We start from the raw sequence: 72,089 nt of genomic DNA, 5'->3' as shown, positions 1-72,089 counted from the left end.
TAGTTGTTTTGCAGTTGTGTTGAGTAGTTTTTTTAGCATCTTGGTCAAACATTACGAATGTGGCTTTTCCTGATTCATCTGACATTTTCAATTGAATTTTGAACCTGCATATTTTTATTTATGTCAGTCTTAAAGTTTAAATGACAAAGGTAAGTATTGCTAAATTTATTTTGTACATTGGAGTTGGGTATTCTTGTGGCTTAGGACTCTTGAATTAATTTTGCGAGACAAATATTGCATTTAATATAATTCCATCCAAATCTATAATCAATATTATTGATGGTTGCAGCGACTGTGAAGAGTTTCTCTTGTATAAGAATAAAATTTTAATTAATATTATAATTTAAATGTTATGTTTATATGAAATAATTTGAATGATTTGTCCAAAATATTAAATTTACTTGTTGATGACATTCTCATTGCATGGTAATTATTATATTTTTCAAATTTGTTCTATTATGGACCATTTTCTTCTTCGATGTATTGCAGACAAAATTTTGAGGTGGAAGTTCTTTGATATCATCATCTTCATTGGAAGGAGGTCTGTATATTATGTATATGAGATATTTTTTAAAATTAATTGAGTTAAATAAACGTTTGAAATTAAGCAAGCAAGAAGAGTTAGATGTTGATTTATTAAATTTGTGAATAGATTTAAAAATGTTGTTTGTCCAAATTAATATAAAGCTTTGTGGTTGAAGTAGAGTTGATTAAATAGTCATCTGTAATTATATATATATATATATATATATATATATATATATATATATATATATATATATATATATATATATATATATATATATATATATATATATATATATATATATATATATATAGTTTAATAAATAAAAAAGGTAAAAAATATAAATGAAAAGAGACCCTCTTTATATTTGTCACATAACATCATATTTGCCATATCACTCATAATCTTATGTGACATCTTCTAAAATGTATCTTCACTTTTTAAAGTCAAAATCACATAAAGATTGTAATTAAGGTCACGAGTTCGAATCCTAAAAAATGCAACAAAAAAAATATATTAACCAAATAACTACTTACATGTTATCATAAAACTTATAAAATAATATTTCTATTATTCTTACAATTAATTTTTAATCTATTATATATATTTAAACAAACTCCTCACATATTTGCCACATAATATCATTTTTGCCACATAAAATCATTTTTGTCACGTCACTCATAATCCTATGTGGCATATTCTAAAATGTATCTTCACTTTTCAAAAGTCAAAATCACAAAGAGATTGTACTTAAGGTCATGAGTTCGAATCTTAAAAAAGCCAAAAATATATTAACCTAATAAATACTTACATATTATCGTAAAACTTATAAAAAATATTTCTATTATTTTTACACCATTTAAGCCGTATCTAAAAAAATCATTTTAATTATTTCAATTACATAAAAAATGAAAAATACATTAAACACACCAGCGCAACGCGGGGGTTATATTCTAGTTACAATAGTTTTAGGGCCTTCCTCTTCGTTGTGTTTGAAAAATAACTATTGAAAATCAGAAGTTATATTTCTCCATAAAGTTAATTTAACAATTTCACCCGAAAAAATATAATGACAATATAATTAATTTTAAACTGTATACACGAGATTATGCACGTAAATCAATATTATATAAAAAAAGTTATTTAAGGAAATATATTACAGATTCATTTTAAGTTCCAATTAGATGATTTTTGCCAGCTTTCCTTTGACATGGACTTCTTCATCGCGTCCAATAGCGTGTAGTGTTCCAATGATATCTGGAAAAAAATCACGAATATTATCATGTTAGTTTTATTTAATTTTTAAATAATACCACCATATAGGTTTTTTGTCGCCTAATCTTCTTGATAATGATTGAATTGAAGCAAAGTCAAAGTAATGATGTTGAATGAGAATGTATGAATCTTGTATTTTTCTTACAGTAGTCGTTGTAAGAAATCATCCATTTTTTTTCCTTTTATCGGTTTGTAAATATCATTTGTCGAAGAGATTTTCGAATTTTTTACGAGATATATATTTTCTTAGTGTATAATATTTTTAAAAATGAGTGTGAACTTATGTCTTATTGGTGCTTGCATTGTGTTTTCTGTGCGAATGACATGACGATAATTTAATATTTTGTATATGTATTATTTTTTATAAAATCAAAATATTTTAAAATTTAAAAATTATTATAATTTTTTTGTTAAATATTATAATATAAAAATAGGATATATATATATATATATATATATATATATATATATATATATATATATATATATATATATATATATATAGGGTTAAATAAGTTTTCCGTCCCTCTAAATATTTGAAATTTTATTTTTAGTCCTTCCATAAATTTCCTTCAACAATTCATCCCTCCAAAATTTTCCGTCTCAATAATTAATCCCGGACGTCAAATGACACTAACGGTTGCTTATGTGGCATCCTACGTGTAATAAATTTTTGTTTGTTTATTTTCAGAGTTGGATTACATTAGCTTAGGTGGCATATTATGGTCCTTATACATTATTGATAAGAATTTCAGAAACATTTCAGAATCCCTAATAGAAAGGTGTGGTCCCTTGTCCCCTCCCTCCTTCAACGCACGATACTGTAGCGCCTCTGTGGTCCCTCCATTGACGAAGGTTACGAAGCTTGTTGCGGCCCAAGAACGACAAGGTAAGGCCCACTCCGTTTTGTTTATTCTCTTTAGTAATGACAGTGAAAACGATCCCAACTGTATTTCGTACCTGAAAAACTAGGATTTATGAGTTTTCTTAAAAACTGAACCTACTTTTGTTTTTTCTTGAAACGTGTAGGAAATGGGGTTATTTAAGGTTGTTTTCTATACGAAAGGTTCTTTTGTAAAGGATGGAGGGTTAACATATGAAGGGAGGGCGTTTATGCTGTCAGTGGTCAAGACCCGGATTATTGGTCCTACTTTGAAGCCTGTGACTTGATTAAGGACATGGATTCTTCATTTAAAATCGAAGATGTTAAGATGTGGTGGAAGGCTGAAAAGGAAAGTCTTAAAAATGATCTTAAACCCTTTGATAATGATGCTGATGCAACAAAGTTAGTTGTGTGTGCTGAGGAGAATAGTGTGATGTCGAGATATATGCTGAGGCAAGATTACCTGGTGGTGAGAAGACTTACATGGAGAGGTTAATAGAGAAAGAAAAGGCCATGTTGTTGCTGAGGAAATTGAAGAGGTTAATAGTGAATCATCTGAGGACTCTTTGAATGGTATACACTTTGAAGAAAGTGGAGAGGAAAGAATGCACGATTTTGATGAACTCATTGGTGAAGGTCCAAGTCATATGGAGAAAGGTGGTAGTGTTGGGACAGGTATAGGGAATGATGCTGCTGGTGATGGTGTTGGTGCTGGTACAACTCAAGTGAATGATGCTGCTGGTGATGGTGTTGGTGCTGAGACAAGTAATATGAATGATGGTGTTGGTGCTGGGACAAGTCAAGGTATTAAGAAGGGTTTGATTACTGATGAGATGGATATGGAACATGTAATTGATGATGGTTACATGACTGACGATATTGATAGTGGGGAAGATGATGATAGTGCTGATGAGAGGCCACCAGTGATCAGATTTAATGAAGGTGAAAAACTAAGAAAAGAGTTATCATTCAAGGTGGGAATGGAGTTTGCATCTCTAAAGCAATTTAAGAAGGTTGTACTTGAACACAATGTGTTGAATGGTAGGGAGGTGAGGTTTTCCGAAAATGATTTAACAAGGTGTAGGGTTGTTTGTAAGGACAAAAAACAATGTGACTACACAGTCCTATGCAGTAGGGTACTGAGAACAACAACATTTAGGATCAAAACTCTATATGCAAAGAACAAATGTGGTAGGAAGTTCTTCAACAAGAATGCTAATGTTGATTGGGTCTCTAGAGTTATTGGTTAAAGATTAAAGAACAACTCGGGTATGGAATTGAATGAAGTTGTGGCTGATGTAAGACATAGGTATTCTACAGAAATTACTGGGTGTAGGGCTGTTAAGGCTAGGAAGCTAGCTAGAAAGGTTGTTGAAGGAGACTCAGCCAAGCAATACAATATGCTTTGGTCTTATGGAGCTGAATTGAGGAGGGCATCAATAGGAAATACATTTAAGATGAACATTTCTAGAACACCTCCAAGGTTTGAAAGATGCTACATGTGTTTTGATGGAACTAAGAAAGCATTGAAGGTTGGATGCAGACCATTCATAAGGTTAGATGGCTATCACCTCAAAAACAAATATGATGGAATCTTGCTGATTGATGTTAGTAGGGATGCAAATGACCAATACCTTCCTCTTGCTTTTGGGGTTGTGGATACTGAAACTAGAGACTCTTGGAGTTGGTTTGTTAAGTTATTTCCTGATGATATTGGTCATGAAAACAGGTGGTGCTTTATGTCTGACCAGCAAAAGGTATTTGTAATTCCTCATTAATGTTTGTTCATGATTAGCACCTCATTACTGTTTGTTTATTTCTGATCTATTGTAATATGTGTAGGGACTTGTGAATGTATTTAAGGAAGAATATCCTGAGTTTGAACACAGGTTTTGCCTGAGGCATTTATATGCTAACTTTAAGAAGAAGTATGGAGGTGGTACACTATACAGAGATCTCATTATGGCTGCAGCAAAGGCCACCTATTTGGAATCACATGAGGAGAAAATGAATCAGATTAAGGAGGTTAGTTTAGATGCTTATGATTGGTTAAATGCTATACCCAAACATAAATGGTGTAAGCATGCATTTCCATTGTACTCTAAGTGTGATGTTCTGATGAACAACCTTAGTGAATCCTTTAATGCAACAATTTTAATGCAAAGGGATAAACCTATTATCGCCATGTTTGAATGTATTAAGAACTATCTCATGGGCAGGTTTGCCACTCTTAAGGAAAAAGTAGAAAATTACAAGGGAGAGATCATGTCAAAACCCCTTAGGAGGTTAGATAGGGAGATAGAAAAATGTGCAAATTGGTTGCCAACCTATGCTGGTAGATTAACCTTTCAGGTCACACATGTTATGTTCACATATAGTTTTGTTGTAGACTTAGCAAAAAAGACTTGTTCTTGTAAATTTTGGGACTTGGTTGGTATCCCTTGTAGACATGCAGTTGCAACCATACATAGGAAAGTTGATGATCCCATTAAGTATGTCCACAAATGTTATCATAGGAATAATTATTTGGCATGCTACAATGAATTTATCACCCCTCTTAATGGCCAAAATAAATGGCCAAGGACTACTGACCCAGACATATTACCACCTAGTTTTAAGAGAGGTCCAAGTAGACCCAAGAAACTAAGAATAAGAGATCCATATGAGGCTTCTCAAAACAAGTGGAAAAGGACAAATACAAGTCATAGGTGCAAGACTTGCTTTGAATATGGGCACAACAAAAGGACCCGTAAGAAAAATAAACAACTAGCAAGTGTTGAAGGAGAAGTGCCAAGAACTGCTGCAGCCACCCAAGGTAGTTAAACTCAAACTGCAACAATGGAGACAACATCAAAAAAAAAGGATTAGTATCTCAAATTGTCATTAGACTATATTTCTGAATGTATTTTAGAATTCATTATGACTTGATTTAATTGGGATGGTTGCAGTGTATGCCAAAAGGAACAACTAGCAAAAGAGTCTAGAATAAGAAAACTAAGAAGACTGCAAACACTGAGACCCAGCCTGGTGTTGTTGCAAACACTGAGACCCAGCCAAATGCACAACCTGAGGTAACAAGTACACAATCTTCTGCCGAGGCCATGAGAATGTATTGTGGTATAGATCCTAATGAGTTTGAAGCATTGTTAAATGATGATGGAATCCTGGATATTCAACCACTGAGTGTTGATACAAGTCCTGTGAAATTAAATAGTTCTGGTCCTAAAACTTTTGCAACTACTGTTATTGAGCTCCTCATTTTGTATTTTGCAACTTAAGTAATGTTATCCTTATCCTATAGCCAATTACAGTCATGTTACAAGTAACTTCTGGTCATCTATCAAATAAAATTATTTTAAAAATTTACCAATTACAATCATTATACAAATAACTATTGCTAACAATTTACCAATTTTGAACCCTAATGATACATACAAGTAAATTGATGCAGAACATAACAATCTCCTTTCATTAAAAATCAAGTTAACATTACAACACCACCACCATAAAAAATGACATTACAAAATTCATGACATAACACTTAATTCAGTAACTACATTTCATAACAAAATACACATTCAGGATAAAGGACACAACAAGACAAAACATCTTCAATCGTCCATGAAATTTCTCTGTTTTCAACTTCATCTTCAAGTTCTTGCTCTTATTCCTTGATTATTTATACAAGAACTTCATATATCCCAAAGATGCCATGGCTTCTGAATCAGTGTTCATCGAATCTGCAACTTCAGTTCCAGAATGGTCTGCAAAATCTTCATCCCATATGAAGAGATCACACGTATCTACACTCCTCCAATTAGGGCATCTCCAAAACAACCTACCCTTGTTTGGTCCATTCTTGCAGAGATACGACACCATACGAACATGACACCCACAAAACTTCTCAACTCGAGATTTCACCGAAGCAGTTGACATGATGATGGAGAGCAGAATAAGAATAAGAGCAAAAGGATGACAAAGACAAGCAAGTGTGATGATGGGTTTCACGATTTTAGTAGAGAGGAGATGAAGTAGGAAAAGTAGAAGAAGAACATGAAAAAATTGGTAAACTTTCTGTAGCGATTTGGGCAAGTAAGAAATTGGGATTCCTCTTTATAAATTAACCTATTTATGTCACAGTGTCATTGCTGAAAGTAAAAGAAAAACAAAAAATTATTACACGTAGGATGCCACATAAGCAACCGTTAGTGCCATTTGACGTCAGGGATCAATTATTGAGACGGAAAATTTTGGAGGGATGAATTATTGAAAGAAAATTTTGGAGGGACTAAAAATGAAATTTCAAATATTTAGAGGGACGAAAAACTTATTTAACCCATATATATATATATATATATATATATATATATATATATATATATATATATATATATATATATAAAATAATTTTACTTTAACTAGATAATTAAATAATAGGAATAAAATTTATAATTTTGAAAATTATTTTATAAGTTAAAGATATTTTAAATTTGAAATATTTAAGTTGTTCAATTTTAAAAATAATATTACAACAAAAAAATTGATTGAGGTAGACAAATAGCATTCAATAAATTTTAAATAAAAAATTTCACTTGTAACAATTATGCTTCTTTTTATTCGTAACTTCTATTAGTTAAAATTTTAAAAGCATTTTAAAGTAAATTGCTTATTAAATTTTTAATTGTGTGTAACTGCTAATTAGTTGAAAATTTAAAAGTATTTTACAATGAATAAATTGATTGGAGTAGATAAATAGTGCTTAATGAATTTTTAATAAAGGATTTAACTTGTATAAAATATTTTTGTTAGTTAAGAGACAAATCCAAAAGTTTTGTTAATTAACTAAAATTTTATTTACAGTGGAAACTATTTTCAAAAGATTTTATTTTTTGAATATGTATATTGAATATTTTAATATAATTTTTTTATTTACATGAACTATTTAATAAAATTTTATTTTTAAATTTTATTTTTTGAATATGTATATTTAATATTTTAAAATAAATTTTTATTTACATTACCTATTTATATATGAAGTATTTTACTTTTATTAGAGAAATATATAATAGAAATAAAAGTTATATTTTTGACAATAATTTTATAAGTTAATGATATTTGAATTTGAAAAGAATTAAGTTTAATAAAAGTTATAATTTTGACAATAATTTTATGAATTAACTATATTTTATATTGAAAAGAATTATGTTTTTTTTTACTTCTTTTAGGATACATTCTTTTTATACTTTTCTCAAACAATAATGAAGAAATTAATTTAAAAGGTGATTTAATACTAATTGAAATATTATTGTATATACTATTTTGGATGAGAAATGATATTTATATGTTAATGAAAAGTTATAGAAATGAATAGTTTTATGAAATATTAAAGTAAATATTAAAATGATAAATAAAGACTTTATAAAACCAAGATATTAAAATTGAAGAATTATGAAAGTTATAAAAACGAAAAGTTATAAAATTAAAGTATTAAAAATTATTATGAGTTATAAATTTGTAAAAGTTATAGAAATGAAATTTTCTTAAAATATTAAAGTAAAAGCAATATATATATATATATATATATATATATATATATATATATATATATATATATATATATATATATATATATATATATATATATACACACACACATATATATATATATATATTTATATATATATATATATATATATATATATATATATATATATATATATATATATATATATATATATATATATATATATATATATATATACACACACACATATATATATTTATATATATATATATATATATATATATATATATATATATATATATATATATATATATATATATATATACACACACTAAACTTTCGTAGGAAAATTAAGATCGAAAATTAAACAATTCAGAACCTTTAAAAATATGAAGGAAAAAAAATAAAGGAAAGATTTTATGATAGTGAAGTGATGGAGGACGTATGCGGCAAAAACAATATTAGAACTTCTAATACAGTAACAATAACGTACGTGAAGTAGCCAATAAGGAATCGTAAACGAAGCACCTTGTCTGCAAATATTATCATTGTTATTATGTCCTATCGCTAAGCTTTTTATCTTGTTTTTTCAGGACTACCTTTTATAGCATCTTCGTACAGATAACTTTTCTAATCAATAATGCATCTTATGGTGTGATGGTAATCATAAACTTTGCATAGAAAAATAAGCATATATATATATATATATATATATATATATATATATATATATATATATATATATATATATATATATATATATATATATATATATATATATATATAACGAGGAGGGATCAAATTACACTCGAATAGTTACATCATGAGTTACACTCGTTCAAAAAATTCACATCGGATAATTAATTTTTTAAAATCAACCGTTGGATTGAAACATATTATCATATAGATCATACGTATAATCTTTGAGATTAATCTACATTGATTTACTATGTCATCGAATTACATCAAAATTAAAGTGAAAATGGACTTTCGTAGAACGTTAATTTTGATGTAATTCGATGACATAGTAAATCATTATAGATTAATCTCAAACATTATACGTATGATCAATATGATAATATGTTTCAATCCAACGGTTGATTTTAAAAAATATTTAGTCGAAATGAAGTTATGAACGAGTGTAACTTGTGGTGTAACTCTTCGAATATAATTTGATCCCTTAATATAAATATATATATATATATATATATATATATATATATATATATATATATATATATATATATATATATATATATATATATATATATATATATATATATATATATATATATATATATATATATGAGAGCATATCAAGTGAGAGCATTTTTAAATAAGAGATGAGAGGAAGAAATATCAACCATTGAATTCGTCAAGAGAGAGAATCTCACTACATTAATAAGGCTATTAATTTCTCTTTCTTGATGAATCCAATGGTTGATATTTCTTCCTCTCATCTCTCATTTGAAAATACTCTCACTTGATATGCTCTCATATAAGAACAATGAATCACGACCATTAAATTTTGATTTGTTGATTTTAATGAACTAGATTGGTTTCTTTTTCTATGTTGATTTAAAATAAATATTAAGGATTATAGAAAGAGAAACCAATTCAGTCCATTAAAATCAACAAATCAAAATTTAATGGTCGTGATTCATTGTTCTCATTTCTCATAATAACCAAGTGTTCTCACTTGAGTCGTCTCATATATATATATATATATATATATATATATATATATATATATATATATATATATATATATATATATATATATATATATATAAAAGAAATGCTATAATAACCAAGTGTTTTCCAAAATAAATTCACTCAGAATTAATTTTTTTTTCCAGTAACATCAATATGAGAAATGCTATAGTTACACTAAAACTTACACCTCAATCCTACACCGTATCATATCATATAAGGGATGGATACAATTAAATATAAGCACATATTTTTTAGTGGAAATAAAATTATAAAAATTAAAAAATCGTATAAAATAGGGTGTAATGTCAAAATTTGGTGTAAACTTAGCATTCTTGAATCAATATAAAGGGCAATACAAATTTGAATAACAAGTAAAAAAATTAATATAAAGGGAAATACAAATTTGAAACATTTATACGATTTTAATTATTTCTCTTGAACTCTATAATTTGATCAAGAATCGAGTTTCGAACATGATTCATTTTAGATGAAGAAATTATATATAAATTTTGAGAAGAATCTAAGATTACCGGTATACAATAATCAACATGATCAAGGTTTATGTCTTAGGAGGGTGATATCTTTTAATGTTTATATTTGTGCAATGTATTAGGAAATTAAATTGTTTTGTACTTTCTTAATAACATGTTCAAGTTGGTGGTTTTTTTGTTAACTGATGGCGGCATTATAACAAAAGAAAAATGGAACAAGAGGATAGGGGACATAAACCAAGACCCTATCAGGAGGAGATAAACCTATAGAAAGGCATCCATATCATATTCTTAACAAAATCAGCCCTTAAACAGATAGGAATGAAAGCAAAATAAGTAGAGCTAGTAATATTCAGCCCAAGACTAGCTAAGGTGTCAGCACAACTATTTCCTTCCCGGTAAATATGGGAAACTACAAAATTCCAATTAGCAACTAAACTTATACAGTTAAACCATCTATTTCTAATGAACCAAGGCACAGTGTAGGGAGAATTAAAAGCTTTGACCACCGCCGTTGAGTCCGTTTCCAACCAAATATTGCTCCAATTCTTCTCATAGGCGAACTCAATTGCCATCATGGCACCCGAAAGTTCGGCAATGAGAGAGTTAGCAACACCCAAAAAATCAGCAAATGCACCCAAAAAATTACCGTCAGAGTTTCGCGCAATGCCTCCACAAGCAGACAAACCAGAAGGGCTAGAGGTACCATCACAGTTTATTTTGATCCAGTTCCTAGGAGGGGGTTTCCAGATCACCTCCAAAATATTAGGAGCTTTGCGGGGCCGAATAGGAACATGAAAATTCTTCAGCATGACAAAATCCTGCATATTCAAAAAGGAACCAACAGTAGGGGAGCCACCGGCTAAAGCCACAGAGTCAACAATGGAAGAGATGGAACTTTGAATAGAAGGAGGAGCATCCTGAAATTTCAGCCTATTTCGAGCCAACCAAATGGCATTAAGGATAAAGACTATGGCAGCAATGGAGACAATCTTGCATTGACCGGAGCCGAACTTCCGGCATAAAGCCCATAAGTCAGGCCAATCAAGAATAGGAGAAGAGATATTAAGCATTTTACTCAACCAAGACCAAAGAAAAGAAGCAAACTTACAGCTAAAGAAAAGATGATGCGCCGTTTCCTGCGCTTCCTTACATAAGCAGCATCGCGACGGAAAAGACACTACGCCAAAATAGGTATTTAATAGCACTTTTTTTGGTATTTAATAGCGCTTAAAAGGGCTATTAAATCCCCCGCTATTATAGATCAGACACCTATGATAGCGCTTTTAAGCGCTATTAAAGCATAATCTTTAATAGCATTTTTGGTAAAAGCGCTATAGTAGTCATATCTAAATTTTTCTTTTGAAGAAGAATTAATAGCACTTCTTCACAAAGCACGCTATTATAGGTTCAATTGTTAATAGCACTTATCAACAAAGCGCTATTACATGTTCTTTTTATATTAAAAAAAATAAATATCATATAAAATAATTATTTTAAAAAGAAGAACGATTAATCATAAAACCACTATATATGTCATTCAAATTATTCATCAAAAATGAATCTTTCAACCACATACCAACTCTAATAACTTGTATGAAAATGACAGCTACCATTAAAAGTAAAATTACATGAGTTGCTTTTGCTAAAAGTATTTTACATATATACTACTTTGATAATTTTATACAATTTTTTGAAGAATAAAATTCCAAAATGATAAATACTTAATAATGGAAATGCCAAAAGTTTCTATTTTTTGGTGTCTCACGATACTACGAGAATGCGTAGAAAACTGCAGATTTCATTGTACATCAAGGCCAACAACTCCCACCGCAAAAGCTTAAAATGAAGTGCCAAAAACTGACAGCAAATGCTCGTTCGAAGCTGCAGCAAAACTATTACAAAACCATAGATATTCCTAGAGGTTATTCTCTTACGAAACCACTGCAACATCGCTTACCAAAGCATAACACCATGAATAAGGCACTATAATATTTAATTTCATAAAGGTCATGATGATATGTAAGACTATATATTCAAGACTACTAACTAATAACACCGAGGCATGCTGATTTGTAACTAGAGAGAAGTGATTAATCGATAGTACAAAAACACATACAAGGCATAATAAAAGGTAAAGTTCCAGTTGACATCAGGGAACTTGCCCTTGCAACTACAAGCTTTTCAAAATCTCAAAACTTTTCCCAAGGCATTGTTCCCATCTTCTACCAATGGAATATCCTAAAATCAATTCATCACGGATCAAATAAAGAGTAAGATCACTAGAGTGAAACATTATTAAATCATATGCAGAAAATGCTTGAAGCTAAAACATTGTACCTCAATGACCAACCCTAAAACAATGTCACAATCGATAGATTTTTTTAAGATTTGTTTTCTAAATTTCATTAACAAACAAAGACATAACAGTTCGGTCAAGCGGCTTCATTAAGAAGGAATATTTACCATGAGCAGAAAGTGTGCATATAAATGAGCTTGTGAACACTCTCCACAACAACATCGAGAATGGACTTGATTATCGCAGACTTCAACACCATAAACACAAGTTTTGCCATCAAGTGAAGTTAACAAAAGATACCCATGATTAGTAGACACTTTATGGTAGAAACTACATTAGTGTTTTATGAAAGTTCATATAGTAGTAAAATGCAATGCACCAACGTATATAATACAACCAGGGCCATGTTAAACATGACACTCCAACCTGTGGATATATCAACTCATATGGTATAAAACTAAAATATATAGGTCCAAGTTAAAGTATATAATGTAACTAGAGCCTAGTTAGTTTAAGAATATATTCTTTTACTTCATATTATATTTTTATTTAGAAAATTTATTACCACACCATTAGTTTTAAATTATACCATTAACAATTAATAATGGGTTTTTTATCAACATAACTTTAGTTTATATCTTAGTTAATTGAGTCTAATTAGTACTCTTTGTTTCCAAATTAGAGTTGAAAACATAAAACTATATAGACTAAACAAAAGAAGTTAAATTCTGCATCCATTAGAAAACTCTAGCCAACCAACTACAACTCCAAGTCAAACACATGGAAAAAAATCATAAGATACAGAACCACAATTATGGAATTACTCTTCATTTCTTCTAGAAGTTTTGAAAAGAAAAAAACAAAAAGCGAGAAAACATGCCTTATGTAATCTCTAGCACATGTATGCTTAATTGTTTGTTATGTTCATGCCATGTATTAAACCTTCTGTGAACAAGAAAATAATTAACCTTCCACAAAAAAATTTAAAAATCTCAAAAATCACACATACTCAGTAATGTTTCAGTTATCTCCATTTCCTTAGCAAAATTTAATTGACCCTTAGATTGGTCTTAAACATCGTATCTACTCTTTGTATTACTTGATGGAAGCGTGAATCCCTCTTATCTAAAGAGGGAGCCTAACTAAAATCAAATACAGGTTGCTATAAAATACACAATCCTTAATACTTTGAAAGGGTATCCATGGAATACTTTGTTGACTACGATGAGAAAAACCCCTAAAATTGAAAAAACAGAACATCGAAGAAAGAAGAAATGTTTCATAATTCAATTTCAATTTTGAATAGCTATGAGAAGAACTCAAAAATTTACCAAACACATTCATACACTGTATTAAATATGAAATTCAATCAAAATATAGAGCTACTTACAATATATGTGAAGACGTGAATGAGGATGACGAAAAGTCCTGAAGACGGAGGGCGAACAAAGGACGAAGTCGCCGAGGTGGTTGTTTCAGAGTGTCTTATTTATTTCCTTGATTGACTGGCGGGCCTTCGACTGGAAAAAGATGAATGAAATCTGAGACAGTTTTCTTTGGCTCCACAATTTTGAATTGGACATTGATGAGGAAGAGACAGTGACACCGAGACCCTTAGATGAAAAATTGAGAAGAAGAATTTTATGAAATTATAAATTGGAATTGGATTTGGACTAAAACGATGAGACATTAAGATGGATGTTGAATAGGGTTGTAGAATTTAGGGTTTTGGTGGTGGGTGGTAGAGCTGACGAGAGACAAATATTTTTAGGTTTAGGAAAAAATAAAAGAAAAAAGAACTTGGAATTGTAAAGGGAACACGTGTGTTTTTTCATAGAAAATAGCCTTTATAGAAAATCTAATGTATAGCGCATAACCTGTAATAGCATTTAAGTCAAAAGCGCTATCATTCCCTTCCATAAATAAAGAAAAGTATTTTTTTAATATTCAATATTAGCGCTTTTTTGAAAAACGATATTATGTGGCTTTCCTTATTATAGCGCCCGACCAAAAGCGCTATTGAAGGTCTATTTGTAAAAAATTTAATAGCATTTTGTTTATAAGCGCTATTAAATTAGTGCTATTATAGGTCCAATTTGTAGTAGTGAGAAAAATTTCTTCTATGCCATTGTTCATCCGTAGAAACTTTGCAGTAAAGAAGCTTCCACACGAAAGCGGACTTGGAAGGAGGAATGGATTTAGACCAAATCCATTGCCACCAATCCTTGCAAAGCCTCATTGACCTTTTAAAATTAAAGCTAATCTTGGCGGTAATATCGCCATTCGGAGAATCAGTCCAAACTCTACCATCCGGCCGAGGAACAATCGGGATATGACAGCGTAAAGTTCTCTCTTGAAGATCCAGCGGTATGGGAAACAAGGCTTTGGAGAAGTCCCATCTACCATTGGATATGATGCTACAGACAGATTGCTCAATGATATTAGAAATATCCAAGACAGCAAAGAGAAGCGGTTTCCCGCACCAACTATCAGACCAAAGATTTATAGAAGATCCATTAACAACCATCCAAGTCGTGTTTTCCTCCACAGTAGAAACCTCATATTTCATGCTAGTCCAAAGAGAGGAGTTAATATGATGTTTAATGAAACATCCTTTTCTCAAAACCCTTTGCCTCAGTAAAACTGCCCAAGACTCCATAGAGTTATGTAAATCCCAAGCTAACTTAAGATTGTAAGATTCGCTCACCTTGATTATCGATCGGATACCAAGTCCCCCTTCCTCTAAGGGATAGCACATATCCTTCCAAGCCACCGTAATCACTTTGTTTTTTGTAGTTTCTCCATTCCATATGAAACGTTTCGTTGCACGTTCGACGTCCCGAATGATCGAAATAGGCCAGTCATATAAAACCATATTATGTATCAGCATACCTTGAATCGTTGATTTGACAAGCTCCACCCTACCGACAAACGATAATAAAGACCCTTTCCAAGAAGCGAGCTTGTTAATGACTTTGTCCGTAATAGGCCGTAAATGGATCGCCTTGGGCTTGCCCTTAAAGATTGGCACACCAAGATAGTTAAAAGGATCAGCTCCTTTCTGAAATCCAGAAATCCCAGCTAGAACATTCAACCTAGAAGTGGACATTCCTCCACCAAAAATAAGGGACTTGCTGCAATTTGCAAACTGTCCAGAGCAAAGAGCATAGGCTTCAAAAGTGGATATAAGAATCTTAATGTTTGAAATTTTTCTATTGCAGAAAATAAAGATGTTGTCGGCATAAAGGATATGAGAGGGAACCGTAATATGATTGGGGCCTTGAATTGGAACAAGCTTCTTGCTAGTAGAGAGAAGAGAGAGCTTCCGACTAAGAACTTCTTCGGCTAGACAGAATAGTAACGGCGAGAGAGGATCTCCTTGCTGGACACCACGCCCGCAAGAGAAATAACCATGAAGGGATCCGTTGACGTTGATGGACAGAAGCGCAGACTAAAGAATGATATTAATCCAAGAACAGAATTTTGCGTTGAAGCCAAAGTTCTGTAAAACCTTCAAAAGAAAATCCCATCGCAAAGTATCGAACGCTTTCGAGATATCCACTTTAAGAGCCACGTTACCACACCACTTCTTCGAATCAAGAAGATTAAAAGCCTCTGACGCCAAGCCAATACAATCATGAATGTGCCGACCGCGAATGAACCCGCATTGCTCTTTAGAAACAAGAAAAGGCATAATTGCTGCCAACCGATCAGCAATAATCTTGGAAATAACCTTGAATTTGAAGTTAGAAACAGCGATCAGGCGAAACAAATCCAAGGAGTCAGCGCCTTTGATTTTAGGAATAAGAATAATGGTATTTGCATTGAAGCCCGGAAGCATCCAGCCGGATGTGAAGAATTGAATGACCACATTAGAGACGTCAACCTTGATAATCTCCCAATACTTTTGATAAAAAACAGCTCCAAAATTGTCCGGTCCCGGAGCACCGTTTTTGTTCAAATTGAAAACAGCAGCCTTGATTTCGTCCATAGAGGGAGTTGCTGTCAGAGTAATATTGGAGTCGGCATCCACAGCTGGAGTAATCGTTTCGTGTGCCAATCCAAAGTCCTGCAAAACATCAGGGTTAGAGGAAAACAGAGATTTGAAATACTTGACAGTATGATCAGCTATTTCCTTAGGATCTGTGAGGGATAGGTCACCATCCCTGAGCACCGAAATAGGTTTGAAACTGTTCTTAATTTTGGTAACCCGATGGAAAAACGCAGTGTTTAGGTCTCCCTCTAGCTGCCAAATAATCCTGGATTTATCCTTCCAAAATTTCTCTTCCATGGCTAAAGCATTGGAAAGATTTGCTTGGGCAGCAGCCTCCTGAATCTTCAAGAAATCAGCATTGCCATTCTGTTGAATGCTATTCTGAATCTGAACAAGGCTATCCTCCGCAATCCGAACATTCTCCGTAACATTGTCGAAAGTGGTTTTGTGCCAAGTCTTGAGCTCTTTCTTAAGAATCTGCAGCTTCTTAGTAAGGATGAACATTGGACACCCATAGATATTTTGAGACCAAACTTTATTAATTAGATTACTGCAGCCATCATGAAGGGTCCAGGAACTAAGAAATTTAAACTGGTAAGCCGCCCTAGCAGAACTGACATGGAAGTCAAAAACCAAAGGGAAATGGTCAGAACAAATTTTGGGAAGAGTATAAACTGAGATGTTGCTACAGGAGTCAAGCAAAAGCGGATTTCCAATACCACGATCAAGCCTTCTCTCAACTAAATACAGAGGATTTCTTTTATTGGACCAAGTAAACTTAGCGCCGACAGTGGGAAAGTGAATAAGATGGTTCTTGGCAGTCCAATTCTGGAAATCTGTCATCGGACGCTTCGAAGGGGATAATCTGCCCCTATGCTCATACGAACCCAAGATCGCATTAAAATCTCCAAAGAAAGCCCAAGGCCAGGGGTGACAGGCTTGAAGGGCATCCAACTCCAACCAAAGCTCTCTTCTTTTATACAAGTTAGTGGAAGCGTAAACTGCCGCAATAGCCAACATACAATTATCTACCGTAAAATTGAACGCAACAAATTGGTCCGACAGCGAAATGAGAATAGGATTGTAAGTATCATTACATAAACACCAAAGCGAAGGCTGATTTGTGGTATTGAAAGCGAAGGCTGATTTGTGGTATTGAAAGCAATAGGCACTACGCCAAATTTAATCTTTAACAGCACCCCTACTAAAGCGCTTCTAGTAAAAAGCGCTCTTATAGGTTGCACTAAAAACAAAATAAAAAAACACGCTAAAAAAGCGCTCTTAAAGGGGGGGGTATGAGAGCGCTTCTGAAAAGCGCTGTGGTAGGGGGGTGTATGAGAGCGCTTTTGAAAAGCGCTTTGGTAAGGGGGGGTATGAGAGCGCTTTTGAAAAGCGCTTTGGTAAGGGGGGGGGGTATGAGAGCGCTTTTCAAAGTGCTGCTATAGGGGGGTTTAATGAGAGCGCTTTTTGCTAAAAAGCGCTGGTATAGACCAGGCTATGAGAGCGCTTTTCAGAAGCGCTTTAGTAGCCTTTATTAGTAAAAGTTAAAAACAAAAACACGCTTTCACTTTCTCACTTTCTCTCTTTCGTTTTCTTTTTATTACTGTTTCTCACTTTCTCTGCAACCGAAAAACCCTCCGTCGTCGCCAGCCACAGCCACCACCGTTCGTCCCTCCGTCGCCAGCCACCACCGTTCGTCCCTCCGTCGCCAGCCACCACGAGCAACCTCCGCCGTTCTTCTTCCTTTCAGATCCATAACACACGAGTTTATGGTGAGTTGAGGTTCGTGTTGTTGCTGAGTTCGGTTTTGATTCTGAATCTACAAACCAAAACCGGGTGAGACCTTTCTGAGTTTATTTCTTATTCTCTCTTCCTCTCTCAAATTTCTGAAGGGTTTGTTTGATTAGGAAAGTGATGAACAAATGTTTGGGTTTGATGAATGTTTGTCTGGTTATGTTTGATGATGATTTGTGAATGGTTTTGTTTCTGATGAATGGTTTGCGTGTATGAGAAAGATGAACAATTAGGGTTTTGGTTAGTGTTTGCGGCTGTGTATTGTGATTGTTGTTGGATGAATATGAACAATGTATTTACAGTTTCTGGAGAGGTTTTTCGAAGATGATGAACAGAATTTTTTTTAGGGTTTTTGGTTGTTGGCTCTACGGATCTACGGCTGATTTTTTTTAGGGTTTTTGGTTGTTGGCTCAATTGACTTGTTCTTTTATCAAAAACTATTTTTATGTGCATGTGGTTGTTAATTGATTTCTTATAAATTGGTTTCTGTTCTGGTATAGCACTATGTGCCCCTTTTATGTGGTTGTAGGTTGAGCTTCAAACAGTGGATGGACTGGTAAAGGATAGAACACAATGTGCCCCTGCCGATTATGTTCCACAGAATAAGAATCAAGTAATGTACCCCGAAGCTAAGTCTTCTGTGGCAGGATCGTTCAGGGTACAGTTATTTGATTCATATTCTGTGACACAATACAACATAGCTCAGGTGACTACTGGTTCTCCACTAAAGCATCAATACAACATAGCTCCAGATAATACAGGAAGCGTACATTGGTTGCATAAGAACTCGGAAGTTGTTTCCCATTTAGTTGTTTTGGTTTAGAAATATGTGAATTGGTTTAGTTGTTTTGGTTTATAAATATGTATATATGTATTTTGATTTACATTAATGGTATATAATATAATACTTTTTTGTATATAATCGATATCGATTATAATGGTATTTATCGATTTGAAATGATAAATTATAGGTTCATGAAAAAATACTGCCAAAAAATAGTAAATTACAGGTTCTAAAATATTGCTGCCAAAAGTGCAGGTTTAGAAATAATAAAAAGCATAAAAAAAAAAAAACGCAACATACGAAAGCGCTTTTGAAAAAAGCGCTCTTATAGGGGTGCCTACCAGAGCGCTTTTTCTTGAAAAGCGCTCTTAAAGGGGGGCCTACAAGAGCGCTTTTTCCAGAAAAGCGCTCTTATAGGGGGGGCCTACCAGAGCGCTTTTAAAAGCGCTTTCGTAGCCTATGCCAGCGCTGGCTTTGGCAGCGCTTTAAAGCGCTGTTAAAGGCCAAAAAAAGCGCTTTTAAAAGCCTTGCGCGTTGTAGTGAGGATTGTAAGTATCATTACATAAACACCAAAGCCAAGACGAGAAAACCAATTCTGAGGAAAATTACCGAAGTCCATTTTGGGTTCCGCAATCATAATAAAATCCGGCTTGTGCACTATGATGAGTCTCTTCAAAGCTAACCTGGAGGAAGCGTTAGTCACACCTCGAATGTTCCAAAAAAGGCACTTCATTGATAATTGAAATTAGGTCCTGCTTGAGACCTCGATAAGTTTTTCTTCTTCAATCTAGCTAAATGTTTTTTCTTGATAACGGAAACTGCATTTGTAAAAGCTCCATCGCCGCTATCGGGCTCATCCACAAGATCCGCCCAGGAGTTGTGAATCGGGACAGGGACTGCAACATCCTGTGTATTGGGAACCAATTCCTGAGTGGCCTCCACAAAAACAGAAGGTTGCGAGCCATCATCATCAAATGGTTGCGACACAAAATTCTCAGGGTTCTTAAGGATCATGACTGGATCATTAACTACCAAGGTTCCCTCTGGTTGTTCACCAACATCCTCCATCTTATCCTTCTTCTCTTCCTCATCACCCTGCAGTGATTCAACAACAATAGGGGCAGCCACAGGTTTAAAAACAGTCTTAGAGTTTTGCAGACCATGGGACTTAGGAGCCGAAGGGACACTTCTCAGACTCTTACAATCCTGCACAGTGTGACCCGTCCTCTTGCAGTGATTGCAAAATTCTGGAAGATTTTCATACTCGATATCTGAGAAGAACGCGAAGCCCTCCCTTTCGACCAGCACATTATGATTTAAGGGGAGAGCCAAGTCCATATCTATCAGCACCCGAACATACTGCCCAAAGGTACGATCAACTCTGGATTTGGAAGAGGCAGCATCAATGCAGATTGGAGTACATACACAGCTAGCTATTGCAAAGAGAATTCGAGGTCTCCAGTATTCTTGTGATAACCCAAAAAATCTGACCCAAACTTGAGCAGAAGTAATGTTCTGTAAAGACGGATTGAAGTCTCTAGTCCAGGCGAAGAGCTTTAGAGAACCAGGAATTAGGTTAATAGAACCTGAAGCCCTGACTCTGCGCATATCTTCTGTGCAAGAGAATGTGAATTCATAGTATCCCTTTCCTAAAGATAATTAACCCCAGTTCTTCACCTCAGTCCAAAGCATTGCAAGTTTGTCCTTAAGAGCTAAAACAGTGAGTGGTTTGGATCCCAGTTCTTTGAAGTGAGCATGTGATCGAGGCAAAGAATACAATAGTAACAGCACTTGATCTTCATCATTGATCTTCACATCAATATTTTCAAGATCAAGAATCAGCTTGTTGAACATATCCAACTGCTCAGTCAATACTTTGTCTTCAATCATCTTGAATGAATACAAAGCTTGCTTCAGGTAGAGTCGATTTACCAGCGATTTGGTCATATACAAACTTTCAAGTTTCACCCATAACCCTGATGCCGTCGTCTCCTTTGATACCTGCCGGAGAACCTTATCACCAAGGCTCAACAAAATTGCGATGTGTGCTTTCTCGATCATATTCGTCTTCTCCGATGCCGTCAATTCTGCATTCATGGCTGCCTCTCCCTTCAACGCTTCCAAATAACCCTGCTGAACCAGTAGGGCTTTCATCTTCAAGCGCCACAGACCGAAACCATTCACTCCGGTGAACTTTTCAATCTCATACTTTGTTGAAGGCATCTTCTCCACGCTCACCGCACCAATTTGTTGTGAATTCAATACCAAGAACAAAGTATAATGAAAGAGAAGAATAAAGAAGAAGAAGAAGAACAGGAACACAAGATTGGTTATAACTGCTATTCTTTTACTTTCTCTTAAAACAAGATTACAAGCTTACAAGAATAACAAATAACCTCTGTCACCCCAAATTAGGATTTGCAGCTTAGCAATGATGAGAGACTAGTATGTTATTTATAATAAAACCTAACATACTAACTAATGGGCTTTTTCCACAAGGCCCCTTACACAAGCCAACTCAATAAACAAGCTAACTTAACAAATTAGGGTTTAAACACTAAAACCTAATTTAACATGCTAACAATCCTAGCATCTTCGACACAAGCATGTGAACAACCTTCGACTTCATGCTTAACCCTGTCGAACCAAGAAGCTACCCTTCGGCTATACTAGAGTTCGATCCAATATCTCACAAAAATGATAAGATATATTTCAATTCTGTGACATATTTTGTAGTTTGTGTGTAAAAATGATACATGCAGGTGAAAATAAGATTTAAAAAAAAATGTAAATTTGGTATTTGTTGGTTAATAGATTTATAATAATATGATACAGGCCAATGAAAATGATACAGGAAAAAATGATACAGGCCAGTTAAAATGATTCAGGCAAAAAATGAGATGTAACCTCTCGGTTATAACATAAAATTGAGGTAAATGAATATCTTAATACCTCAGTCTTTAAATATAACCGAGAGGCATATGACGTGTGTAACAAAATTTAGAAAATAAAAATATGCAGTTGCTAGGGATTGAACTAATGACCTTTTAATTTATAACCTCGGTTTTAAAAACACTAAGGTGTTAAGTGATAGCTTTTCATGTCGCCCTTTGTAACTTCGCATGGGTAAATGAGGTTAAATGCATTTCGCGGCTGATGTTATATATGTTATTTGTAGTAGTTGAGGTTACAGCACTTGTTGTATGAGAGTTGCTTGTCGAATCGCCCATAACTATCATGAGACAAACACATAAAAACAAAATGATCAAAAGGCAAACTAACGTATGAACTCCTAGACAAAATGATCAAGAGACAATTTCAGTGAAAAACAAAATGATATATAAACCATTTCCGTGAAGAACAAACCTGTTGCAAAAATGAATATTTGCTGGAATAGTTTTTATGAATATCAGCTTGAAGATTTTTTTAAACAATGAAAATCGCCTAGGTTTTTTGCAAAATGAGTGATGAAATGACGCTTAAGCGTTGATAGGCAAAATGAGTGATGAAATGACGCTTAAGCGTTGATAAGTATCATTTCTTTTTCTTGTTATAACTACCTAGTAACTAACTCGATTTTATTAAATCACAATGCAAACATTATGGTCGACCATCCAGATTGCATTATACATGGGAAGACTATACAGCACTTCATTCGTCTAGTGTGAACGGATGCGTGTAGTATCACAGGTGATAGATGGAGTTATCATTTCAGCTGATGTACCTGCTACACCTGTTCCAGTCTGCCTTCTCCATCTGTTCCAGTCGAGGGGCCTTCTCCATCTGTTCCAGTTGAGATGCCTTCTCCATCTACTACTACATCACGGAGGTCTCAGGATGATGCTGAGGGTTCCTCACAGATGCCCTTGACCCGCATACGTCGACGGGGAAATTCTTCTACTTCTGTGCCTATACCTGTGACGGCCGATGCAGGATCTTCGGTGCCATTTGCTAAGCTGAACGAGGATGATTCGGTGCCAGAGCATGTCTGATACCGGGGGGTCCTATAGATGCGTCCCTGTTAACAGGGTATGCAGATCATTCAGCTAGGCATATCTGGGAGAGGGAGGTAAATTTTCTATAGTTATTACTTAATATTTTTTCTTCAGTTTATTAGCTTTGCTTATTAATAAAAGTGTTTTTTTTGAAAAATTTCAGGATAGGGATCCCTAGAGGTTCTACAACCACGACCAGAAGATTGCCGCTCTCGCGCAGCCTGATGAGTCGTGGTTCCGGGATGCACTCACAACTTTTGGGCTAAGGGACCTCTGCACGGTAGGCTTCCAGACGATCCATAACGGGATGCTGATGGCATTTGCAGAGAAGTGGCATCTAGAGACCTCGTTCTTTCATCTTCGACACGGTGAGATTACCATCACTCTGGACGACATTGCATGCCTCCTCCATCTACCTATCAAGGGTATCCTCCTTAGTCACAGTAGGTTGACGAAGGAGGAAGCGATGGAGATGCTGATTGAGGAGCTGGGGAATGATCCTACTGTTGCGCTTCAGGAGGTGAAGAGGACCCACGAGGCACACGCGAGGTATCACACCTTGCAGCAGATATATGATGTGGAGCTTCTTGCGGCACATCAGGCTGTTGGTGAAGAAGTAAAGGCGGATATACATAGAGAGTGGGTGTTCAGATGTTACTTACTATATTCGATAGGCACTCAGCTCTTTGTGGACACGAGTTCGACGTACACAGACATCGTTTACCTAACGTACTTGTCAGATATCGCACGTGTCCATGAGTACAACTGGGGAGCGGCTACACTGGCGTACACCTACCATAGACTCAGAGAGGGATGCATGTGGAAGGCAGGGAATGTGGCTGCAAGTTGTATCCTATTAGTGGTAACAATCTTATATCCTTCTACATTTGCTCAAAGTTTATTATATATTTTTTGATAGTATAATTGATCACCGTGTTTTTTTTCAAGGGTTGGATTACACATCACTTCCCTGCCATTATTGGCTGGGGAGAGGTGTTGGGTTACACTGACGACATGCCGCGTGCTAGGGCCGCCTTCACCCCCTCAGAGGGAACCAGGTATTGGATCCTTACAAGCGTTGTCTTGACTGCATGGCTTCTGAGGACGTCCACTACGACTACTACGCTGGTCACTGTGAGACGGTTCCATTTCATAAGATCGTACTATATTCTGAATGGTTGGCTTCTGGTTCGATCATCATTGTTCACTATCTTCCGGAGCGCGTCATGCGTCAGTTCGGCTACCAGCAGACGGTACCTCACCATCCTTCTGACTTCGCTCCTATCGCCATGACCCGTCGGCAGCTAGTTGAGGTCTTTACAGATAGGGAGCACCACATGGTTCCTGCCGAGGCTCGGGCGACCACATCAGAGAGAAACTGGAGTTGTGTCGACGGGCACATCACCTGGTACTACATAGTCTTTCTTTGTCCAAACCTTTCCCTTAAACTAAAAAAGAAATAAAAAAAGAGGGATACCTGTTAGAAATACACCCATACATGCTTTTCACCGCACCTGGTTCACCGCCCACACTAGCCAACTAGGATATTTTGCGGACTCATCATACTCGGAGGACCACACTTAGGATGTTCTTCCTTGGTGTCGTGAAATAATTGACATGGCGCAGGCAGCCATTGTCGATGGTTTATTTCCTGAGGGGTCTGCTGGCCTGCGTCTATTGGAGGATATCATTAGGGTGGCAGAGGAGGCATATTTGTACCGTAGAAGTCGTGCCAAGACAGGTGGGGCACTCGACGGTAGAGGCTGAGCAGCCAGCAAATGGCGCGGTGAACGCAGAGGCGGAGGCGGGGTCAGAGGCAGCGGAGAGGCGCAAGATGATGTCCGACACACACAATAGTGATGCCTGTGATTTATTTGATATATGTATTTTGATTTCATTTATGTACGAGGTTTTGATATATGTATTCGACATTATTGGCCGACAATTTATACGATGTATTTTTTTGGTGTACTATTTACTATTGCCTTTAAATTGCATTACTTTAATTTATTGTAATTAGGTTTTCCATTGTTGTTATAAAAATTGAGTTTTTGAGTGAAATGTATGTCATTTGAAAATATAGCAGAGTGTACCATAGGTTTATCTACATAAAACTCTATTTTAACACGTTCCGTAGATGCACCTACGGAAAGAAACAATTTTTAAAAAAAATGCTTTTGGATGTGCATCTACGGAAGCGGGGGGAATAATTAGAGTTTTGTCAGGTGGTTAAGAGATTCAAGAGGTGAATTGAGATTTTCTCTTAAAAAAAGCATAAAATGCAGCAACTCGGTGTCGAAGTGAGCCCCCTTATAGCTATATTCTCTCGATTTTCTTAAAAACTGTGGAAAAATATTATTTATTTTTTTATAAATAAATAAAACATGGTGCTCCCATGACCTGTACCCTTATTTTTCTATTGTTCGAGAAGTTACTTTCATCATAAAAAACGTCATTGATAATAGTGTTAGTAAACCAAACAATAATATAACAAAGTCCTTTTTTAACATTTTAAAAATGCATAGATGTTTGGTTGGTTTTTCTAAAAAAAATCAACTTAATACATAAATATTAATAAATATTGTTGTTAAAATTTTAATCTATCTTTTTTAATTGATCTTTTTTTTTTTTATTTATCATTTTCTTATAAACATTAAAATAATTTAAATATTTTTTACAATTAATTTTATTTTTTATTTTTTTCTATATTACTTTTAATGATTTATTATTTTATTTAACCTATTAATCTATCATAAAGATAAATAATTAAGAGTATTACCGACAAATATATAATTAATATTGTATTGTCGTTAAAAACAATAAGTAAATATGAACGATGTAGTTTGCAAATGAGACAAGTAATAAACAATTTGAAGTTGAATTTTCAATTTGTTTACAACAATTCAAAATGAGTAAAACAAAAAAACAAAAACAAAAAATCTCCATAAAAATTGATCGCTTGACCAACAGCTTACACTCATCTATTTCAAGTACCATATATAAGTTGAGTTACTCAATCAACCATGAAACTGAATTATCTAAATTTTTTAATTTATGCAAAATTGTCAAAATGAAAACATTCACCACTTTAAAAACTATTATTTATAATCAAAATAAAGAAAGCATAATTAACCAAACAAATACAATATTGGTGAGACATTTTTCCTCACCCTCATATTTTCATTTTTCATTCGTATAGTTAGAGTGATTAACTATTCCTCATCTTTGTAGAAACTAGCCTTGTTCTTGTTTCTGGAAGTCCAATGAACAACTCAGTCTCCACATCTGAACTTGGACTACTATCATCTACATAGGGTTTTCTTGCTTGCTGTGATGAATTCACCTTCTCAGAGAGCCTGATATTTTCAGCAACTAGGGTTTTTTCCTGAATTGTATTCAAAACATGCTTTTAGTAAGAGTCTTTTTAATCAATTGATAATTTTGCGTATTTTCATAGGATATTACACCGGATTTTTTTGAGCCGCAACATTAAGGTTATGACTGTGTCCGCAACTACATCAGGCCACAATTGCAAATGTAACGTAAGAATATGCAAATGTAACATAAAAACTGTTTACCTTTTCTTTTAGCTGAACAATTTGTTCCCTGTAAACCTGAATCTGAAAAAGAGAAAGCTCTTATGTAAAAAAAAAATATAAAGTTTTAAATTTTTTTAGTCTTTTTGATCATGCTAACCTTTTTTGCTCGAACTTTGGTTATACTCTTCTCCAACTGTTGCTCTATCCTTTGTAGCTCATCAATGGAACAACTCCCTAAACCTTCTCCTAAAAATTTTCTGCAAACGCGGCATATTTTCATATTAGACATTGAATATTGTAAAAATATTTGTCAACATGAATATAAATTCGAGATGTTTAACCGTTTCGAAGTCTCAAGAAGATCAATCCTTTTCATCATGCTTTCTGCTTCTTCCTTCAAATTCTGTAATAATATATACATTAGTTTTCAGCATCTACATTTATTTTTTAACCAAACAACAAGAAAATCAATCATGCTAAAAAATATTTAAATTAAGAAGACAACAATAAAAAGAGGAATATGTAATTAAGTTAACCTGAGTATTTTCAACTGATTCAGATGTTGTTTGAGTATTATTAATTCTGCTATGACTGCGGTATCGTTCAATTGTGTCTAAAATGCTGCAACATTGAAACAAAATCATAATTGAATTAAAACCAGTGTTACAGATTGATTCAGGGTCCAAAATATTTAGTAGGTACTTAATATTAGTTAGAAAAGGAGAGCACGCAAGGGTACATGTGTGGGAAATTGAAAATGGGAAATAAATATTTTTGTTGAATGAAAAAACAATAGAACAACCCAAATGAAGAGAAAATAGAAAAGTAAAAAACTCACTCATTGCCTTTCATTAATTTAACATACAATAGAGAAGAATTTTTTTTTGTAATACTATATAAAAAAAAACATGCCCTAAATTCATTTATTTCATTTTATTTCATTTTTGGAGAGATTACACTGTAATAAATCTATTCTCCACCATCTTCTTTTTATAGGTTTTATTCTAACACTTTCTGTAATATTATTGTTTTTAATCTTATTCGGTTTAGTCTCACCAAACATCCAACACAATATCCTCATCTCCGCTACACTTTCTTTATATTATCGTTTTCATTCTTAACCGTCAAATATTTTGCCTCGTACAACATCGCAGGTCTAACTGTTATCCGATAAATATTTTTCTTTGGATTGAGCGGTACTCTCGTGTCACATAAAATCTTTGAAGCTCTTCACCATTTCAGCCACCCAGCTTGAATCTGATTGTTTTGTACTGCGGACCCAAGATATTTAAACCATGTAACTTGTGGGATGATAAGGTCTCTAACTTTCACCTATAGATTATAATCGCTTCTCCTTTTGCAGAACTACATTCCATATACTCTATCTTACTTCTGCTTAGATGAATGACATGTGTCTCCAAGGCTCATCTCCAACCTCATTAAAATCCTCCTTTGACTCTCCAAATAAGACTATATCATCTTCAAAGAGCATACATCTCGACGCTACCTCTTAAATGTGTCACGTGAGTACATTCAAAATTAAAGTGAAAATGTAGGGGTTTAAGTTTGAACCTTGGTGCACTTCTATTGTAAATGAGAAATCATTTGTCTCTTCACGTTATGCCTGGACACTCGTCGATACCCCTTCATAAATATATTAGATATCTCGAACATAGGCAATACCTACCCCTTTTTTCTCAAGGATTTTCCACAAAATCTTTCTAGGTACTCTATCATACGCCTTCTCCAATTCAATGAAAATAAGTGCAATTCTTGTTTGTCCATCCGATACTTATCCATCACATGTCGTAGTAGATAGATCGCTTCTATGATCGATCTCCCAAACATAAAATCAAAATGATCCCATGTATCGTTTTTTGGTTTTGAAATGGTTTTTGGGTAGGGCATGGGAGAACTCTTGCATCTTCACGGATTGTCTTCAGAATCCTATCCTTTACATGCACCTATAGTGGATCGAGGGTTTATCCTTTTCACTACTACAAATAATTCATTTTATGACGAAGCTTTCACCTCATCCAAACAAAGAACAATGTATTATGCCTAGGCGTCCCGTGTTTTATTTTTTTAATAATAATAAAAATAACATATTCCCTCAGTTTTTAAGAAAACCGAGGGGAAAAACAAATCAGGACACGCTTCTAATCCCAGCTTTTGCAGTTTATGTTTTTATTTGTTTATAACTGTAAATTAAATGAACTAACCCTTCAGTTTTTTTGATATAACGAGGGATCAAATAATCAGATTTTATTTTGAAAACATTTGTCAAACAGATTTTAACGTAATCCTTACTTATATAAAGCCGCCTCAAACTCGCATGCATCATTCTTTGGGATGGATTGCAAGATAGAAAATCTTCAATATTCTTCTATCTAGAACAAAATATTTTTCCTGCCCTTGTAATCTATCTCACATAATGGTGTTGTTGTTGTTGTTGTATTTTTGCTCATTTGATAGATTGCAAGTGCAGAAAATGATTCTTGCTTCAAAGATTTGTTGTACATTTCCAACTAAAGAAATAGTAGAACATTTCTTGTGTACTCCACTTTCTTCAAACAAATAGACTGCTAAAAAATGGTGATTTTGAATGCAAAGTTCAGACATTCAAGCATCATTCTTTTAGAAGTTGGAACTTAAACAGAGAAGGGAGTGTAACCTTTGAAAAGATTTGTTGCAAACAAATTATCTTAATATTTTGAGTAAACAATGTAATATTTATAAAAAAATTATTTACCCCGGTTTTAATCCAAAATAAAGGTGATAGTTTAAAAGAGAATATAATTTACCTCAGTTATATAGTTAACTGAGGGGTATAATAATCATATTTTACTATAAAAAATTCTCGTTAAACAGATTTTACTCGGATCTTTAATAATATGAAGCCAGCCTAAAGAGAGGAAGCATTTACCACCGCTACAACATATCTCTAGGATGGATTGCAATTGCAGAAAATAAAAATTCTCATTGGCCCTAAAAACAGATCTCTAACATCTTGCATGGGATCTCTAGCATCTAAATATTGATATCATCAAAGATTTGTTACATACAATGTACTTTTAATATTTTGTGAAAATAATGTAATTAAAAAAAATAAAATGTGAATTCACCTCTGTGATTTGTCATGATCGAGGTGATAGTTAAGTGTTTTTTCTATACTATATACACCGGCCTTAACAATGCTCAAGACATTGTCATTAGTGATCCATGTGAAACCTAAGGGACATTCATTATTAAAGCATGCTGAATCTTGAAAATCTAACCAAAATGAAACGTATGAAGCGCTTGAAATCTAAGGATGTTTGGAAAAGTTCACTATGATGGATTGCAAGGGCAGAAAAGTTGCTGGATTCAAGTTTTGTTTTCTTAAATATTTATTCAAACCGAAAATGATTTGATTTTTTATATTAATTATCTTACCTTTTTTTCCACCAGGAACAATTACATGTAAGATCCAACAAAACATCTTTCCCAAGATTCAATAATTTGAAGATGTAAAGTCTAAATCATGAGAGAATTTGATTTATATCTAGATCCATGGGGAATTTGATTTTTATCTTGAACTTTAGGGAATTTGACTTTTATTTTAATTTTAATATTTTGTGTAAACAATGTAATATTGGGTAAACAATGTAATATTATTGGTAAACAATGTAACAAATTTTAAAAAAATAATAATCATACCCCTAGATTTTTTAAATATACCGAGATAAAAGATACGCTAGTTTTGAAAATAATAAAAGTTAAGCTGTTGGGGTTCAAACACATGTGCATATAACTATACCCTTCGGTTTTTTAATCACACCGAGAAGTTAATTGGAAACTTTTCATGATGCCCTTCGTTACCTCGCTACTATAGCCGAGGTAAAACACATTTTGGGTCCGAGATTAAAAGCGGTATTTGTTGTAGTGTTTTCAAAGTGTGGTGGTGGACCTTCAGCTCCTCTTTTGCTGGGATCTGATATGTTGACGGTGGATCTGATTGGTTCGAGTTCTAGCCTGCGAGTTTTGAGGTGGTTCTTTAGTAGTTGTGGTTGTGTTTTTGTTTGATTGTTTATGTTTTAGTTCTTCCTGCTTTTTCTAACTTGTATTTTTTTTTTTGCACTTCTTGTGCGTTGAGCTACTATTATTGGTGTATCTTGACTTCTTTTTTAATAAATTATATTTGTCGTTCTAAAAAAATCATTTTTCCATTACTGCATGGTATGACTCATAAATTTAATCGCACTATAATTTGCATAATTTTGTATATCCCCCTTGTTCTTAAATATTGGAATCGAAGTTTCTTTTCCATTCATCTAACATTTGCTTTGACCTCATAATTTTATTAAAAAATTGGTGAGTCACTCAATGTCGTTATCTATAAGAATTTTTCCACACATCAATATGTATGATGATTTACCCAATCTTCTTATTGTTACTCGTCCTTTTTAATGCTTCTTTTACTTATTATTTTTTAATCAGACTGTAGTAATTATAATTTCAATCATTTTCTCATATTCTTCATTTAATAAATTGTAGAAATAAGTCTTCCAACTATTTGTTATATCATTTTTCTGAACTAAGAATTTTCCATCTTCATCTTCAATACACTTCACTTGATCCAAATTTCTTGTCTCTTTTTCTCTTCCTTAAACAAACTTACATATAGATTTTTCTCCCTCCTTGATTCCTGAAGATCGATATAAACCGTCAAAATCTTGAGTTCTTTCTTCACTCACCACATTCTTGGTCTCTATCTTAGATTTTTATACTTTTCCCAAATTTCATCTTTTCTACATCTCGACTATTCTTTAAAACGTTCGTTTTTTACTCTAACTCTACTCTGAACACTTTCATTCTACCACCACAATTCTTTACCTATAGATCTAAAATCTCTTTATTCTTCCAATGTCTCTTTAGCGACTTTTTTTATCTTAAAGTCAATCTTGTTCAATATATCATTCACATTTCTTTATGGTTGTGTGAACCTTTCCTCTAAGACCATTCCTCTAAGACCTTGTGTTGGAAACACCCTAGTTTTTCACCCTTTAAATGTCACCACTTGATCTTTGGAGTTCCCATGTGATTTCCTCTCTTCGCTCTCATCTTGACTCATACTTGCTATACAATAATCTATGATGAGTAATCAAGCTCTTTGCAAGTATAACTTTATAATCTAAGAAAATCTTCATATCTGACTTTCTATTAAGAAAAAAAAAACTATTTTAGAACATGACATTTCCTTTTTATATGTAATAAAATGCTCATCTATTTTTCTACAACAAATATTAGCTATAGTAAGATTAGAAGCCGATAAAAACTCCATGATGGATTTTCCCACCATATTTATCTCCCAAAGGCCATACCTCTCATGCATGTCCTTAAAAATCTCTTATCACACTTCCTACATGTCTATTTGGATTTCCTCCTAAAAAATTATCTCTCTTTGTGGTATATCATGAAATAAACTTTTGGAATTGCCCAAAATTTTACTTTAAAGTGTATATCTTAAATGGTGTATATCATGAGGTGCAAAAATAATTAATAACATTAATTTTAATTGATATATCCTTTTTAGTCAAAATCTTCAAAAGAGTTTTTAACCCTAAAAATGTTTTGTAGTGAAATGCACAACCTTCAAATTTTACTTTAAAGTGTATATCTTAAATGGTGTATATCATGAGGTGCAAAAATAATTAATAACATTAATTTTAATTGATATATCCTTTTTAGTCAAAATCTTCAAAAGAGTTTTTAACCCTAAAAATGTTTTGTAGTGAAATGCACAACCTTCAAAGGTGATTTTCTTTTTATGCTATTTTTTCATAATATGCCTCACACTCCATCATATCATTTAAGTGGATAGGAGTAAGAGTATGAGGAGAATCACATTACTTGTTGTGTTGTGAATAAGATTGGGTATGGGAGCTTGATGTCGCACGTTCTTGGTGAATAGGCAATGCCTTTAAGGAATACATTTCTTGAGATTTTAACTCAATCATTGAAAGTGAAAATTCAGTTTACAAATGTGGATTGGCGAATATTTTGTATTTTACGGTGAAGAAAATTGATTTTGAGTATAATAATTCTATAAAATTAGTACTTGTTAAAAGTGAGTTGAAGATAAAATAATTTATGTTTGAATAATTATATACAAAATTGAATTGAACGGTAAATTTTAGTATAAAAATCACATTTAAATTCAAAACCTACAAATTCTAATTTAAATTAGAATCAATTCTAAAGATATAATGAATTGTTTTGGTCTTGAATTGGGTTTCCGATGTTCCGTTCAAAATCAAGATGTTCGGTTGGAGATGTTTAATTAATAGGCTTTCTACCGAGGACCTTCTTAATCTTAGAGGTTTTGTTTCGCCAACTCCTCGAAAGTGCGTTTTATGTGGGTTGGTTGGCGAATTTTTGGAGCACCTACTGCTCAAATGCTATGTAGCTAGATTAATTTGGAAGGATGTCGCGGAGTGGCTCAATTTTTCATATGGTCGTTGTGTAGGGATAAACGAAGTTTTATGGTTTGGTTCTCTCTTTGCAAAGATAACAAGGTGAAGAAAGGTAAGGAAGGTGTTATTTGGGCGGCTATTTGTTGGAACATATGGCTGCTTCGTAACGGGATTATTTTTAGGGGAGTTGAGTGAAATGTTTACGATACGGTTTGGAAAATTAAGGTTATGATTTGGCGGTGGCTTTTATCGGTAATATTACTCATTCTAATTGCAACTTCTACGATTTTAGCAAGGATCTGATATTCTTTCTATCGTAGTTCAATTGGTGTGTAATTTTGCTTTCTCTATAATCGGTTTTGAGAATGTTTAGTTCTTATTTCAATATATTTCTTGCTTATTAAAAAAAATAGTTTAGAAAAATCAAATATGTAAAACCATTTCAAAATCAAGTTTACACTTCTAAAATTAGTGTTGGTCAGAATGGAAACCAAACATACACTAGACAAATTAGAAGTGTAACTTTTTTTTTGTCTGTTTACACCATAAGTTGACAAGAATTTTTTCTATTTAATAAAATAAATGTTATTGGGTAATATTTAATTAATATTGGAACACCATATTATCTGTAGTAAAAGAAAAGTACAAGAATAAATCAATAAATAAAACCATTATCATATTCAATCATATACAAATTGAGAAAAAAGTAGTCAATAAATAAAATATAAAACAAGTACATGAAATACATACCTTGAACTTGCAAATTCATAAAGTTTTCCTCTTGTTGAAAAAACAATAAGAGCAACTTCAGCATCACACAAAATTGATAACTCAAAAGCTTTCTTCATCAAACCATTTCTTCTCTTTGAGAATGTTACTTGCCTACTTGTTGCATTCTCTATACGCTTCATTTCTGTCTTCCGTCTCCCCATCTTAATTTGCTGAAATCACAACAAAACAACAAAAAGTGGTATGAAAATTATTATAATAAAAGGGGGTGAAAATCTGTAAGTTTAAACCTTCAAAGGAAGAGGAGATGAAAGTGTAATTGCTTTTAAGATCTAGAAAATCTAAGGGAGATGAAAAAAATGCAAGAGATTTATTAGAATCACTTAGCAACCAACAAAACCAAAAGAACAAGTATTCTTAGGGTTGATTGAAAATGAATGATGGAAGAAGCAAAGAAAATTCAATCTTTTTTATACTGATTTCAATGAAAAGAAAGTGAGATTAACATAATTGTAAGAGTCTTAGATGAGTAAATTAAATGTTGTAACATAGCTTCCTAGAATAATGGATTTTCTGGTTAATAATATAGGTGAGCTTACCAGCAAGAAAAGCAACTTCAAAAGGAAACAGATTTGCACCAAATATTGAGAAAATGAAGGAGATAAGAGATAGGAATAAAGGGTTGAGTCTAAAAAAGGAAAAGAAAGTTAAAAATAAATAAGAGCTAAGGAATAAGAAAAATAAGAAACTATGCACCCCAAAAGTAGTAATACATATAATTTGGATTTGACTGTTTTTTTAGCTAAGAGAGAAAGCAAATACACAAACCTACCTTTCCTTATTAATCAACCTCATCTCATCTTGCTACCCCACCATAATAACATACAAATCATTTTTTATATATTAAAAAATGGAACCTCATATTAAGCTTGTTTTGGTAAAATCAGACTCTACTTGGCCAAAAAAAGAAATTTCTAGATTAAAATCTTTTTGAAAATGATACTGCCAAATTTTCTTTGAATGGAAAAGGAAAAGGAAAATATATGTTTTTTTTTATTGTGCAGGATTATTGGTTGGTGCAAGGACAGATATAGGTAGTAGTGTTATGAATGAATTCATGATCTTTGTTTCAGACTTTTTCAATTCATTTCCCAAAGCCAGGTTTTGATTTTTTTTGCTGGTAAAAGGTTACTTTTAATTTTTTTTTGGCTAAATTATAGTTTTGGTCTCCCTGTTTTAGTATTTTCACGATTTTGGTCCCCCTATTTTCTTTTTAAACAGTTTTGTTCCTCATCCCAATTTTGAACTAACTGTTCATGTACTGTTCATGTACGGTCATCTACTGTTCATGTACGGTCATGTACTGTTCATGTACTGTTCATGTACGGATCATGCACTGTTTATGAACAAAATTGGGATGGGGGACTAAAACTGTTTAAAAAGAAAATAGGGGGACCAAAATCGTGAAAATACCAAAACAGGGGGACTAAAACTGTAATTTAGCCTTTTTTTTTACCGAAAACCTAAACCTAAAACTATGACATTGTTATTTATAATTGGGTTAATACTAGTTTATCCGCTGTAATATGAGCGTGTTTTGGTTTATCCTTCACCGTTGTCAAAAACAGATTTTGATAACGGTTTTTTTGAAAAAATCGTTGCCAAAAGGTAGGGAGAAGCAAAAAAACAAAATTCGCTAATATTACAGGAGTGAAATACTATTAACCTTTATAATTTATAACTATTATTATTGGAGATATATAGGATAGGTGATTACATGTTTATTTAGTATATTTTATATTAATTTTATGTAATTTTTTATTAATACTTTATGTTTTTTTAGTTTTTAATCAGAATTTAAAGAATTTTTTCAAACAAGTAGTATCAAAATCACTCTAATAAAGATGTCTCCTACAAAGATGTGTGGCTCAAAGGAATGTCTCACAAAGTAAGAATGTCCATTGCTCAACTCTCTCCCGATTGTTGCGCCAACAGATTATATATAGATATTTTGTTTAATATAATAATCATTATAATTGAGACGATAAAATGAAGAAAATAAAAGAGGGAGAATAATTTTTAACGAAAAAATATGTTTGAAATATATAATTGATCAATAAGACACTCCTATTTAAATTTTAAAATATTAAATAAGTGGGAAAAAATTTCAATAATTTTGTTTTATATTTTCTTTTATTTTTTTCAATATTTTAAAAAATGTTAAATCTTAATCATTTAATGGGTTGGAAATATTTTACATTTGAATGACTTGGACGCTATGCAACAAATCATCATAATCAAAATTTTCAATAATTTTGTTTCATATTTCCTTTCTTTTTTCCCAATATTTTCAAAAATGTTAAATATTCATTATTATATGAATGGTGAAAATACATTTGAAGGACTTGGACTCTATGCAACAAATCAACATAGTCAAAAAAATAATTATTTTATTTTATTTTATATTTTTTTTACTTCAAATTTAATGATATAACTTAATGATTTGAGGAATAATTTACAAAACTTGTATTATATTGACTTAAATAATATAACTATATTGAGTAAGCGGATACGATTAATTTTATTTTTTAAAAATATATTAATAATGATGAAATATATGAAAAGATTGAAGAAAAAAATATAAATTATTTTTAAAAATGTAAAATTATTTTATATTGAAATTATTAGTAATTAGTTGTGAAATTAATAGATTTTTATTGTTAGTGGGTGTTGAACGCATGATCTCTAATAGAAAATAAACTTTTTAAGAAAGTGAATATAGGTTTTAGAGGTGTCGCATAAAAATATATTTGATGTGGTATCAAATTGTGATTCATGATATTATCTGAAAAACATAATTCATTGATGAGTAGCATTTGAAATCGCCTCTTGAAATTCTCATTGATAAGCAGAATTTGAAATCAAGGGGAACAAATTTATAGTTGGATAACATAAGGTTGCTTTGTGCCCCGGAAGACGAAAAATGTAATTGGGTGAGGGAAGAATATGGCTGCATTCCTATTCCATAAAAGACCAATAAAATTTTATTTGTCTAAGCATGACACACAAGAGAATAATAAGAGAATTTGTGTCTTCACATTAATGAGAGAAATTATAAAATAATATAAAAATAACATTAAGATATTATAAAAAAATTCCTTTTATAATAGAAATATAAATAGAAAAATTCAAGAGAGTGTACCAAGTGACAAATTTGCTAAAATACTCATTTTATTTTATTATATTATATTGTATAATGACATAGCGATCCGAATAACCTATACATATATTTTTCTCTAATCAAGGTTCAATTACAATCTCACTACTCCTACGAATGAATGAATAATTTAACAATTCAGAACTTTTAAATACATAAAGAATAAATAAATTAGTCAAAAACAATGGAAATGGTACAATGTTATAAACGAGTCATTTTTGTCCATTCAGTAACGTACATGAAGTAACCAATGAGGAATCGAAAACGAATCACCTTGTCTGCAAGTGTCATGATCACCATTATGTCCCATCTGAATGCTTTTTCTATAATTTGTTTCAGTTCAACCTTTTATAGTATCTTCGTACTAGAACTTTTTTCAATCAATAATGCCTCTTATGGTTGAATGGTAATCTTAAACTTAGCATAAAAAATAAAAGCAGAGAGACACAATCATATATAGGGTCGCGCTGCCTATACCTTGTAAACCGGCAAGTGCTTCCCACCTTTCTCATTATGATCTTAATTAAAGAATGGCCACACTAGGAAAATTTATTAAGTTTAATATTTATGTCTTAGAGCATAATAATCGGTGTATTTTAGTTGTTGCTAGACAGTTTTCAAAGTTACCATATCAGAAACCGATGGATATTTGAGAGAAAAAAATTTCTTTTATTAGAGCTTGTTTGTTCAAACTTTTTTAAGTCTTAAAAGTTACTTTAAAATTAAAGTTAAAAATAAGAGCTTTTAAAATAAAGTTAAAGTTGTTTGGTTATGATTATTTTTTAAACTTTAAAATTATTTTTAATTTAAAAGTTATTTTTTAATATATATATATATATATATATATATATATATATATATATATATATATATATATATATAATGCGTATTGATTAATTGTTGTATTAACATATATAATTTAGTGTATAGTATAAAAAAATTAATAATTATTATTGAAAATCATTATACAATAAAATAAGATATAATATGCAAAATGAATAAAAAGTTGGACAATACTAGCATCTACAAAAATGATAATGTAAACAAAAGAAGAAGAAAAAAAATAAATAAAATATAACTCTAGATGTTATTAACCATAGAAAAAATTGAAAAACTCACAGTCTATAGTAATAGTGCCATTTTTTTTAAAGAAAAGTGTTTTCAATGGGATTCGAACCGCGACCACATGTTTTAAGCTTTGAAAAAGTTGATTTCAACTCCTTTTTTACAAGCTCCTTTTACTCAATTTTTTGTCTTTAAAAAAAACTACTTTTTTTCATAAGAGCTTCATAAAAAATGTGTTTACCCCTCCATCTCCTTATAAGGAGAAGAAAAGTAGATAAAAAGTCGGGTCAAACAAGTCTACATTGTATTATTTGAGAGAATTTCTTTTCTCTTTCTTCCAGTTAAAATATTATACTTCAACTAGCAATAATTATATGGATATATATTTTTGGGTTTTGTATTCTAAATTTTTTATGAGTTAGATGGATATTCGAAAATTATAGGTGAGTTGTTTAAATAATTTTGAGATGTGATTTAATATAAAAGAAATTAAGTGGGTCCATTTAAAGAACTCAAATGGATATAATGAATGTGGATACTCTTAATTCTTTGAACTTTAAATTATTTCGACTTTGGGTATACAACATTCTAAGTGTATAATTAGTTTTGCTATTATCAAAGATGATTATGAATGAGTTATCCTCCTATAAAATGGATTATTATTAAAAGTGAGCTGAAAATAAATTGATTTATTTTGAGAATTTCTTTACCCACTTCCCTATGAGGGTCACCCGCAGCGAAAATCCTATTTTACCCCGCTTCGGAAATGCATTTCCGAAATATTTTTTTTTCTAAATTTTTCCAAACATCGGAAGTGCATTTCCGAAAAAATCCCAAAAATTGAGACTTTGACTAATTCGGAGATGCATCTCCGAAACAACAAAAAAAAATCTCAAAAATTAATTTTAGGATATTAATTAATTCACATATCATAAATTTGATATAATTTATGAGTAATGAATAATAATAATTATATATTTTGATATAATTTATGAGTTATGAATAATAGTTATTATATATTTCTATCCTGATTCATATTTTAAAATTTAAAATAATTTTAATTAAAAAAATTAAAATAATTTCACTTACAAAATAAGGTATAATTTTTTATTTATATATTTATAATAATTGTTTTATATTTATAAAAAAAATAAAAAAATGAGTGTTTTAATTTATATATTTATATAATAATTATAATTATTATTATATATTTATAAAAATTATTATATATTTATATATTTATATATTTATATATTTATATAATAATTATAAAAATTAAAAAATGAGTGTTTTACTTTATAATAATTATTATATATTTATATATTTATATAATAATTATTATATATTTATATATTATATATTTATATATTTCACTTACAAAATTAATAATTATGATTATATATTTATATATTTCTATTCTGATTCTTAATTAAAAATGAGTTATAATTTTTTATTTAGTTTAAAAAAATTAAAAAAATATTTTGTCTTAATTTTATTTAAATGAATAAATTTTATATTTAATTTTATATAATTCAAAATTTACTTATGAAATTAAGATGTTTTTGATTTATATAAGTTAGTAAAATAATTTTTAACTTTAAAATTGTTTAGGAAATTTTGATTCACCTTGATTTTATTGATTCACCTTCATTTTATTGATTCACTTTCACTTTATACCTATTAATTGTATTGATTCACCTTGATTTTAATTTTTTAATAATTATTGAATTCTTCCGGAAGTGTATATCCGAAACATTCCAAGACCAATTTGGTCTTGGAATATTTCGGATATGCATCTTCGAAAACACCCCCTCTCCCAAAAAGGGTGTTTTCGGAAAAAAAGGTGGTGTTTTTGGAAATGCATCTCCGAAAACACCTTTTTTTCGTGTTTTCGGAAGTGCATTTTCGAAAGCACATTTTTTTCCAATAAAAGTACGTTTTCGGAAATGTATTTTCGAAACAAGGAGTATTTTGGTAAATTCGCCAGAGGTGACTAAGAAGATTAGTAGGTGGGTAAAAAAATTCTCTTTATTTTTATATATAAAGTTTAGGTTTAAAAGTTAAAAATAATTGCTTTTAAGTATAATAAAATCGGTTAAAATTTAAGTGCGAGTGATTTAAGATTTTGAGTGAATAAATAATTTTAATATCTCTTTATTTAGTTTCGTTATCGCTCTCTCATTCTCTTATCTCCCTAACAAATTATAATGATAAAATAAATTATACTTTTAAAAAAATCAAACATACTAATATTAAGTCCAAATTTACAGAATTGTTTCTATCTCTTTGAAAAGTCTAAAATTTGTCACTTAAATTACAAAGTTAAATTTTTTTATATATAAACTAAGAGCTAATCAACAAAAAGTACAATGCAATGAGTAGTATTTGTATGAAATGGTGAGAAACATAACTTATATGTAATAATTACTATATTAAGTAGAAAAGTGTTTTGTTTGAATGGTTATTTTGAATAAAAAACAAAATAAAGTAAAATAAGATAATCTCTTCAATAGAAAAGTGTTATATATATATATATATATATATATGTATATATATATATATATATATATATATATATATATATATATATATATATATATATATATATATATATATATTGCCAAGACTCATGTTTATAGATTTTAGGGATAAATAACCTTCACCCCCCTGCCATATAGGCGAGTTTTGAGTTTGCCCCCTATTAAATTTTTTTTAAAGGATGCCCCCTTATAAAACCCAGATTACAAACTCACTAACCCCTACACTCATGTGACGCTGAGTTGGCTAGGTATTATCCCTGTTGGCATTTAATTATTTGCTGACATGGAAATGATTTGTTTATCTTGTTGGTAATTGGAAAATTAGGTTTCAGATTCATTCCCAAAATTGTGCTCTCCATTGTTCATCGTTGTTCTACTTCATCTACTTCATCTGTCCTGTTCTTCCTCAACCAGTCATCGTCCCAGCTGCAAGGAGTATGTCGTCTAGGAAATCGATTGGAAGCAGCACAAGCAATACATTTTCGGGTCCCCCCAGATGCGGTTGTGACCTAGCTATGAAGATGTGGGTTTCGTCGACAGCTAGAAACCTAAATCGCAAGTTCTGGAAGTGTCGCAATGCTGGGGTAAGTTTGAGTTTGAATTTCTAGCATTGTTGAACATGTTTCTTTCTTCTCTCCAATGTTTATAATCAGTAGGTTTTGGGTTATTTATACCTGTTTCCTTTGTCTTTATGCAGAATGAGAATAGCTGCGAATTGTTTATATGGGATGATGAATATGGAGACTCACAAAAACGGAATGGTAATATTCAATGGGACTGTAAAATCTGTGACAAAACGGAAAAGGAGTTACAAACAGTTTTGAAGAAATTATCGAAGGCCAAGTTGAAGGTTGAAGAAGAGAGGAAGACTTCTGTTAAGCTGAAGATTGCTCTTGTTTTATCTTGGGTGTTGTTTGCATTTATGTACAACTTAATGTAATGGTCAAATTTATCTTAGGTTGAAGTTTTATGTAACTGTCAAACAATTGATGTATGAGATTAGCTACAATGTTATGAATGAAATTGTTGATTTATGTTCATTCCAAATTGTTTGAATAGTTTGATGACTCTTGTTAAGCTGTTAAGCTGTTTGATTTAGTGCACCAAAAGTGTGCAATTGTCATTACATAATATTGTACCAAAAGGTAGATCCTGTCATTACAAACCAAAGCACCAAAAGTGTGCAATTCAAAACAAAGCACCAAAAGTGTGCAATTCAAAACAAAGCACCAAAAGTGTGCAATTCAAAACAAGAGTACCAAAATAAGTTACAAATAACATTCTTCTTCTTAGCCTAAAGAGCATAAATAGACTAGAGATCATTGACAGACTTCTTCTTAGCCTTCTTAGCAACCTTTCTTGCACCTTGAGCTTCATTGCAATCTTCTTCTTCACTTAAAGTTATTGGTTGATCCTCTGCACCTCGACCAATGATTGGTTTTTTAAACCAGAAAAGTTTGATCCTCTCACTTTGCCTCTTTCTCTTTGGGATGGATTCCTGCTTGACTTTCTGTTTGCCCTTGCTGATTTTGCTTGGTACACTTTTGGCAGAGCTTGTTTGGACATCTTGACTGATGTCTGGTATACTTGCAAGCATCTCATCAGTGATGTCTCCAAATACATCAGCAGTAGAGGCAGTCTGTGTTGCAAGTTCAGATTGACTTGGGACACCATCAAGGGTACCTGTTTCAGCTGCACTTACACCAGGTTCAGACTGACTTGGGGCAGTCTGTGTTGCAAGTTCAGTTTGACTTGGGACATCATCAAGGGTACCTGTTTCAGCTGCACTTATACCAGATTTTGCCTCAGTTTGACTTGGTCCATCAACAGGGGCACTTGTTTCACCTGCACTTACACCAGACCTAAGCTTCTTCTGCTACAATACAAACAATAAGCTACAATAAGCATCAGAATTATAAGCATACAAATCACAGTAAACATTAGGATGACCATTACCTTTCTCTTCAGAGCATTAGGATGTTGTTCCTTGCTCTTGCATGATTTCACATTGTGCCCAACCTTATCACATTTAGTGCATCTATATGCTACACCAGGCAATCTTCTTCTAGCCCCTTCCTCACCTGTTTCTCTAATCCTCAGTTTCCTAGGTCTGCCTGGACCTTTCTTGTAGTTGGGGGGTAAAAGATCCTCAGTCTCAACCTCAGGCCACATTTCCTGACCATTGATAGGGCTCACAGCAAAACCATAACATAGTGCATATTTATCCCTAGAGTAGCATTCATCAACAAACAGTTCTGGATTTTGTTGTCTAAAGCTTAGTGCTGCAACTGCATGCCTACATGGTATGCCCACTAACTCCCAGAAGTTACAAGTACAGGACTTTCTAGTAATATCTACAATAAACTGTTGTTTGTTATAGGAGTGTGTGACTTGAAATTTTTCATCCATGGCCCAAGTAGGTAACCAATGCCCACTCATAGCCACTTCAGTGTCCAATCTTTTCCTAGGTATTGGCATGATAGTGTGTGGCCATTTCTCAAGTTTCAATGCAGAGTTACTACACCTATTCATCAAGTATTTTCTAATCCATTCACACATGGTTAGAATGGGTTTGTCTCTAGCTACTAAGATGGTTGCATTGAAAGACTCAGCAATGTTATTCATTAGTACATCACACTTAGAGTAAAAACTAAAAGCATGCTTACACCAACTATTTGTAGGCACTCCCATTAACCATGCCCAAGCCTTTGGATCTACTCCCTTAAGTTCATTCATCTTTTGCTGCCATCCTTGTTGGTAAGTAGCCTTGGCTGCTCCCATCATGATGTCTCTAATCAATGCACCTCCTCCAAACTTCTTCTTGAAGTTTGCATAAAGATGCCTTAAACAAAGTCTATGCTCAATTCTTTCTGACATCTCCTCGAAAACAGCTACCAAACCCTGTCAACCAAAGTGTATGCTCAGTTACTTTACAAAACTACAAAATATTACAAAGTTAAAGATTTATAAAGTTCATACTAACCTTTTGCTGATCTGAAATGAACACATATCTTTTATCCACACCAACATCTTCCATTAGCAACTGAAGGAACCATTTCCAGCTTTCCTTTGTTTCTGTTTCCACAACACCAAAAGCCAGGGGAAAATACTGGTCATTGGGGTCTCTGCCAACAGCTATCAGCAATTGCCCTCCATATTTGGTCTTCAAATGACACCCATCCACCCCAACAAATGGTCTGCAACCATTTATGAATCCTCTTTTACACCCATCAAAACAAAAATAAAATGAACCAAACCTTGGCTGAATGGTTGGGATTGGTCTATCAATGTTAATCTTCACTGTGTTCCCAGCATTTACTCTTTGAAGCTCAGCAGCATACCTCCATAAGTTAGCATATTGGTTGTCTGAATCTCCCTCAATTATCTTCTTAGCAATCAACTTTGCTTTCCAGGCCCTTCCAATAGTTATACCCACTGAGTGATTTTGCCTCATATCTTGGATTATATCAGAGATCCTAACTGTGTTTGTTGTTTGCATTTTCCTCACTACATACTTGGCCACCCACCTAGAATTTGCAGATCTATTTTCTAAAACCCTAGCACATGTATGTGTGTCATTTATAGTCTTTATGGCAAAAGTTTCTTTCTGGCCCACTCTAGAGCAAGGCATGGAAAACCCACAATTAGCCTTACACACTACCCTAACCCTGTACCCCTCATTCTTCACAAATTTTATTTCCCTCCCATTTAAAACAGTCCACTCACGAATTGCCTCCCTAAAGTCATCAAGGGTATTAAATTGCATACCCCACTTGAATTTAAAGTCCTTATTAAATTGCTCTTTTCTAAACTTTTCAAACTTAGGCCCTTTTTCATCCTCAGAATTATCTGGATCTGAGCTATCTAACTCCTCACTAACATAATCCTCATCTTCCAATTTCTTCTTTTTGGGACAAGGTGACAACCCATCCATTGTTGGGCCCTCCCTAATTGGTATAGTAACATCAGGTCCATCCAAGCCAAAACCATCTACAAGAGCAGTAGTCCTTTCATCCTCACTATCATTCAATCCTTCAACAGCTTCTTCATCACTGACATCTTCATTCAATTCAGTAACCTCATTCACACATATAGGTCTCCCATTAGATGTTACCTCACTTACATCATGTTGAACAAACATAACCCCATCCACTTGCTCACCAACAGCATAAGCAGCCAAATCATATGCATCATCGTCACTCTTGATTTGAAAAAAATCTTTATCAATAGCATATATTCTAGTCCACAACATGTACGACCCATCTAAGTATCCCCACCCATTAACCAGATTACCAATTTTACTCAGATTCCACGTTTCCATTTCTTGCTTATAAACTGTTGTCGAAGAACCACCCCTGTATACGACTTCACCATCACCCATTCTTACAAACTCTCCCCCATGGTGGAATACAACGTTAAAAAGTGACAAATTCTGAAATAAAATGTGATACTATTAAATATTATTTCAGTGACTCTAATCAATATTCAGGGAGACGATATTTTGAAACTAACCTGACTGTGTACCGCATCGTCGCCGCCGTTCTCAGCCGCCGTATTCACTTTCGTCTCCTGCGAAGTCTTCGTCTTCTTCTGCGAAGTCTTCGTATTCTTCTGCGAAGTCTTCTTCTTCTTCTGCATTGCCTTCGTCTTCTTCTGCATTGCCTTCGTCTTCTTCTGCATTGTCTTCGTCGTCGTCTTCAACAAACCGGAACCCTAAGCGCCGTCGTCCCCAAATTGTGTTCTTGCAAGAAATAGTAACCCTAACATTCACGGGGGGGGATCTGAAAAGTTTATTGAAAAGTTTGAAATGTGTATGACCTGGCAACAAAGATAAACAAATCATTTCCATGTCAGCAAATAATTAAATGCCAACAGGGATAATACCTAGCCAACTCAGCGTCACATGAGTGTAGGGGTTAGTGAGTTTGTAATCTGGGTTTTATAAGGGGGCATCCTTTAAAAAAAATTTAATAGGGGGCAAACTCAAAACTCGCCTATATGGCAGGGGGGTGAAGGTTATTTATCCCTAGATTTTAAAATTCGTCCTCATTTACTGGCCGAGGTGTGACTCTCCCAATGAATTAGCATTTTTGGTTTTTCTAAGTCAAAGTAATCTCCGAAAAACCTTCTGAGTTGCCTTGGATTTGTTGGAAGAGTTGTGATTCGCTCAACAATTTTTTCTCGTTTTCCAACCCAAAATTTATATTATGAATTCGTTCGTGGATGATTCGCTCCCCAAGAGTTTTAACTTTTCATGCTCATGTCATTTCACTACAAGAAATGTGCTCCCTAGCCACATGAAATAGTGACGTGATTTTCACGTGTGTAAAATAAAACAGTTGTGACGTGAAATTCAAGTCGCAACATATTTATAATATTTAAAAATTAAAAGTAACGTTAATTAAGGGGGGAGTCCGAAATTTTATAAAAAAAATGTTGTGACGTGTAAAACACGTCGCAACTTAAAATAAGAAAAAATGGAAAAATAATTGGCGTCAGATATGCACATGGGGGGAAGTTTGAATTTTTCAAAATTCAGTTGTGACGTGTAAATCACGTCGCAACTAAAAATTGTAAAAACCCAAAAACGTTAATGCCAGAGTTGACTGACAAGGAGCACGTGGGCTGGGACCGTTGGTTTGTTGCGACGTGAATTTCATTTCGCAACGTAGCGATGTGGACATCATGTCGCTAAAGTCTTTATTACATTTTGCCAAAACGCTTCTTCCTCTCTCTCGTTCCAGAACTCTTCTTCATCCCTAAACCCCATTTTCTCTCAACCCATTCTCCCCATTTTCTCTCAAAATTTCTTCTCCCATTCTCTCAAATTTCATCCTCTTCCTTCCCAATTGCAAAATAGTTAAGGTAAGTATCATATCTTTTTTAATTTTCTGTTATTTTATTTAATATTTTCGTTTTTGTATAATTAATTTGTTTGTGTTTTAAATTTTTTTTAGGTGTAATATTTGTGATTGAAGGAGCATTTGAAGAAGATATTTGAAGATTGATAGAGGAAGATAGAGGTATTTTTGGCATTTTATTTTTTTTTAGGTTTTTTTATTGATGAATTAGATTGTAGAAAATTAGGTTTGTAGAAAATTAGATTGAAGGTTAAAATTGATGACTGTTAGTTTTGTAGAAAATTTGATTTGTAGAAAATTATAGTTGGAAATTAGATTGAAAATTAGAAATGAAATATAATGTTTGTATATTATATTTAAGTTTGTAAATTAGAAAATTATAATTGATCACATTTAATCTATGCAATCACATTTAAGTTTGTATATTATAAATAAAATGTTATTGGAAATGAAATATATTAGGTATGTATATTTAAAATAAAATACAATAGAGTAGAATTATATTTTATATTTCTTAAAAGGAATAATAAGTTTGTTAAGAACAAAATAGTGTGAAGTAGTATTTTTTAAACAACATTTTAAAAGAAGGTTATTACATAGTTATTAAAAAATAATATATTATTTTGTTTTAAAAATGTTTATTATAGTGTGAAGTATATTATTTTGTTTTAAAAAAAAATATAATAATATTTTGTTTATAGTTGATATAAGTAAATGTTTAATTATTTACTTATAGTTGATATAAGTAAATGTTTAATTATTGTTACTAAAAAGAGAATGATTGGATATATGTGCAGTATGGAATATTATTTGTATTATCGTAGTTGGATGTACGATAGAGTGGAACCAGGAAGACATGCACTTAAACTCAATTTTATAAAAGGAGTTAACGGGTTTATCACGTGGGCGTTTGCTCAAGAATGTTGTCGAAGCGAAGGAGGAGTTAGGTGTCCCTGTCTTAAATGTGAATGTAGACCTATAATTAGTGACCCAGAGGAAGTGGTCAGGCATTTGTATAGAAGGGGTTTCATGGAAAATTATTGGGTTTGGACGTTTAATGGTGAAAAATTGCCGAGTAACGTACCAGAGACTAGCAGTACGCATGCTTCAAGTAGTCGTCCGCCAATGGAATGTGAGGAAAGACCGCCTATTGAATATGAGGAAAACTTTAATCAGATCGGTGACATGGTTGAGGATGTTTTTGGTGTGAACGTGACCTATGATCAACCTGAAGATTTTGATGGGGAAGAGATGTCGAACGAGGAAGCGCAGAGCTTTTATCAGTTGTTGAATGAGATGAATACGCCGTTGTTTGAAGGTTCGTCTAACTCAAAGTTATCAATGTGTGTGAGATTATTGGTCGCCAAGTCAAATTGGAATGTTCCTGATCAGTGTTTGGAATTCTTTGTAAAAATGATGTTGGACTCAACTGCAATGAAAGACAACTTCCCTACAACATTTTATGAAGCAAAGAAGTTGGTGTCGAAGTTGGACTTAAGAGTAAGAAAGATTGATTGTTGCATTAATGGTTGTATGTTGTTTTATAACAATGAGTTTGGTACTCAAGATGGATTGTTGGAGGAATGCAAATTCTGTATGAGTCCAAGATATAAAGTTCGCAGTAGAGCCATTAACACTAATTAAGACCGTGTAGCAGTAAAGTCCATGTTTTATCTTCCGATAATTCCAAGGTTAAAAAGAATGTTCGCTTCAATGCACGGTGCAAGTCAAAGGACATGGCATCATACAAACAAAACAAGTCCAGGCACTATGCGGCATCCATCTGATGGCGAGGCATGGAAACACTTTGATCGAATACATCCTGATTTTTCCGCAGAACCTAGAAATTCCAGGCTTGGATTATGCTCAGATGGTTTTGCTCCTTATGTTCAAGCGTTGGGAAGTGCGTATTCTTATTGGTCAGTTATTGTAACCCCTTACAACCTCCCTCCCGAGATGTGCAAGACAAAACCATACATGTTTTTGACGTGCGTCATTCTAGGACCTTCGAGTCTAAAAGTCGGAATTGATGTGTATTTAAAACCTTTAATTGATGATTTGAAGAGGTTTTGGATTGGTGGAGAATGGACTTATGATATATCACGTAAACAAAACTTTACCATGCGAGCTGCCTTGATGTGGACCATCAACGACTTTCCAGCATATGGCATGTTGTCTGGTTGGGGTACACATGGCAGAATGGGTTGTCCGCATTGTATGAGATACACCAAGGCGTTTACGTTGGATAAAGGGGGAAAAGCTCGTGGTTTGACTGTCACCGTAGATTTCTACCAAAAAATCATCCGTATAGAAAGAACAAGACAAATTTCATAAAAGACAAACAGGTAACAGATATGCCTCCGCCCCGATTGTCACCAGGTGCTGTATGAGACCAAGTTTGTGGGCTACCAAAAATTACAGATACTGGAAAGGCATGTAGAATTGAAGGATATGGGGCCGATCACAATTGGACAAAAAGAAGTATATTTTGGGACCTTCCATATTGAAAAGATAATTTGTTGCGCCATAATCTAGATGTTATGCATATTGAGAAGAATTTTTTTGATAATGTATTTAACACCGTGATGGATGTTAAAGACAGGACGAAAGATAATGAGAAGGCTAGACATGACATGGAAAAATGGTGCAATCGAAAAGAGTTGAAGTTGAAGCCTCAACCAAATGGAAAATTATTGAAACCGAAGGCTTGTTTCAGTCTGACCTCCCAAGAAGGTAAAGCGGTTTTTCGGTGGTTAAAAGAATTGAGAATGCCCGACGGCTATTCTTCAAATTTAGCAAGGTGTGCTGACGCTAACACTGGGAAGTTGCATGGTATGAAAAGTCATGATTGCCATGTTTTTATGGAACAATTGCTACCAATTGCGTTTGGTTCTCTACCTAAACATGTGCTTAATCCACTGACTGAAATTAGTCAATTTTTCAGAGATATTTGTGCTTCAGCTTTAAAAGTAGATGACATCATTAAGTTGGATCGAAATATTTCAGTCATTCTATGCAAGTTGGAACAAGTATTTCCGCCTGGTTTTTTTGACTCCATGGAACATCTACCTGTGCATCTTGCCTATGAAGCTTATCTTGGAGGACCTGTTCAATATAGGTGGATGTATCCGTTTGAAAGGTTCATGGGTGATTCAAAACGATCAGTGAAAAATAAGGCTAGAGTTGAAGGATCGATATGTGCACATTACTTGCATCGAGAAACATCACATTTTTGCAGTCACTATTTCAAGCATTTGATGTTAACTCCAAGAATCATTCAAAATCCTGTCAATGTTAGTGAAAGGAGTCGATTCACTTTATCGGTCTTCGGGCTTCCAGGCCATCCATTTGGAAAAAAGGGTGTGCATTGGTTGACCCAACAAGAATTGTAATCTGCCCATGTTCATGTCTTGACCAACTGCGTTGAAGTTAAACCATTTCTTGAGTAAGTATACAGACCCCTAACTTTTAATTTTCTTTACCATCAAAAAACTCATTACTCTGAAAATTATAATATGTTTCTTTTTAGGGAATTCAACAACACCTATTTTCATGCTACTGGTGTACAATCAACATCTGGTGTCATCCATGCTCAATTTACAGCATGGTTTAAGGAGAGATTGTATAGCATTGTTGCACCGACTCCCGAAATACTCCATTTGAGAAACTTGTCTCAAGGCCCTATTCAAAGCGCAAATGAATGGCACACATACTTCGTGAATGGATATAAATTTCACACTCATACATGGACTGAAGGGAAAAAGACCATAAACATTGGTGTTTTTGTGAAAGGAGTTACAGATGGTGGTGAAGATGACTTATATGGTTTTGTCAAACATATCTACGAGTTGGTGTACACTTACTTGGACTCGGAAAATAAAGTTGTCTTGTTTTATTGTGAATGGTATGATCCAACTAGAGGCACAAAAATAGATAGGACATATGGTACTGTTGAGATTCAAATGGACCAGAGGTACAAAGAGTATGACCCTTTCATAATGTCACATATTGTTAGGCAAGTTTATTTGTTCCTTATCCTTCATTTGTGCCACGTAAACGAGGGTGGTGTGTTGTCATAAAAACAAAACCAATGGGTCATATTGAATATGACGATCTAGTGGAAGAAGATCTTGCTTTCCAAGTTGATGAAGTGGAACAAATTAATGATGTGGTTGCAAATGAAAAAACTACAAGTTTGCCTGATACAATGGCTGAGGGGCATCTAGTTGATTCGTCTATATTGGATGAAGAGCATGAAGATATTGCATCTGAGGACAATATCACATCAAATGATGAGAATGATGTGGATGACGAGCATGAAGATTTAGAATAATGAATATGTGTTGTTGAAAATGTATTTTTATAATTTCACTTAATGAACCATGTATTGAATGTGTTAATGAAAACCAGTTGTTGAGATTATATTTTTATAATTTTACTTAGTGAACCATTTGTTGAATATATTTATATTAATTGTGTAATCTCTATAAATAGGTAAAATTCCACCCCGACCTGATAAAGGTAAGGGTGTAGCTGATAGTGGTAAGAAGAAGTCCCAACGCCCACGAGTAGTAGTACGTCAGTCACCTCAGTCGGCCACGTGTCCTCCCCCACAGAGTCAGGTTAATCGTATGTCCATGGCCAGTACTCAGGCTTTTCTGCCACTACTCTCCTCTCCGTATCCATATGACAGTCCGTCTTTTATTACCCCACCACCACCTGGTTACCCATCCTTCCAGCAGACACAGATGCCCCCATCCTTCCATCAGACACATATGCCCCCATCCTTTCGGCAAACCGGAGGATTTGGTTTTCCACCTCCCACACAGATTAGTCCCTCATCTTTCCAGCAGACTGGAGGATCTAGTTTTCCACCTCCCACACAGATTAGTCCCTCATCTTTCCAGCAGACTGGAGGATCTAGTTTTCCACCTCCCACACAGACTGGTCCCACCCCACCATCTTTCCAACAGACTGGAGGATCTAGTTTTCCACCTCCCACACAGACTGGTCCCACCCCACATCCCCCACATGTGCCCCCACAGGATGATGATCAGGCGGAGGATGAGACTGCGGATGATGAGTTGGATGGGAGTGATCTTCGAGGGGATGATGATCCGAAGGAAGCTCGTAAGTTTCTTATTTATCAATTTTTATTTAAGTATACGTTTCCATTTTTAATAACTTTATAATTAATGTTAATTCAATTAATGTTATTTAGATTCACGCCGAGTCGGACTGCTGCCAAAGTTATAAGTTATATAATTCAGCAAAATTATAAAAAACTTATAAAGACTTTTAAAGATGTTAAGGGCGAGGATAGAGAACATTGGTTTACGCATTTTCAGGTATACTTAATTTATTGTTTAAGTTATTGTTATTTAAATGACTTTTTCACTACAGTTATCTAACTTTTATTTTATCTACTTTTATTGCAGGAAAAATGTGTGTGGGAACCAATGAAAGAGAGACAGATTAAAAAAAATTATTATGGCAGAACTGCAAGACGACTTTTTGACATGCTACGACGTGTTAGAAAGCGTTGGGAACTTCATGGCATCCGTCCTAGTTGGATAGGAACTTCATGCTACGACTTTCTGACTATTAATCCTCAGTATACTCCAAGACCGGGAGAGCCGCTTCATCCGGATGTGGATTTTTATCTTTGGACTAAAGTCATTGGCGGCAAGGGGCCTAACGGGTGTTTTTTTGGTGGTGGAAATTTGGCAGGCACCTTGAGACCTGATGATAGAACTCTATATCAAAGAGTTCTCGACGAGGAAGGAGGTTCACGTCCTGTAACTTTAACAGATGAACAGAGAGAAACCGTAAGACAATTGGCGGTAAATGAGGTGAGGCGTGAGGTGGCGGAACGTGAAGCGACACTGAAAGCCCAAATGGAGGCCCAAATGATGGCAATGCGGAATGATCATCAGCGGGAAATGGAGGTCATGGCGAAAAGACAATCGGATATGGAGGCACAAATGCGACAATTTATGCAATCTTTTGGTGGAAACCAAAATATGGGGGGTTCTGCGCCGACTGATCAGGAAAATCTAAATGATGATGAGTTTTCCGACCCGGACTGATTGTTGATTTAATTTAGTTTTTATTTTGTTGTTACTTTTGATTTTAAATTTGTGTAAACTATTAATTAAATTATAATTACATTATTTAGTAATATTAGATTTATAATTTTAGTTTCTTAATTTTTATATTTTAGTATATTTAGTTTATTGAATTAATTTATAAATTTTATTAATTTTAATATATCTAGTTTATTAATTTAATTATATATATATATATATATATTTGGTTTTTTGCAAAAAAAATATTAGTGACGTGATTTTCATGTCACTAAGTAGTGACATGAAAATTACGTCGCAACATTACACATTTAAATGCGCTTTTCATTTACTCCTAGGCAAATTTAGTGACGTGATTTTCATGTCACTAAGTAGTGACATGTAAATCACGTCGCAACTAAAAATGCTTTTTCTAACCTAAACGCTGCTACGCCTGCTCTGACTGAATGTGCATTAATCTCTGGTCCACATTTTGCTACGTGATTTTTACTTCACTAAATAGTGAAGTGAAAATCACGTCACTAAAAGTTGCCACCTTGCCTCCTGCGACGTAAATTATCACGTCGCAAATATTAGTTTGTGATGTGTTTTTTTGGTTTGTGGCGTGATATTCACGTCACTACTGAGACTTTTTTTGTAGTGTTTTCACATCGTTCTAGATTCGATGGTCGAAATTCCCCCAACGAATTTGACTTAACTTAGGCCTTCAAGACTTTGGTTATTTTTCCTCATTTGGCTTGCTTGTTGATCCTTACCACAATGCTTTTTAATCCATCAATTTAATTAATGTATGATAATCAAAAAAAAAAAAGATCAATGAATTATTTAAGAGTAACGTTATTCATACACCTAATTTTTTAAATCAATATTTACACCTAACACTGTTCATCGTATTTATACGGTGAATAGTGTTTTTTTAACTAAAATATTTTATAAACAGTGACATGTACATAAACGGTGAACAGTGATAAAATTGATTAATGAAATAAAAAAAATTGGTTAATGAAGTGATCAAGTTGGTTAATATTAAACGTCAACATGTTAAAAAAAGTTAGTAATAAAACAAAGTTGATTAATAAAAAAATAAAAAATTAGTTAATAAAGTGATGAAGTTGGTTAATAAACGCCCTGATATTAAAAATAATTTTTAATAGTAAAACAAAATTGGGTAATAAAGTGTAAAATGTTGATTCAAAAAGTTATGAAGTTGGTTAATAAACACCTAAATATTAAAAATAATTTTTGGTACTAAAATAAAGTTGATTAATAAAATATAAAATGTTAGTTAATGAAATTATGAAATCTATTAATGAAATGTATAAATACAGTAAATAGTGTTGGGTGTAAGTATTGGTGTAGAAATTTGAATTTTTTTCCCCACCTGCCACAGCTGGGAAATTATATTCCCCAAATGCCACACTCTGAAAACAAATTCCCAGAATGCCACAGCTGAGTCCCATGTCGCCATTCAAGATGGAGAAAAGGGTGGGCCCCATCTGCTGAATGGACCATGTCGCCAATCAGGGTGGAGACGTGGTGGGCCCTGTCTGCCACAAGCCTGCATGTCGCCATTTGAGGTAGAGACAAGGCCTTTTTAATTTTTTTTTTCGTGTTTGTTATTTTAAATATTTTAGTTATATATTTAATATATTTTTAATATATATTTATGTTATCTGAATTCAATAAATTATTTAAATGGTATAAAATCATTATTTTAATTAATTATAATTATAAATTAATTTTTTTAAACATAATTAATACTAAATATTATTTAATACGAAATAAACTTTAATACAAAATATTAAATTAAAAACAAATATTATTAATCATAATTAATACTAAATAATACAACAACATCTCTAAAGCACTCAAGAATGTCTAACTAGTTAGAAGGACCTGCTGCACTTGGCCGATGCGGACATTTTTTCCGCATATGTAATCCTTGACAGATTCCACATCGTCTTTTTACTTTCTCAACGGTGTCCATTTCAGTCCTAATGCGAGTGCTGTTTGGGCGACCTCTTTTGTTTTGTCGCATTCTTTCATTGTGTAAAAGAATATCACCTTGATAAGGAGTCCATTGATCTTCGTCATATAACATTTAATCGCAGGTACTTCAACGACGACGACGTTATAATTGAAGAAATAACACAATTAGAGACCGATGAGGATGTGCGTAATATGTTTTATGATTTTATGAGTGGTTTTAACAAAACGTCATTTGAATTGTATGTTAGATTTAGTAGATCAGCAGATGAAGTGATAACATTGTGTAAAAAACCGATTTAATATAAATTTATGATTCAACTATGTTATTTATTGTGCCATTTACTTTTCACCCACCTACATTTATTTTTTACCCACCTATATTTACTATCCCAACCACCTACATTTTCCTATAAATACACCACAAACTCTTATCATTTCTCACACACTCAACCAACTTCTTATATCTCTAAAATTCTCTACACTTAAAAAATGTCAAACTTGCTTTGGATCGGTTCAAAACATAGAGGAACGAGAGAAAATATTGCTAGTGTAAGTATTTTAGTTTATGTTTAAGTTCTTAAATATTATTCGTAAATATTTTTCATTTTAGTATTTTAGTTTATGTTTAAGCGCTTAAATATTATTCGTAAACATTTTTCATTTTAGTATTTTAGTTTATGTTTAAGTTCTTAAATATTATTCGTAAATATTTATCATTTTAGTATTTTAGTTTATGCTTAAGCGCTTAAATATTATTCGTAAATATTTATCATTTTAGTATTTTAGTTTATGTTTAAGCGCTTAAATATTATTCGTAAATATTTATCATTTTAGTATTTTAGATGTAACATTACTATTTTTTTATTACAGCTAGATGATGAACATGTACAAGGGTTTAGATGTAGAAGTCACCAAAAGTTGGAGTCATATTCTGCAATCATCCCGTATCTAATTTCGTCAGGTTTATACCACGTAACAAATATACCCTCAACCCAAATCGACAACCGTTTAATTTTGGCGTTATTAGAAAGATGGAGGCCAGAAACTCACACTTTTCATCTTCCGACTGGTGAATGCACCATCACATTGGAGGATGTTAGCATGTTACTAGGCCTTCCTATTGAAAGTACGCAATTAAACGGTCCTTATGAGCTAGATGATGATGTATGGCCTGCAATCGTAAGGGAAACACCACCACAAAATGCGTTACATGGTTCCGCTGTAAGATTGACATGGCTTAAAGACATTTATCAAGCACAAGCAAATATACCAACATAAGCTTCAACAGAAGAGCATAAAATGAGATATGCTCGAATTTATATAATGATTCTCATTGGACAACTTTTATTTCCCGACAAAAGCGGCAGCCACGTCCATCCAAAATGGTCACAATTCCTCTTTGATTTTAATCAGTGTGGCACATATAGTTGGGGTTCTGCTGTTTTGTGTTACTTGTACAGGGAGATGTGCAAAGCTTGTGAATTCAAAGTAAAAGAAATATCAGGATGTCTTTTACTTCTTCAAGCTTGGGCATTTACACGCATGCCTATTATTTCTCCTCAAACTGCATTCGCTCCATCCTTTCCTCATGCGTCGAGGTAAAATATAATTTAATTTCATTATTTAATTTTTTTAATTACTTTTTTTAATTTAATTTCACACCTATTTCGAATCCAAACTTTGATTCCCCTTAAATCCAACAAAACCCTTCAACCTCCTCATACAATCAACCACCCACCACCTCTTACTTCCCAACCGTGATCCACCATGACCCACCGCAAACACAATCCACCCCAAACTTAAACTTGGATCTTAATATCAGTGATTGTGTCGTCAATAATATTGATTTCATAAATCAAATTTGGTATCCTCCTCCACCTCCAACACAAGAAACACAAGAACAAGACGACCTTGCTCAAGCTGAAGAAGAACAAAATTTACGTCATGGTGACCGTGAGCGACGAGCACCTCAATGTGGTACTGATGGTTATTTGCATCGTCACCGCCAACACTGATTTTTCATTTGTATGAAATGTATGAATTTCGTATTTGTATTTTTAGTATTAATTATGTTTAATAATATTTGCTTATAAATTAATATTTTGTATTCATCGTTGTATTAATATTATATTATTCAGTTTAAATATATTTGTTTCTAAACTACTATTTTTTTATTTATTATACATATTAAGTTGTATTCATATTATTATTATGTTTTAAAAAAATATTTTATAATTTTGTTAATTAAAAATATTATAACTAGTATTAATTATGTTTAAAATAATTAATTTAATTTTTAATTAATTAAAAAAATGATTTTAAAGAATTTAAATAATTTATTAGATTTATATAATATAAATATATATGATAAAAATAATTTATACAAAACAAAAATATTTAAATTAACAAAAACGAAGAAAAAAAATCAAAAAAGGCCTTGTCTCCATTTTGAATGGCGACATGCTTCACTCTGCAGGTGGGGCCCATCATGTCTCCACTCTGATTGGCGACATGGTCTTTAGAGCAGATGAGGCCCACCCTTTTCTCTATCTTGAATAGCGACATGGGGTAAAGGTGTGGCATTCTGAAATTTATTTTCAGAGTGTGGCATTTGGGGAATATTTTTTCACTGTGGTAGGTGGAGAAAAAATACTACTCCCTCCGTTCCTTTTTAAGTGTCATTTTAGAAGAATTTTTTTGTTCCTATTTAAGTGTCGTTTTATAATTTAATGTTATAATTTGTCATTTATATCCTTATTTTCTCAATAACTCCACCTCAAATTTTTCAATTAGTTATTGAAAAAAGGAAGTGAATGATTGAATTTATTTGGAAAGAGAAAAATAAATAAGGGTATAATATCTTGGTTGAAGAGCTTTTTACTAAAACGACACTTAAAAAGGAACGGAGGGAGTAGAAATTTGGTATATGAATAGCGTTATTGTGGAAAGTGTAAGAGACAGTCATGTCACGTGTCATATGCAGTGGGAATGGAAAAAGTAGAGAATGCTATCTATGTCAAAGTACTAAGATTTCTTCTATGATCGAAACGTGTTCAGTCTCTGACAGCATTCAAGCAGAGTAAAATAATCAAATTAATCCAATGATAGAACGTTAATTTTAATGTTTTGTTTGGAGGGGACCATTTAGCGTGCTGAGTTGTTTCGATGCTTTTTTATTGGAATCCACAAAAACTTAGCCTTTTCAACAAATGTCAGACCAATCAGATCATATAGTTGCATTCCATAAATATATGTGTGCTCCCCATTAAACCTATTTACCTTTTATAGTGTCTTCTGGAAAAAATATTTCGTACAGTTTTTTCTCTCAAAATTTTTAACATTTTTAAGTGAGTTTGCAAGTGCTATTGGGGGCTCGCCTGTCCTTTTTTTTATTCTCATTTTTTAATTAAACATATTAATTTTGTATTCCTATTAATTACTCTCTTCTTTCCAAATGAGTGATTTATTTGGAATAAAATGATGTCTTAAAATGAATTATCTATTTCAATTTCCAATATACTTTTTTCAATTTCCCTCTAATTAATAAAAATTTCATCATTTCCAATACATAATAAGGGTACTATAGTAAAAATATTATCTTCTCTCTTACTTTTAACAACTTTTCTTAATCTGTATGAAATAGTGGCCTGAATCACTCATTGTGGAACGGAGAGAGTATATGGTATTAATAAAATAATTAATAATTAATTATTAAATTATTAAAATTATTATTTTTAAATTAATTGATAAAGTAATTATTTAACAAATATTACCAAATTAAATATGTCATATGCTTGATTACAAAATATTAATATATTAACTTAAAGTAACAATACAATTGAAATAGTTAAATTTTACTTCATAATTATGTTTATAAATAAATTTATTATTAATATTACTGTTATATTATGTTTTTTATTTTAAATTAAAATATAAACTAAAAAAAATTATGATTCATAACGTTTTAAAAATAAATGTTTTCACAAAATCTATGTTATTAGATCAAATCAAATAAATCAATACAAATAAACATTCAATCTTCTTATTTAAATATTACTTGAATTTGATAATTTATGTATGTTCAAATAAAATAAATTTTTAAGTAGATTAATAGACAATATCTTCTAAAAAGATAGACTCGGACATAAAAATAAGACTTTAAAAATGGTAGACTCACATTAAAATTAGTTTTTGAGAGACTATAAACAAATTTAAATTTTGAATTTTTTTAATAGGTTAAATTTAAATTTGACTAAACTTAACTTGATCTTGTCTATTCCCATCCATATATATATATATATATATATATATATATATATATATATATATATATATATATATATATATATATATATATATATATATATATATATATATATATATATATATAGAGGAGGGATCAAATTACACCCGAAGAGTTACACCATGAGTTACACTCGTTCAATAACTACATTTTAAATTAATATTTTTTAAATTCAACCGTTGGATTGAAACATAATATCATATAGATCATATCTAAAAAGTTTGAGCTTAATCTATAATGATTTACTATGCCATTGAATTACATCAAAATTAACGTTATATGAAAGCTCATTTTGACGTTAATCTTTGGATATCTTGATCGGATAGTAAATCATTATAGATTAAGCTCAAACTTTATAGGCATGATCTATATGATATTATGTTTCAATCCAACGGTTGAATTTAAAAAATATTAATTCGAAATGTAGTTATTGAACGAGTGTAACTCGTGGTGTAACTCTTCGGGTGTAATTTGATCCCTCCTCATATATATATATTAAATACTTTTTAATAAAATAATTATTTTATTTTTTTATTATAGTGATGTGTGTATTTTTTTTAAAACTAATTTTATTTGTTTGTAATAGTGATGTGTGTATTTTTCCATTAAAAAGAAGAGGTATGTTCATTTAGGTAACATGAAATTTAAGAGTGAAACTTATTACATTATTAATATTAATAACAGAGATATTAATAACTATTTTATGTAAAATGTAAATTATTCATTTTAAAATTATAAAATGAAATTCTTACAATTAAAATCAAGTAGCTCTTATAGGCATAAGTCAATAATATTCATTCCAGAGCAAAACTTATGGAATTGAATATTTGTTAACAAGAAAGTTTAGCTAAACAACTAATGGCCTAACATATATCAACCCATAATCAAGTAGCAAATGTTCTGCTAAAAGCTTTTTTATCAACTCAACGTTTCTGTACTACTAGAAATAATCAGTGTTGACTAAGCCGGGATCACCATGATAAAAGAGGGTGTTAGGAGTATAGAGAAGTCATGTTGGGCCTTTATGGATTGGACACTTAATGGGTCAGTGTAGTTTCAAGCCCTCTTTCTTAATGGGGATGTCATGCTAGATTCTCATTCCTATCACAAAGTTATATTAACCACTTGAATACGGTTGTGGATGTTACAGGCAATGAGGCACAAGATTCCTATCATAGAGTATGTTCATTGAAGATATACATCTTTTTTTTGGTCAACGCTAGAATTTTTGTGGACAAAAGTGTGACTGTCGACGTTGTATACATTAAATACTTCATGGATTTGGAGATGATTCACGAGTACAACTAAGGGGAATTTGTTTGGTTTACTTGTACTCCAAATCAGTTGAAGGTAGTTATGGAAGACGAGACAAATGACATGAAGCAACAGTCTATTTCAGATAATTTATTCACGCCATTACTGATATTAATTTCACAGTACTAATATTAATTTCAAAATATATGTGAAACGTTTGTCTTGGTTCAGCATATGGCTTATTGTTTTCTTGTTGTTAATATGAAATTGTAGTTTTTATATTGTTTTTTATAAATGATGTTGTTTATGTTAAAGTAAGTTGTGGTTTTTGTTGATAAATATTGTTGTTTGTATTGAAGCACGTTGATAAATGTTGAAGCATGTTGATAAATGTTGATGAAAGTTGAAGCATGTTGATGTTTTTGTTGATAAATATTGTTGTTTGTGTTGAAGCATGTTGAAGTGTGTTGATTTTTTTTGTTGATAAATGTTGTTGTTTGTGTTATTGTTAATGTTATTCCTTGTATATTGCAGCTTTCATTTTGTTCCTCCAACATGTCTTAGAAGATGAGTTTACTATATTCTATGTGGTTTGAGTGTTTTGTCAATCCTTCACTAAGAATGTAACATTCGGATTGAATTAGAAAATAATAGGCTAAATTACTCCAAGAGCTCTTTAAGTTATTTAATTGTAACAGTTTGGTCCTTCATGTTATTTTCCCTACAACTAGGTCCTTTATGTTATCAAATGTGCACACCGTTATCCTTTTTTAACAAAGAAAATGTGCTAATTATGGATGCAATTATATTGAGTGGTATAAAAATGATGAAGTGCAACCAATAATACAACAATCAACATTTCTAAATGTTTAAAATGACAGAAAAATGAGGCAGAAATCACCCAAAATGACTAAGTTGTTACAAAAAAAACTTGAAGGACCAAATTGTTACAATTAAATAACTTAAAGGATCATGGGAGTAATTTAGCCAAAATAATAATATGAAAAATTAAGTTATATTAGAAAACAACTTACACTAATCAATATTTTCGAGATTTCGGCAGCCTATTATTCGAATCTTACTCTTTAATGGTTAGAATCTGATTTGATGCTTCTAATTCTTCTGCTATCACTTCCTTCACTATTAGTTTTCTCTTCAAAGTAATTAATGCTTTGAAGAATGAACTAGTAGAGAAGGAAGTGTTAGTTAAAAAATTAGAAGCATTGAAACAAATTCTAACTGTTAAAGAGTAAAATGTGAATAATGGGTTGTATATCAACATTGTTTAGTGTAACTTGTTCTTCTAATATAACTTAATTTGTCAAATTATTGATTTCTAAATGAAATTGAAAGGTTGTATGTTTTGCGAGCAGTTGGTGAAATAAGCATTCCACATACGATATAATAAACTCAAATGAACACATCGCAATGGTTGGTAGGTATAAGTATAACTATGGTGAAATGGTGTATGCTAAATCTTTCACAACAGTTGGACGTTTAACCGTGAAATGTTGAAAAATATCTCAAAATGCTAGTGTTGGGTATCGAACCCTTGACCTCCATATTTCACTGTCATTTCTTTCCACCATTGTAATGATATATTACGCGCTACTAGATTTTTACGATGGTTACTTGTTGTGGTGGTAAATAGGACACATACTATCACATCCTACGTAACCACAGTTCACCACTGGTGAAGATATCCCTTTTTCAACTATGGAATAAAAAACCCTTTGTAGTAGTGGCATTTTTCAACTATGGTATAAAAAACCCTTTGTAGTAGTGGCATTCTAGAGAATGATGTGTAATGTGTTTCACATCGTACAGGGACCACCGTCGGACACAATCATTGGAGGTGATATCCTGATACACTAAATGGTTGGTTTATAAGTCTCAACTTATATACTTGCATCTACTTGAACGAGACTCTAAATGGTTGGTTTATAGGTCTCAACTTATGTACTTGCATCTACTTGAATGGTTACTGCGCACTTCCGATATTTTTAAGGTATATTTTTTACTTGGATGAGAATGTTTTTCGAAATTCTAATAGTGTATAATTGATACGAATTTCTATATCTAAACAGTGTGAAGGACATTTCTATAGTATTAGTTATAACTAACTAGATATAGAGAATACTATCCATATTAAAGGATCAAAATTACAAACAAGTCAAACGAGAATATAATTGCTTTCTAAGACTGCAAATCATTCTTCATTAGATTCCAACACACCGCTAAAATTACAGCGATAATGTATGTTACAGACACATAGATCAAACCTTGGACCATATTGACCCCAAATGCCAAAATGGTCCCCCTCAACCAAAACTCAAACAGTTTAATGGAAGTCTATCTGTGTAAATCTGACCCTTTTAAAACAAGCCAGAAAACACATATTTTCAACAAATGATAATGTTTTATATGAGTGAAAGTTAATAAAGAAAAAAAAAATTAGGCCTCTGCATCCTATATTATGTGCATGTAATTCCAAGGGACCCTGCCATTTTCCTCTTTTTGAACTTTCTGGAAGAGTAACATCTTACAAATTCAGAGGTTGTAATCTCATGTAAAATCCATCCATCAAACTATCTCCAGCACTCCATTACCACAAGATTCCTTGAGCTCCGGTTGAGGTGTAAAAAGAGCTATGAGAAGAGGATTTCTTCTAAGGCATGAAAGAAAATCTTCCTTGTAAACTTTTTCATCCTTATCCTCATCAAATAACAGAAAAAGACGATGGACCTGCAAGTATCCAGCTAATGTAAGTTAAACTATAACAGAAAAAGAATGTGGTGGCAGAAAGACAGGAGAGAATAAAAGTATTTTAATAGAGCAGAATGGGTTACTACCTCGTCCTCATTCCAGCTAAGGAGAGCGGATTGGATGGAATCTCGGAACTGAATTTTAAAAAGAATGGAAAGAACAAGTTAGAGTTAGTTCAAATTTCAGCAAAAGTTGTAAAGGAGAATAGGTGTATGATAGTTAATTACTTCTTCTTCCACGATGTAGCCCTTTACTGCACCACCACACTCAGCAAAGGCTATTTCACAGGCTTGACAAAACCCTGGCTGCTTCATGACATGTGCAGAACCATACAAGAACTAGAAGCAGATATGTGCATAAGAAGAGTGTCATGATCAATAAGGATATTTGAAACCTAAATATGCAGTTAAAAGTTTTTTGTCTTAAAACCAGTACAGATATTTATGTGCAGTATTGATAGTTCTATGTAGCACAGAAACAGTAAATTATTGGAAATAGCAGTTACCTGTTTGAATGTAATTTTCCCACACTTCTCCACATCAATGAATGCAAATATCTGTAATACAAAGACAGGTGTGACGGATGGGGAAAGGAAGATATAAGAATATCATGAAGCCAAAAGTACGGGGGCAGAAAAGAAAAGGAAGAAAAACCGAGTGACAAAATAGTTAATAAATTGCAGCAGCATCCTGATTGCGAATTACTATAAATAGTATAAATCTTACGGATTAGAATGTCAATTCTGGATGGAATTAAAATTTAATGCCATAATATTGAGAAATCTTGAGCCATTTGGTAACTAACCTTTTCAGCAAGAGGACAAGCCCTGAGTCTTAAAACGCTCAAAAAGCCACGATATTGAACATGACCACTGCTAATAAAATAAATAAATAAGTAAATAAAAGATATACCTTGCAGAAAAGCATGGCTTCAATTTCAAAAGCCATTATAATTGGACTAACCAATTGAACCAATCAGGTACCCATTTTAACTTAAGAACCTAATTCATCCATGTTACCCTTGCCCCTAAGAGACGAGAGAATATCTTTTATATAAATTTGGTGAACATTATTGCATCCCTTACACTTACTCCTGTGAAGATTTGTTACTTCTGATAGAGATTAGAGGTTTTATATGGACAATGGGAAACTCCATAAGAATTTCAATAATCATTTCTAACAAATAAGGTAGTTCCATTATTACTAACACAATCATCTGAAGTAAGTCAAAATTGGATGTCATCAATATAATCTGTTTTTGTTTTAAACCAATAGTACCTTTAAGAAATGGTTTTAGTAATGATTTAACAATCAATTGCACAACAAAATATAAATATCAATTATAATTTTGTTTCCCCTGTAACTGAGCAAGAAAAGTTTCACCGTGTAATTACAGCTTATAAGAATGTGACAGTAGTACCTGGGATCGGGATTCATAGCCAAGAATTTATCCAAAAAGTCCACAGCTTCCAAGCTGCTGATATGAAATAACTGGAACGAAACACAAATTGTTCTTTATCGTTCTTTTCAATATTACTATTAAGTATAATTTTGTTAAAAGAAAAAGATTAATCACAAACAAAAAAACAAAATGGAAATCTCTTATTTAGCCGTTCCCACGCAGGGATGTTCAAAATTAAATTGGCGATACCATACAAGCAGACCAGTCAGAGAGAAAGGATGTATTGACTACTGTCATCCCTAATTTTATTTTAATTTTGCCCCTGCTTCTACTTTAAAAGGACTTAAAAGGGAATAATAATAGACATAACCAAATACCAGAGAACATAATAAGCATTGGTACAATAACTGGTGTTGCTGACATGTCACTAAGATCACATGTTCAATTAATGGAATCAGCTTCTTGCACGTGCAAGGTCAAGCTGTCAACAGCAGATCCACAATCATTCTGTCCCTTCCCTGGACCCCATCATGAAGGGATCTTTATAGCACTAGGTATCCTGATTTATATTATATGTCCAGATAGACCAGAAACAAAAAACATAAACTCAAAAGCATTATGGAAAGCAATTCTACTAGCAAATTCTTTGAGCAGCACCCAGAAGGCAATTTATCGCTAGCATCCACTGGCATAAACATGTGGATACCATGGCATTTGCATATACTAGAGGAGAAATGGAATGAACTGTTTAGCCTAAATATCCTACTCAGACAAACTGGCATGAAGAAAAATAAACATGGATTGATAATGGCTAGAAATTAAATGGCACATTTTAAAAAAATCAAAATTGATTCAAGCTCAGTTGTTTAGGGACTCACTGATTCCACTTTGGCCATTTCAACCATAAAACCCGATGGGTTCTCCTGCCAAAATCGACAAGGTGAAATGTTAGTGACTACGAAAATCGATTGCAAATTGTACCAAAACAGGAAAAGCATAACAATCACAACATCTATGGGAAAATATAAGTCGGAATACATTTAAGAATTATTTGAAATTTTTAGCAGAATAACATGACAAATGAGGAAATATTTAATATGATCCTAATATACCTTAGATAACCATATTTCGTATTAGTTGGCTACTTCACCATCATTCCTTAAGGTTGTTAAAAATTAACTAATACATCAATTTAATCCAAAACAAGACTCAAAGCAAGCATCTCAACATGTGCAAGAGTGCCTGAAAAATGGTTTGGTGCGTTGAAACTATAAGAGAGTAATCTTGGGACTGAGCATATGAAATAAAGAAAGGTCAGCACGTGAGAATTATGACTTTATTTGTGTGCTAGAACTTGGAAGTAAGAAATCTGAAACGTCTTACAATCTTTGGGTTGTATCTTGAAGTATTTTAGAAAATCTTAGATTATATGTTAGGATAGAGTTACATATTTCATGACTAGCTTCCTTATTTAATTAAGATTATTAGTCTAAGTCTAATATTCGTGATTATTAGTTTCCATGTTTTATCAGGATTAGTAGTCTAGTCTGGTACTAGTATGATTGTGGAATAGTACCGAATCTATTGTAATCATACCGCAAACATATTCTCTTCCCTCTTTCATATCTAAAACCCTATGATTTCAACATGGTATTATACTAGTAAAGTGTTGACAAATTGCCAGCACCATGGCATAGCGGATTCTGTGCTAACTGCGGAATTTGTTGCTTGCTTCCATAATCCGCCATCGGTAACACTCTAATAGTATAATACTTGTCCCTTACTCTTTAGTATCAAATCACAGTCAACTGAAAGTCTTCACTCTTGCGTTTACCTATTTTCTTGTCTAGGACCTTTTAATTTCAGCAAGGTACGCAGATGTCTAGCGCCCTACAAAATATAGGTTTATCACATAAAATCTGCATCACTTACTTATGATGCATTTCCTTTTATAGAGATTGCATACAATAGACAATAATACTGATATCCCAAAATTATAAATATGAGAAACTCTGGATTCAGTAACACAAGTACTAAATTTAAAATCACAATTCATTTTTGTGTGAAGATAGTCGCTGAATACCAACCAACCTGATACTTGTTTTGCACGTTTGAATTTGACCAATACGTACAAATGGAATGCAAACAAATTTCAAAATGCAAAAAAGCAATTAAGTATTTAGGAACTAGGATGAAGCTATACTTGTAACGAACAATAAAAACTGCACACCTGTTTTGCTTCTTGTGCTCTCATATGAAGCATTATATCTCCATAAGAATGTCCAGTTTGGACAGTATTCAATGCAGTTGCAATAGCATGGCTAGTCTGCAATTATACATATATTGATTGTTAAACAATTGACTACTCACATGTATACAGACTAAATTCAACAAATCATCTAGTGTATTCATTCTTAACAACAGGCAGGATGAAAAAGAAATAATAAATACAGATAGGGTAAAAAATGAAGTGATCCAAAAATATTAGGCGAGTTCCCCTCAAATTTCCTTTAACAGGTGCACCACCACTGCTACTCTAACTATCTCTTAAGTAAACTAATCCTAGTATTTTCTTCTATGGTCACTGTTGGAGAGTCCAAGGAGCCCCAGGAGCAATAACAAACTTCAGAACCTAGACCACCAAGAGAGTTAGATACTATATCTCCACCAAAAAACTTGGCATTAAGTATATGAGTAGTCTCTCTTATACATCATTGATCATTGATTTAGTTCATTCCTAGTCAATGTGAGACAAACCACTCACACTTAAATTCCAACAATCTCTATCTCAAGTGGGAGTCTTCCACATCACTATACTTGTACCGTCGTTACCAACTAATGGGACAATCACCTGACTCCACCACGTAGTAAAAAAGACTTTGGATACAAGGATCTCTTGTATATCTCTTATTTAACTCATTCATAGTTGATGTGAGACTAACCACTCACACTTGAATTCCAATCCAACTTAGCATCAGGATCACCTTGGCATATCACAATATTATTAGTAATTTGCATGCCTTTGTCCAACATTAACTATCATTGAGAATAGCCAGTCTAAACAGCTAGCTGTTCAGGAGAATTTTACTTGTTTGATAAACACTTTTCATTAACTAGTCTTTAAAGCGTTTCTCAATCCCATCTAGCCTGAATCCTATAAGTATATGTGACACTGCCATCACTTCATAAGATGGTTACGAGATATCCAGACAGAGAGTTGTGCTACAATATGATTGCTTATTCTCACCTGACTTTTCTCCAATACCCCCGCTCGTGCCAAGGACTAATGGACCTATTGTATGGAAAATACGGGGGGCCCAATAAAGAATCCAGAGATTTAAGATAGACTCTTATATCATCTTAGATTGTTGGCCTATCTTAGGTGAGACTTGGACTATTGGGGAATTTTTCATCTCATTTAAGTTCAAATTCAAATATATAAAGGTTTCAAAGATCTAAATATCAAAAAAAAATCCTAGGTTAAAAGCTTCAAACATCCAAGAAAGCTAAATAAAGAATTTATTGACTGTATGTATAAACTACGAAACAAAACAAGAATGCTCACCCTTTTACGAAAATGCACAGCGGTTTCCTTATCATCTAGGGGTGAAATGACAGGAAGATATTCTACCTGTTAAATTCAAGTTGAAAGTTTACAATTACTTCAAGAAGAATAAGTTTCCAAAGAACATAGTGAATTAACCACTTAAAAGAAAAAACATAATCCATAGAAAAGTATACCTCGAAGAAATTGTGGAATTGAGTGAACATCCTGAACATAAGTTGTCCCAAAGAAACATTACCCCTAAACGTAGAACAACATGAGTGATATGTTAGGCCAACAAACAGCCGTAATGAAATGGCAGAATCTTCATAAACAAAATGCCTACCAAGATTGATCAAAGTGCACATGAGGATAGCGCACAATTATAGGCTGGATTGGATACCCGGGGATAAATGCACCGAGTTGGAAGGAAATGAGGTTCCGGCCGTTTGTAGTCGTTCCCTCGGGAAATAAAAGTACTCGAGGAAATCTATCGCAAGAAGCCCTTCTCTGTTATTCCAGTCCTTAAAAGCAGATTTATATATCAAACAGTTTATAAAATTGATAACATGGCAGATTTGTATGAAGAAATTATGATCTCAGTAAGTATATCTATTGTTCAGTCCTTTTAGTTCAAATTAATTCTTGCAAATTGCTATTTAGTTCCAATATCAGATTATCGGAAGCAAATGTAATTTTACAATATCTAAAATTTAGTCAACTTTTAGCCTCTCTTCCACTTTATATGGCCAACTATATTTTTCGTTACTTGTTTTCAATTTCAAGCATCCATGTAGCATACTGTATCCTAATACATGTTTATATACATCTTTATTGAGGCAACAAAAACAAGAAATAAAAAAGAGGACCTTCTATTAGTATGTCTTATTGTGCCACTGATCTCACTCAATCATATTCTTCCTAAATTTTCGTCAAATATATATTAAGAAACTCTGCAAAGGCTTGGTTACAAAATAGGAGTAATGAAGGCAATAAATAAGGTTATGAAACTCCTGAACATAGATGGTATCCAAATAATTGTGGTGCCACAAGCATAATTGAGAATAGAAAGGTAAGTAAGCAAACAAGCATCAATTGACAAACTGACAAACATACTAACAATTGAACACCAGAGATAATTTTAGTATGCACATTAAATTACAATATGCAAACTAACAGAAATGTTTTACCTTTATTTCTCTTACAGCCTGCTTCCTTGATGATGGTGAGAACCTATTAACATAAATGACCTGCAATAAAACAGTGGGATAACACAGAGAATGGTTTAATACCATAATTTCTTATAATTTGAAATTTGCATAAACAACACATGACCATGAAAACAAAATACCTGCATTGCTCTAATGATTGTGCCAACAAAAGGTATGGAGTCATGAGACTCGGATGCCACAATGGTGGCAAATAATTCATAGAAATAGAAGATAGGCTCAATATAAGATACATGATTAGATACAATTATTGGAGCAACTTCCCTTGGGGCAGGTTTTCCTTTCCGTTTTATCCAATGATAGCTGCAATGGACAGAAAGAAACAACAATACAGAGAAATTCATGGTTAGCCTAGTGTATGTATGTACAAAGAAACTAAAATCAACATTCATGGAGTAAAGTATCCCAAAAACCAATATTCTCCTTTCAGGTAAGACAACATAAACAGGGTATCTAGCTGAGGTTTATCTTGACACAGCATAACAATTTACCATCACAACAAAACATTACTTTTTATTCGTTTAAAATATCTAAGCATATTTCATTTCATTTTATCTATGATCTATCCTTCTTCCCCCCTAGAAATACCAATAATCTTATCATAAATCAAGCAGAGATCATCAGTGTTGTCAGTGGTGGATGGTGAGCCAAAATCCCGCAATTCCAGCCGCTTCGCAGCGCCGTTATAGCGGATTATGGCGGAAAAACCTGAAATATCGGGCGATATTTACCATTGCAATGAGCCCAAAAATTTCCATGTATATCCGCCACGGAGGATATTTGATAGTACTGATAATCATTCAAACAAAAGCCAATTCTATCCTCCAATTACATAACATGCATTTCATCTCAACTCTCTCCCCTGTCCTAAACCTCTAATTAAACAAAGAACTCCATTAACACATTAAACAAGGCATCCACCCACTCCAATAACCACAAAATCCCACACCTCATTTCCATGAACAACAACAAAAAGGTAAGCCACTTCCTCAATCCTTAGCCAACATATTTTTCCTAAACAACCAAAAAATTAAATCCCTACACCATTCCCTCCATTTCCTTAAAGCAAATTGTTAGTGGTTAATTAGTTAAGAGGGGGAGAATTCGTTAGTGTAGGATCAAACCTTAAATGTCCTACATAATACACTTTCACTCTCCAAACCCATACCATTGAGCTACTCCAGGGAAACATGGTCCCCTCATTAACAGTATCATCAAATTGCAAATATAGTGCCACTATAGTATTGAAATGTAGCAGAATTCATTCATTAGTATAACGGAATTCGAACAAACCGCAAATCTCTCCACAATCCGATATTGACAACACCCTCCTTACCATGAGATTCACAATACAAATAATCAGTAAAGATCCTAATCATGATTTTAAATTGCACTCCGCAAACGCGTCGCAAACGCAAAAACAAACATGAGTAAGATCTAAACTTTTAAAAATAAATAAGATCAATTTCAATTATATCATGATTCATGAAGTAAAGTAAGTCAATTACTAAAGTCTATACCATACCTAACTTAATTAACTCTATATTCCTAGTAAAAAAACAAAATAACAGGAGAGAGATTCAAATTCAAGCATTGAATGAGGAAGGTACAAACCCAAAAGAGAACAATATGAATCTGGCGGCGATTCTCGTGACCCACATAATTCCACTCCTCCACCTAGGCATAGGATTTTCCTTATCTCTCCAACGATAAAGTGCCAACTTAGTAGCCACATACCCTATCGCCAAACACAATCCAAATATCACCAACCGCACCAAAGCCAAAGGAATACACACAATCGTCTTCACCCATTCATAAACACCGTTAATCCCCGCTTTATTGTTCTGGAACGGGTCCACCGTAATCCCCGGCGGCACAGTCAACTCCCCGCCGCTGAAACCTAAGGTGGCGAAGGGGTTGGAGATTGGGGAGACGGTGGCTGTGGCTGTGGATGAGGCGGAGCTGGAATCGGAGTCGACGGTGAGGATTAGGTGGTCGGAGGGGAGTAACGGAGAGGTGAGGGCGGTGTGGTCCGCCATCGACGGAGGAATGGGATTATACGGTATACGGCGTATAATACGAATGGAATACGGTTGGAAATGGAATTATTGTTATATTAATGTGAAGATTTTTATGTTATGTGTTGTTTTAGAGTGTGAGAGGAATGGAATTGAAATGAAAGGAATGGAGCATCTTTGATTTGAGATTCTTTGCAGTGTTTATAGGGAGAGGGGAATGGGAAAGTGATTTTTCTTTCGCCTAGGATCACGATAAATTTATTTATTATTATTACTTCCTCCGTCTCATAAAATACGCGTACAAATAAGACAATTATTATGAGACAGGAAAAATTTCATTTGATTTTATTAAATTATTATTGTATTATTATTATTATTATTAATTGTGTTAGGATCAAATTTCATATTTTTTTTGTTTTCTTATTGTTTAAGAAACAAAAATTAGATTTGATGATTAGCTGAAATGGAAAATAGTTATATGGTCATAATTTTTTTTACTTATTTTAGTTTATTTATAATATAAAACAGATTTGATGTTTATATTGTGTTACAAGATTGTTGAAAATTAGATATGAATATGTTTTTGAACTAAAATTCTAACTTTGATTTTTGTTTTGATGTGAGAGTTTGTTTAACCAGTTTCTATTTGTGGATTGATGTTATAAATTATCATTGATATATGTTTAGAACATTGATATATGTTTAGAACATTACTAAATATATGACTTAAATTCAAAAAGTTAATTTTTTTTTTTTTTGTTTTATGGCTAAAAAAAGGAAAAGAAATAAATCATAAGCTCAAAAAGAAAGTA

General features: G+C 32.8%; 6 protein-coding genes across 7 annotated transcripts; 3 read left to right on the top strand and 3 right to left on the bottom strand.

The window, feature by feature from the left end:
• The first annotated feature begins 3,955 nt into the window (after nucleotides 1-3,955).
• LOC131620065 (uncharacterized) lies at nucleotides 3,956-5,962 on the top strand. The gene is made up of 3 exons (XM_058891089.1): nucleotides 3,956-4,441; nucleotides 4,527-5,499; nucleotides 5,808-5,962. Exons 1-3 carry the CDS (start codon nucleotides 3,956-3,958, stop codon nucleotides 5,960-5,962), a joined length of 1,614 nt encoding a protein of 537 aa, XP_058747072.1.
• Nucleotides 5,963-23,594: 17,632 nt separating this feature from the next.
• Nucleotides 23,595-25,048, top strand: LOC131620063 (protein MAIN-LIKE 1-like). The gene is made up of 2 exons (XM_058891088.1): nucleotides 23,595-24,143; nucleotides 24,908-25,048. The coding sequence occupies exons 1-2, from the start codon at nucleotides 23,595-23,597 to the stop codon at nucleotides 25,046-25,048; spliced, it is 690 nt and encodes a 229-aa protein (XP_058747071.1).
• A 1,089-nt stretch (nucleotides 25,049-26,137) lies between these two features.
• On the bottom strand, nucleotides 26,138-34,776 carry LOC131616687 (MADS-box protein SOC1-like). Its single transcript, XM_058888093.1, has 7 exons — nucleotides 34,604-34,776; nucleotides 34,026-34,216; nucleotides 27,357-27,441; nucleotides 27,162-27,223; nucleotides 26,978-27,077; nucleotides 26,860-26,901; nucleotides 26,138-26,666 (listed from the first exon to the last, which is right to left on the bottom strand). The coding sequence occupies exons 2-7, from the start codon at nucleotides 34,205-34,207 to the stop codon at nucleotides 26,490-26,492; spliced, it is 648 nt and encodes a 215-aa protein (XP_058744076.1). The 5' UTR covers nucleotides 34,208-34,216; nucleotides 34,604-34,776; the 3' UTR covers nucleotides 26,138-26,489.
• A 6,163-nt stretch (nucleotides 34,777-40,939) lies between these two features.
• On the top strand, nucleotides 40,940-41,827 carry LOC131618381 (uncharacterized). Its single transcript, XM_058889616.1, has 2 exons — nucleotides 40,940-41,410; nucleotides 41,524-41,827. Exons 1-2 carry the CDS (start codon nucleotides 41,264-41,266, stop codon nucleotides 41,764-41,766), a joined length of 390 nt encoding a protein of 129 aa, XP_058745599.1. The 5' UTR covers nucleotides 40,940-41,263; the 3' UTR covers nucleotides 41,767-41,827.
• A 311-nt stretch (nucleotides 41,828-42,138) lies between these two features.
• Nucleotides 42,139-44,432, bottom strand: LOC131620062 (uncharacterized). The gene is made up of 2 exons (XM_058891087.1): nucleotides 42,783-44,432; nucleotides 42,139-42,699 (listed from the first exon to the last, which is right to left on the bottom strand). The coding sequence occupies exons 1-2, from the start codon at nucleotides 43,701-43,703 to the stop codon at nucleotides 42,139-42,141; spliced, it is 1,482 nt and encodes a 493-aa protein (XP_058747070.1). The 5' UTR covers nucleotides 43,704-44,432.
• Nucleotides 44,433-62,508: 18,076 nt separating this feature from the next.
• Nucleotides 62,509-71,513, bottom strand: LOC131616686 (lysophospholipid acyltransferase LPEAT2-like). Of its 2 annotated transcripts, none has more exons than XM_058888091.1 (14): nucleotides 70,874-71,513; nucleotides 69,382-69,562; nucleotides 69,221-69,280; nucleotides 68,377-68,540; nucleotides 68,228-68,291; nucleotides 68,052-68,117; nucleotides 66,717-66,812; nucleotides 65,365-65,409; nucleotides 64,505-64,575; nucleotides 63,890-63,959; nucleotides 63,591-63,641; nucleotides 63,313-63,423; nucleotides 63,172-63,219; nucleotides 62,509-63,064 (listed from the first exon to the last, which is right to left on the bottom strand). In XM_058888091.1, exons 1-14 carry the CDS (start codon nucleotides 71,296-71,298, stop codon nucleotides 62,903-62,905), a joined length of 1,614 nt encoding a protein of 537 aa, XP_058744074.1. In that variant the 5' UTR covers nucleotides 71,299-71,513; the 3' UTR covers nucleotides 62,509-62,902. The 2 variants fall into 2 exon arrangements, with proteins under 2 accessions (XP_058744074.1, XP_058744075.1); XM_058888092.1 differs by having other exon boundaries at nucleotides 63,890-63,956.
• Between the last annotated feature and the right edge of the window lie 576 nt (nucleotides 71,514-72,089).

Source organism: Vicia villosa, linkage group LG7 (assembly GCF_029867415.1).
Source record: "Vicia villosa cultivar HV-30 ecotype Madison, WI linkage group LG7, Vvil1.0, whole genome shotgun sequence".
NCBI classification, from domain to species: domain Eukaryota; kingdom Viridiplantae; phylum Streptophyta; class Magnoliopsida; order Fabales; family Fabaceae; genus Vicia; species Vicia villosa.
This window is presented reverse-complemented; position numbering and strand designations above follow the sequence as displayed.

Coding starts and splice junctions, on each gene's coding strand:
- LOC131618381 (XM_058889616.1), top strand. CDS start 41,264: ATGTCGTCTAGGAAATCGATTGGAAGCAGCACAAGCAATACATTTTCG. Junction 41,411..41,523: donor GGAAGTGTCGCAATGCTGGG/GTAAGTTTGAGT, acceptor GTCTTTATGCAG/AATGAGAATAGCTGCGAATT.
- LOC131620065 (XM_058891089.1), top strand. CDS start 3,956: ATGGAATTGAATGAAGTTGTGGCTGATGTAAGACATAGGTATTCTACA. Junction 4,442..4,526: donor TTATGTCTGACCAGCAAAAG/GTATTTGTAATT, acceptor TAATATGTGTAG/GGACTTGTGAATGTATTTAA. Junction 5,500..5,807: donor AACTGCTGCAGCCACCCAAG/GTAGTTAAACTC, acceptor ATTGTGGTATAG/ATCCTAATGAGTTTGAAGCA.
- LOC131616687 (XM_058888093.1), bottom strand. CDS start 34,207: ATGGGGAGACGGAAGACAGAAATGAAGCGTATAGAGAATGCAACAAGT. Junction 27,442..34,025: donor TATGAATTTGCAAGTTCAAG/GTATGTATTTCA, acceptor TCAATGTTGCAG/CATTTTAGACACAATTGAAC. Junction 27,224..27,356: donor AATCAGTTGAAAATACTCAG/GTTAACTTAATT, acceptor ATATTATTACAG/AATTTGAAGGAAGAAGCAGA.
- LOC131616686 (XM_058888091.1), bottom strand. CDS start 71,298: ATGGCGGACCACACCGCCCTCACCTCTCCGTTACTCCCCTCCGACCAC. Junction 68,541..69,220: donor AGGCTGTAAGAGAAATAAAG/GTAAAACATTTC, acceptor CTGGAATAACAG/AGAAGGGCTTCTTGCGATAG. Junction 64,576..65,364: donor AAATGGCCAAAGTGGAATCA/GTGAGTCCCTAA, acceptor GTTTCGTTCCAG/TTATTTCATATCAGCAGCTT.
- LOC131620063 (XM_058891088.1), top strand. CDS start 23,595: ATGGCATTTGCAGAGAAGTGGCATCTAGAGACCTCGTTCTTTCATCTT. Junction 24,144..24,907: donor CAAGTTGTATCCTATTAGTG/GTAACAATCTTA, acceptor GACATGGCGCAG/GCAGCCATTGTCGATGGTTT.
- LOC131620062 (XM_058891087.1), bottom strand. CDS start 43,703: ATGTCAGAAAGAATTGAGCATAGACTTTGTTTAAGGCATCTTTATGCA. Junction 42,700..42,782: donor CTAATGCTCTGAAGAGAAAG/GTAATGGTCATC, acceptor GTATTGTAGCAG/AAGAAGCTTAGGTCTGGTGT.